We start from the raw sequence: 72,089 nt of genomic DNA, 5'->3' as shown, positions 1-72,089 counted from the left end.
ATAGTAGTGAGTCACACACAGTTGCAGATGCACAGACCCTTGGTTCATGAGGTCCAGAAACCTGTAAGACAAAAAAAAGAAAGTCAAAACATGTATAGAAACTGAATGATCACCTACCTGTTACACACTTGCAATCAGATAGTAGCGAGTCACACACAGTTGCAGATGCACAGACCCTTGGTTCATGAGGTCCGAAAAACCTGTAACACAAAAAAAGAAAGTCAATACATGTATAGAAACTGAATGATCACCTGCCTGTTACACACTTGCAGAAAGATTAATAGCGAGCCACACACACAGTGGCAATGGAAAGACCCTTGTTGGCTGAATGCACTATCAGGAAGGAGAGAGCCATTGGTCCTGAAAGCCTTTAAGACAACAAAAAGGCAATACATGTATACAAACTGAATGATCACATATCTGTTACACACTTGCAAACAGATAGTAACAAGTCACACACAGTTGCAGATGCACAGACTCTTGGTTCATTTGGTCCGAAAAACCTGTAAGACAAAAAAAGAAAGTCAAAACATGTATAGAAACTGAAAGATCACCTACCTGTTACACACTTGCAGACAGATTGATAGTGAGCCACACACAAAATGGCAATGGAAACACCCTTGGTTCATGCGGTCCGAAAAACCTGTAAGACAAAAAAAGAAAGTCAAAACATGTATAGAAACTGAATGATCACCTACCTGTTACACACTTGAAGACAGATAGTAGCGAGTCACACACAGTTGCAGATGCACAGACCCTTGGTTCATGAGGTCCAGAAACCTGTAAGACAAAAAAAGAAAGTCAAAACATGTATAGAAACTGAATGATCACCTACCTGTTACACACTTGAAGACAGATAGTAGCGAGTCACACACAGTTGCAGATGCACAGACCCTTGGTTCATGAGGTCCGAAAGACCTTTAAGACAAAAAAAAGAAAGTCATTACCATGTATAGAAACTGAATGATCACTTACCTGTTACACACTTGCAGACAGATAGTAGAGAGTCACAGACGTTTGCAGATGCACAGACTCTTGGTTCATGTGGTCCGAAAGACCTTTAAGACAAAACAAGAAAGTCAATACATGTATACAAACTGAATGATCACCTACCTGTTACACACTTGCAGACAGATCGTAGCGAGTCACACACAGTTGCAGATGCACAGACCCTTGGTTCATGCGGTCCAAAAAACCTGTAACACAAAAAAAGAAAGTCAATACATGTATACAGACTGAATGATCACCTACCTGTTACACACTTGCAAACAGATAGTAGCGAGTCACACACAGTTGCAGATGCACAGACCCTTGGTTCATGACGTCCGAAAAACTTGTAAGACAAAAAAGAAAGTCAAAACATGTATAGAAACTGAATGATCACGTACCTGTTACAAACACTTGCAGACAGATAGTAGCGAATCACACACAGTTGCAGATGCACAGACCCTTGGTTCATGCGGTCCAAAAAACCTGTAAGACAAAAAAAGAAAGTCAATACATGTATAGAAACTGAATGATCACCAACCTGTTACACACTTGCAGACAGATAATAGCGAATTACACACAGTTGCAGATGCACAGACCCTTGGTTCATGAGGTCTGAAAAACCTGTAAGACAAAAAAAGAAAGTCAAAACATGTATAGAAACTGAATGATCACCTACCTGTTACACACTTGCAGACAGATAGTAGCGAGTCACACACACAGTGGCAATGGAAAGACCCTTCTTGGCTGTATGCACTATCAGGAAGGGGGGAGCCACTGGTCCTGACAGCCTGTAAGACAACGAAAAGGCAATACATGTATAGAAACTGAATGATCACCTACCTGTTACACACTTGCAGATAGATAATAGCGAATCACACACATTTGCAGATGCACAGAACCTTGGTTCATGTGGTCCGAAAGACCTTTAAGACAGAAAAAGAAAGTCAGTACATGTATAGAAACTGAATGATCACCTACCTGTTACACACTTGCAGACAGTTTAATAGCGAGCCACACACACAGTGGCAATGGAAAGACCCTTGGTTCATGCGGTCCGAAAAACTTGTAAGACAAAAAAAGAAAGTCAATACATGTATAGAAACTGAATGATCACCTACCTGTTACACACTTGCAAACAGATAGTAGCGAGTCATACACAGTTGCAGATGCAAAGACCCTTGGTTCATGCGGTCCGAAAAATCTGTAAGACAAAAAAAGAAAGTCAATACATGTATAGAACCTGAATGATCACCTACCTATTACACACTTGCAGACAGAGAGAGGCGAGTCACACACAGTTGCAGATGCACAGACCCTTGGTTCATGTGGTCCCAAAGACCTGTAAGACAAAAAAAGAAAGTCAATACATGTATACAAACTGAATGATCACCAACCTTTTAGTTGCAGATGCACAGACCCTTGGTTCATGCGGTCCGAAAAACCTGTAAAACAAAAAATGAAAGTCAATACATGTATAGAAACTGAATAATCACCTACCTGTCACACACTTGCAAACAGATAGTAGCGAGTCACACACAGTTGCAGATGCACAGACCCTTGGTTCATGTGGTCCCAAAGACCTGTAAGACAAAAAAAGAAAGTCAATACATGTATAGAAACTGAATGATCACCAACCTGTTACACACTTGCAGACAGAAAGTAGCGAGTCACACACAGTTGCAGATGCACAGGCCCTTGGTTCATGCGGTCCGAAAGACCTTTACGACAAAAAAAGAAAGTCAATACATGTATAGAAACTGAATGATCACCAACCTGTTACACACATGCAGACAGAGAGTAGCGAGTCACACACAGTTGCAGATGCACAGATCCTGGGTTCATGTGCTCCGAAAGACCTTTACGACAAAAAAAGAAAATCAATACATGTATAGAAACTGAATGATCACCTACCTATTACATACTTGCAGACAGATAGTAGCGAGTCACACACACAGTGGCAATGGAAAGACCCTTGTTGGCTGTATGCACTATCAGGAAGGGGGAAGCCATTGGTACTGAAAGCCTGTAAGACAACGAAAAGGCAATACATGTATAGAAACTGAATGATCACCTACCTGTTACACACTTGCAGACAGATAGTAGCGAGTCACACACAGTTGCAGATGCACAGACCCTTGGTTCATGAGGTCCGAAAAACATGTAAGACAAAAAAAGAAAGTCAATACATGTATAGAAACTGAAAGATCATCTACCTGTTACACACTTGCAGACAGATTGATAGCGAGCCATACACACAGTTGCAGATGCACAGAATCTTGGTTCATGCGGTTCGAAAAACCTGTAAGACAAAAAAAGAAGGTCAATACATGTATAGAAACTGAATGATCACTTGCCTGTTACACACTTGCAGACAGATCGTAGCGAGTCACACACAGTTGCAGATGCACAGACCCTTGGTTCATGAGTTCCGAAAAACCTGTAAGACAAAAAAAGAAAGTCAATACATGTATAGAAACTGAATGATCACCTACCTGTTACACACTTGCAGACAGATTGATAGAGAGTTACACACACAGTGGAAATGGAAAGACCCTTGGTTCATGTGGTCCGAAAAACCTGTAAGACAAAAAAAGAAAGTCAGTACATGTATAGAAACTGAATGATCGCCTACCTGTTACACACTTGCAGACAGATAGCGAGTCACACACAGTTGGAGATTCACAGACCCTTGGTTCATGCGGTCCGAAAAACCTGTAAGACAAAAAAACAAAGTCAATACATGTATAGAAACTGAATGATCACCTACCTGTTACACACTTGCAGACAGATTGATAGAGAGTTACACACACAGTGGAAATGGAAAGACCCTTGGTTCATGTGGTCCAAAAAACCTGTAAGACAAAAAAAGAAAGACAAAACAAGTATAGAAACTGAATGATCACCTACCAGTTACACACTTGCAGACAGATAGTAGCGAGCCACACACACAGTGGCAATGTAAAATCCCTTGGTTCATGCGGTTTGAAAAACCTTTAAGACAAAAAAAATAGTCAAAACATGTATAGAAACTGAATGATCACCTACCTGTTACACACTTGCAGACAGATAGCAGCGAGTCACACACAGTTGCAGATGCACAGACCCTTGGTTCATGAGGTCCGAAAAACCTGCAAGACAAAAATAGAAAGTCAATACATGTATAGAAACTGAATGATCACCTACCTATTACACACTTGCAGACAGATAGTCGCGAGCCACACACACAGTGGCAATGGAAAGACCATTGGCTGATGTGGTCCGAAAAACCTGTAAGACAAAAAAAGAAAGTCAATACATGTATAGAAACTGAATGATCACCAACCTGTTACACACTTGCAGACAGATAGTAGGAAGTCACACACAGTTGCAGATGCACAGACCCTTGGTTCATGCGGTCCGAAAAACCTGTAAGACAAAAAAAAGAAGGTCAATACATGTATAGAAACTGAATGATCACATGCCTGTTACACACTTGCAGACAGATAGCAGCGAGTTGCAGATGCACAGACCCTTGGTTCATAAGGTCCGAAAGACCTGCAAGACAAAAATAGAAAGTAAATACATGTATAGAAACTGAATGATCACCTACCTATTACACACTTGCAGACAGATAGTCGCGAGCCACACACACAGTGGCAATGGAAAGACCATTGGCTGATGCGGTCCGAAAAACCTGTAAGACAAAAAAAGAAAGTCAAAACATGTATAGAAACTGAATGATCACCTACCTGTTACACACTTGAAGACAGATAGCGAGTCACACACAGTTGCAGATGCACAGACCCTTGGTTCATGTGGTCCGAAAGACCTTTAAGATAAAAAAGAAAGTCAAAACATGTATAGAAACTGAATGATCACCTACCTGTTACACAGTTGCAGACAGATTGATAGCGAGCCACACACACAGTGGCAACTGAAAGACCTTTGGTTCATGTGGTCCAAAAAACCTGTAAGACAAAAAAAGAAAGTCAATACATGTATAGAAACTGAATGATGATCAACCTGTTACACACTTGTAGACAGAGAGTAGCGAGTCACACACAGTTGCAGATGCACAGACCCTTGGTTCATGTGGTACGAAAGACCTTTAAGACAGAAAAAGAAAGTCAATACATGTATAAAACCTGAATGATCACCTACCTATTACACACTTGCAGACAGATAGTAGCGAGTCACACACAGTTGCAGATGCACAGACCCTTGGTTCATGTGGTCCGAAAGACCTTTAAGATAAAAAAGAAAGTCAATACATGTATAGAAACTGAATGATCGCCTACCTGTTACACATCTGCAGACAGATAGCGAGTCACACACAGTTGCAGATGCACTGACCCTTGGTTCATGCGGTCCAAAAAACTTGTAAGACAAAAAAAGAAAGTCAATACATGTATAGAAACTGAATGATCACTTACCTGTTACACACTTGCAGAGAGATTGATAGCGAGCCACACACACAGTGGCAATGGACAGACCATTGGTTTATGCGGTCTGAAAAACCTGTAAGACAAAAAAAGAAAGTCAATACATGTATAGAAACTGAATGATCACCTACCTATTACACCCTTGCAGACAGATAGTAGCGAGTCACACACAGTTGCAGATTCACAGACCCTTGGTTCATGTGGTCCGAAAAACCTGTAAGACAAAAAAAAGAAGGTCAATACATGTATAGAAACTGAATGATCACTTGCTTGTTACACACTTGCAGACAGATAGCAGCGAGTTGCAGATGCACAGACCCTTGGTTCATAAGGTCCGAAAGACCTTAAAGATAAAAAAGAAAGTCAAAACATGTATAGAAACTGAATGATCACCTACCTGTTACACACTTGAAGATAGATAGCGAGTCACACACAGTTGCAGATGCACAGACCCTTGGTTCATGTGGTCCGAAAGACCTTTAAGATAAAAAAGAAAGTCAAAACATGTATAGAAACTGAATGATCACCTACCTGTTACACAGTTGCAGACAGATTGATAGCGAGCCACACACACAGTGGCAACTGAAAGACCCTTGGTTCATGTGGTCCGAAAGACCTTTAAGATAAAAAAGAAAGTCAATACATGTATAGAAACTGAATGATCACCTACCTATTACACACTTGCAGACAGATAGTAGCGAGTCACACACAGTTGCAGATTCACAGACCCTTGGTTCATGTGGTCCGAAAAACCTGTAAGACAAAAAAAGAAAGTCAATACATGTATAGAAACTGAATGATCACTTACCTGTTACACAATTGCAGACAGATAGTAGCGAATCACACACAGTTGCAGATGCACAGACCCTTGGTTCATGCGTTCCGAAAAACCTGTAAGACAAAAAAAGAAAGTCAATACATGTATAGAAACTGAAGGATCACCTACCTGTTACACACTTGCAGACAGATAGTAGCGAGTCACACACAGTTGCAGATGCACAAACCCTTGGTTCATGAGTTCCGAAAAACCTGTAAGACAAAAATAGAAAGCAAATACATGTATACAAACTGAATGATCACCTACCTACTATTGCACACTTGCAAACAGATAGTAGCGAGTCACACACAGTTGCAGATGCACAGAGCCTTGGTTCATGTGGTCCGAAAGACCTTTAAGATAAAAAAGAAAGTCAATACATGTATAGAAACTGAATGATCGCCTACCTGTTACACATCTGCAGACAGATAGTGAGTCACACACAGTTGCACATGCACTGACCCTTGGTTCATGCGGTCCAAAAAACTTGTAAGACAAAAAAAGAAAGTCAATACATGTATAGAAACTGAATGATCACCTACCTATTACACACTTGCAGACAGATAGTAGCGAGTCACACACAGTTGCAGATTCACAGACCCTTGGTTCATGTGGTCCGAAAAACCTGTTAGACAAAAAAAGAAAGTCAATACATGTATAGAAACTTAATGATCACCTACCTGTTACACACTTGCAGACAGATAGTAGCGAGTCACACACAGTTGCAGATTCACAGACCCTTGGTTCATGTGGTCCGAAAAACCTGTAAGACAAAAAAAGAAAGTCAATACATGTATAGAAACTGAATGATCACTTACCTGTTACACAATTGCAGACAGATAGTAGCGAATCACACACAGTTGCAGATGCACAGACCCTTGGTTCATGCGTTCCGAAAAACCTGTAAGACAAAAAAAGAAAGTCAATACATGTAAAGAAACTGAATGATCACCTACCTGTTACACACTTGCAAACAGATAGTAGCGAGTCACACACAGTTGCAGATGCACAGACCCTTGGTTCATGCGGTCCGAAAAACCTGTAAGACAAAAAAAGAAAGTCAAAACAAGTATAGAAACTGAATGATCACCTACCAGTTACACACTTGCAGACAGATAGTAGCGAGCCACACACACAGTGGCAATGTAAAATCCCTTGGTTCATGCGGTCTGAAAAACCTTTAAGACAAAAAAAATAAAGTCAAAACATGTATAGAAACTGAATGATCACCTACCTGTTACACACTTGCAGACAGATAGCAGCGAGTCACACACAGTTGCAGATGCACAGACCCTTGGTTCATGAGGTCCGAAAAACCTGCAAGACAAAAATAGAAAGTCAATACATGTAAAGAAACTGAATGATCACCTACCTGTTACACACTTGCAAACAGATAGTAGCGAGTCACACAGTTGCAGATGCACAGACCCTTGGTTCATGCGGTCCGAAAAACCTGTAAGACAAAAAAAGGAAGTCAATACATGTTTAGAAACTGAATGATCACTTACCTGTTACACACTTGCAGACAGAGTAGCGAGTCACAGACAGTTGCAGATGCACAGGTCCTCGGTTTATGTGGTCCGAACAACGTGTAAGACAAAAAAAAAGAAAGTCAAAACATGTATACAAACTGAATGATCACCTACCTATTACACACTTGCAGACAGATAGTCGCGAGCCACACACACAGTGGCAATGGAAAGACCATTGGCTGATGCGGTCCGAAAAACCTGTAAGACAAAAAAAGAAAGTCAATACATGTATAGAAACTGAATGATCACCAACCTGTTACACACTTGCAGACAGATAGTAGGAAGTCACACACAGTTGCAGATGCACAGACCCTTGGTTCATGCGGTCCGAAAAACCTGTAAGACAAAAAAAAGAAGGTCAATACATGTATAGAAACTGAATGATCACTTGCTTGTTACACACTTGCAGACAGATAGCAGCGAGTTGCAGATGCACAGACCCTTGGTTCATAAGGTCCGAAAGACCTTAAAGATAAAAAAGAAAGTCAATACATGTATAGAAACTGAATGATCGCCTACCTGTTACACATCTGCAGACAGATAGCGAGTCACACACAGTTGCAGATGCACTGACCCTTGGTTCATGCAGTCCAAAAAACTTGTAAGACAAAAAAAGAAAGTCAATACATGTATAGAAACTGAATGATCACTTACCTGTTACACACTTGCAGAGAGATTTATAGCGAGCCACACACACAGTGGCAATGGAAAGACCATTGGTTTATGCGGTCTGAAAAACCTGTAAGACAAAAAAAGAAAGTCAATACATGTATAGAAACTGAATGATCACCTACCTATTACACACTTGCAGACAGATAGTAGCGAGTCACACACAGTTGCAGATTCACAGACCCTTGGTTCATGTGGTCCGAAAAACCTGTTAGACAAAAAAAGAAAGTCAATACATGTATAGAAACTGAATGATCACCTACCTGTTACACACTTGCAGAGAGATTGATAGCGAGCCACACACACAGTGGCAATGGAAAGACCATTGGTTTATGCGGTCTGAAAAACTTGTAAGACAAAAAAAGAAAGTCAATACATGTATAGAAACTGAATGATCACCTACCTGTTACACACTTGCAGAAAGATAGCGAGTCACACACAGTTGGAGATGCACAGACCCTTGGTTCATGAGTTCCGAAAAACCTGTAACACAAAAAAGAAAGTCAATACACGTATAGAAACTGAATGATCACTTACCTGTTACACACTTGCAGACAGATAGTAGCGAGTCACACACAGTTGCAGATGCACAGACTCTTGGTTCATGCGTTCCGAAAAACGTGTAAGACAAAAAAAGAAAGTCAATACATGTATAGAAACTGAATGATCACCTACCTGTTACACACTTGCAGACAGATAGTAGCGAGTCACACACAGTTGCAGATGCACAAACCCTTGGTTCATGAGTTCCGAAAAACCTGTAAGACAAAATGAAAGTCAATACATGTATAGAAACTGAATGATCACCTACCTCTTACACACTTGCAGATAGATTGATAGCGAGCCTTACACACAGTGGCAATGGAAAGACCCTTGGTTCATGCGGTCCGAAAAACCTATAAGACAAAAAAATTAGGTCAATACATGTATAGAAACTGAATGATCACCAACCTTTTAGTTGCAGATGCACAGACCCTTGGTTAATGTGGTCCGAAAGACCTTTAAAACAAAAAAAGAAAGTCAATACATGTATAGAAACTAAATGATCACCTACCTGTTACACACTTGCAGACAGATAGCGAGTCACACACAGTTGGAGATTCACAGACCCTTGGTTCATGCGGTCCGAAAAACCTGTAAGACAAAAACACAAAGTCAATACATGTTTAGAAACGGAATGATCACTTACCTGTTACACACTTGCAGACAGAGTAGCGAGTCACAGACAGTTGCAGATGCACAGATCCTCGGTTTATGTGGTCCGAACAACCTGTAAGACAAAAAAAATAAAGTCAAAACATGTATACAAACTGAATGATCACCTACCTATTACACACTTGCAGACAGATAGTCGCGAGCCACACACACAGTGGCAATGGAAAGACCGTTGGCTGATGCGGTCCGAAAAACCTGTAAGACAAAAAAAGAAAGTCAATACATGTATAGAAACTGAATGATCACCAACCTGTTACACACTTGCAGACAGATAGTAGGAAGTCACACACAGTTGCAGATGCACAGACCCTTGGTTCATGCGGTCCGAAAAACCTGTAAGACAAAAAAAAGAAAGTCAATACATGTATAGAAACTGAATGATCACCTACCTGTTACACACTTGCAGACAGATAGTAGCGAGTCACACACAGTTGCAGATGCACAGACCCTTGGTTCATGCGGTCCGAAAAACCTGTAAGACAAAAACACAAAGTCAATACATGTATAGAAACTGAATGATTACTTACCTGTTACACACTTGAAGGCAGATAGCGAGTCACACACACAGTGGCAACTGAAAGACCTTTGGTTCATGTGGTCCAAAAAACCTGTAAGACAAAAAACGAAAGTCAAAACAAGTATAGAAACTGGATGATCACCTACCAGTTACACACTTGCAGACAGATAGTAACGAGCCACACACACAGTGGCAATGTAAAGTCCCTTGGTTCATGCAGTCTGAAAAACCTGTAAGACAAAAAAAATAAAGTCAAAACATGTATAGAAACTGAATGATCACCTACCTATTACACACTTGCAGACAGACAGTAGCGAGTCACACACAGTTGCAGACGCACAGACCCTTGGTTCATGTGGTCCGAAAGACCTTTACGACAAAAAAAGAAAGTCAATACATGTATAGAAACTGAATGATCACCAACTTGTTACACACTTGCAGACAGATAGCAGCGAGTCACACACAGTTGCAGATGCACAGACCCTTGGTTCATGCGGTCCGAAAAACCTGTAAGACAAAAAAAGAAGGTCAATACATGTATAGAAACTGAATGATCACCTACCTGTTACACACTTGCAGACAGATTGATAGCGAGCCACACACACAGTGGCAACTGAAAGACCTTTGGTTCATGTGGTCCAAAAAACTTGTAAGACAAAAAAAGAAAGTCAATACATGTATAGAAACTGAATGATGATCAACCTGTTACACACTTGTAGACAGAGAGTAGCGAGTCACACACAGTTGCAGATGCACAGACCCTTGGTTCATGTGGTACGAAAGACCTTTAAGACAGAAAAACAAAGTCAATACATATATAAAACCTGAATGATCACCAACCAATTGCACACTTGCAAACAGATAGTAGCGAGTCACACACAGTTGCAGATGCACAGACCCTTGGTTCATGTGGTACGAAAGACCTTTAAGACAGAAAAACAAAGTCAATACATATATAAAACCTGAATGATCACCTACCTGTTACACACTCGCAGACAGATTGATAGCGAGCCACACACACAGTGGCAACTGAAAGACCTTTGGTTCATGTGGTCCAAAAAACCTGTAAGACAAAAAACGAAAGTCAAAACAAGTATAGAAACTGGATGATCACCTACCAGTTACACACTTGCAGACAGATAGTAACGAGCCACACACACAGTGGCAATGTAAAGTCCCTTGGTTCATGCGGTCTGAAAAACCTGTAAGACAAAAAAAATAAAGTCAAAACATGTATAGAAACTGAATGATCACCTACCTATTACACACTTGCAGACAGACAGTAGCGAGTCACACACAGTTGCAGACGCACAGACCCTTGGTTCATGTGGTCCGAAAGACCTTTACGACAAAAAAAAGAAAGTCAATACATGTATAGAAACTGAATGATCACCAACTTGTTACACACTTGTAGACAGAGAGTAGCGAGTCACACACAGTTGCAGATGCACAGACCCTTGGTTCATGTGGTACGAAAGACCTTTAAGACAGAAAAACAAAGTCAATACATATATAAAACCTGAATGATCACCTACCAATTCCACACTTGCAAACAGATAGTAGCGAGTCACACACAGTTGCAGATGCACAGACCCTTGGTTCATGTGGTACGAAAGACCTTTAAGACAGAAAAACAAAGTCAATACATATATAAAACCTGAATGATCACCTACCTGTTACACACTTGCAGACATATAGCGAGTCACACACAGTTGGAGATTCACAGACCCTTGGTTCATGCGGTCCGAAAAACCTGTAAGACAAAAACACAAAGTCAATACATGTATAGAAACTGAATGATTACTTACCTGTTACACACTTGAAGGCAGATAGCGAGTCACACACAGTTGCAGATGCACTGACCCTTGGTTCATGTGGTCCGAAAAACCTGTAAGACAAAAAAAGAAAGTCAAAACATGTATAGAAACTGAATGATCACCTACCTGTTACACACTTGCAGACAGATTGATAGCGAGCCACACACACAGTGGCAACTGAAAGACCTTTGGTTCATGTGGTCCAAAAAACCTGTAAGACAAAAAACGAAAGTCAAAACAAGTATAGAAACTGGATGATCACCTACCAGTTACACACTTGCAGACAGATAGTAACGAGCCACACACACAGTGGCAATGTAAAGTCCCTTGGTTCATGCGGTCTGAAAAACCTGTAAGACAAAAAAAATAAAGTCAAAACATGTATAGAAACTGAATGATCACCTACCTATTACACACTTGCAGACAGACAGTAGCGAGTCACACACAGTTGCAGACGCACAGACCCTTGGTTCATGTGGTCCGAAAGACCGTTATGACAAAAAAAAAAAAGTCAATACATGTATAGAAACTGAATGATCACCAACTTGTTACACACTTGCAGACAGATAGCAGCGAGTCACACACAGTTGCAGATGCACAGACCCTTGGTTCATGAGGTCCGAAAAACCTGTAAGACAAAAATAGAAAGTCAATACATGTATACAAACTGAATGCTCACCAACCTATTACACACTTGCAGACAGATAGTAGCGAATCACACACAGTTGCAGATGCACAGACCCTTGGTTCATGTGGTCCGAAAAACCTGTAAGACAAAAAAAGAAGGTCAATACAAGTATAGAAACTGAATGATCACTTGCCTGTTACACACTTGCAGACAGATAGCAGCGAGTTGCAGATGCACAGACTCTTTGGTTCCAGTGGTCCGAAAGACCTTTAAGATAAAAAAGAAAGTCAAAACATGTAAAGAAACTGAATGATCACCTACCTGTTACACACTTGCAGACAGATTGATAGCGAGCCACACACACAGTGGCAACTGAAAGACCTTTGGTTCATGTGGTCCAAAAAACCTGTAAGACAAAAAAAGAAAGTCAATACATGTATAGAAACTGAATGATCACCAACTTGTTACACACTTGCAGACAGATAGCAGCGAGTCACACACAGTTGCAGATGCACAGACCCTTGGTTCATGCGGTCCGAAAAACCTGTAAGACAAAAAAAGAAGGTCAATACATGTATAGAAACTGAATGATCACTTGCCTGTTACACACTTGCAGACAGATAGCAGCGAGTTGCAGATGCACAGACCCTTTGGTTCCTGTGGTCCGAAAGACCCTTAAGATAAAAAAGAAAGTCAAAACATGTATAGAAACTGAATGATCACCTACCTGTTACACACTTGCAGACAGATTGATAGCGAGCCACACACACAGTGGCAACTGAAAGACCTTTGGTTCATGTGGTCCAAAAAACTTGTAAGACAAAAAAAGAAAGTCAATACATGTATAGAAACTGAATGATGATCAACCTGTTACACACTTGTAGACAGAGAGTAGCGAGTCACACACAGTTGCAGATGCACAGACCCTTGGTTCATGTGGTACGAAAGACCTTTAAGACAGAAAAACAAAGTCAATACATATATAAAACCTGAATGATCACCTACCAATTGCACACTTGCAAATAGATAGTAGCGAGTCACACACAGTTGCAGATGCACAGACCCTTGGTTCATGTGGTACGAAAGACCTTTAAGACAGAAAAACAAAGTCAATACATATATAAAACCTGAATGATCACCTACCTGTTACACACTTGCAGACATATAGCGAGTCACACACAGTTGGAGAGTCACAGACCCTTGGTTCATGCGGTCCGAAAAACCTGTAAGACAAAAACACAAAGTCAATACATGTATAGAAACTGAATGATTACTTACCTGTTACACACTTGAAGGCAGATAGCGAGTCACACACAGTTGCAGATGCACTGACCCTTGGTTCATGTGGTCCGAAAAACCTGTAAGACAAAAAAAGAAAGTCAAAACATGTATAGAAACTGAATGATCACCTACCTGTTACACACTTGCAGACAGATTGATAGCGAGCCACACACACAGTGGCAACTGAAAGACCTTTGGTTCATGTGGTCCAAAAAACCTGTAAGACAAAAAACGAAAGTCAAAACAAGTATAGAAACTGGATGATCACCTACCAGTTACACACTTGCAGACAGATAGTAACGAGCCACACACACAGTGGCAATGTAAAGTCCCTTGGTTCATGCGGTCTGAAAAACCTGTAAGACAAAAAAAATAAAGTCAAAACATGTATAGAAACTGAATGATCACCTACCTATTACACACTTGCAGACAGACAGTAGCGAGTCACACACAGTTGCAGACGCACAGACCCTTGGTTCATGTGGTCCGAAAGACCTTTATGACAAAAAAAAAAAAGTCAATACATGTATAGAAACTGAATGATCACCAACTTGTTACACACTTGCAGACAGATAGCAGCGAGTCACACACAGTTGCAGATGCACAGACCCTTGGTTCATGAGGTCCGAAAAACCTGTAAGACAAAAATAGAAAGTCAATACATGTATACAAACTGAATGCTCACCAACCTATTACACACTTGCAGACAGATAGTAGCGAATCACACACAGTTGCAGATGCACAGACCCTTGGTTCATGTGGTCCGAAAAACCTGTAAGACAAAAAAAGAAGGTCAATACAAGTATAGAAACTGAATGATCACTTGCCTGTTACACACTTGCAGACAGATAGCAGCGAGTTGCAGATGCACAGACTCTTTGGTTCCAGTGGTCCGAAAGACCTTTAAGATAAAAAAGAAAGTCAAAACATGTAAAGAAACTGAATGATCACCTACCTGTTACACACTTGCAGACAGATTGATAGCGAGCCACACACACAGTGGCAACTGAAAGACCTTTGGTTCATGTGGTCCAAAAAACCTGTAAGACAAAAAAAGAAAGTCAATACATGTATAGAAACTGAATGATCACCAACTTGTTACACACTTGCAGACAGATAGCAGCGAGTCACACACAGTTGCAGATGCACAGACCCTTGGTTCATGCGGTCCGAAAAACCTGTAAGACAAAAAAAGAAGGTCAATACATGTATAGAAACTGAATGATCACTTGCCTGTTACACACTTGCAGACAGATAGCAGCGAGTTGCAGATGCACAGACCCTTTGGTTCCTGTGGTCCGAAAGACCCTTAAGATAAAAAAGAAAGTCAAAACATGTATAGAAACTGAATGATCACCTACCTGTTACACACTTGCAGACAGATTGATAGCGAGCCACACACACAGTGGCAACTGAAAGACCTTTGGTTCATGTGGTCCAAAAAACTTGTAAGACAAAAAAAGAAAGTCAATACATGTATAGAAACTGAATGATGATCAACCTGTTACACACTTGTAGACAGAGAGTAGCGAGTCACACACAGTTGCAGATGCACAGACCCTTGGTTCATGTGGTACGAAAGACCTTTAAGACAGAAAAACAAAGTCAATACATATATAAAACCTGAATGATCACCAACCAATTGCACACTTGCAAACAGATAGTAGCGAGTCACACACAGTTGCAGATGCACAGACCCTTGGTTCATGTGGTACGAAAGACCTTTAAGACAGAAAAACAAAGTCAATACATATATAAAACCTGAATGATCACCTACCTGTTACACACTTGCAGACAGATTGATAGCGAGCCACACACAAAGTGGCAACTGAAAGACCTTTGGTTCATGTGGTCCAAAAAACCTGTAAGACAAAAAACGAAAGTCAAAACAAGTATAGAAACTGGATGATCACCTACCAGTTACACACTTGCAGACAGATAGTAACGAGCCACACACACAGTGGCAATGTAAAGTCCCTTGGTTCATGCGGTCTGAAAAACCTGTAAGACAAAAAAAATAAAGTCAAAACATGTATAGAAACTGAATGATCACCTACCTATTACACACTTGCAGACAGACAGTAGCGAGTCACACACAGTTGCAGACGCACAGACCCTTGGTTCATGTGGTCCGAAAGACCTTTACGACAAAAAAAAGAAAGTCAATACATGTATAGAAACTGAATGATCACCAACTTGTTACACACTTGTAGACAGAGAGTAGCGAGTCACACACAGTTGCAGATGCACAGACCCTTGGTTCATGTGGTACGAAAGACCTTTAAGACAGAAAAACAAAGTCAATACATATATAAAACCTGAATGATCACCTACCAATTGCACACTTGCAAACAGATAGTAGCGAGTCACACACAGTTGCAGATGCACAGACCCTTGGTTCATGTGGTACGAAAGACCTTTAAGACAGAAAAACAAAGTCAATACATATATAAAACCTGAATGATCACCTACCTGTTACACACTTGCAGACATATAGCGAGTCACACACAGTTGGAGATTCACAGACCCTTGGTTCATGCGGTCCGAAAAACCTGTAAGACAAAAACACAAAGTCAATACATGTATAGAAACTGAATGATTACTTACCTGTTACACACTTGAAGGCAGATAGCGAGTCACACACAGTTGCAGATGCACTGACCCTTGGTTCATGTGGTCCGAAAAACCTGTAAGACAAAAAAAGAAAGTCAAAACATGTATAGAAACTGAATGATCACCTACCTGTTACACACTTGCAGACAGATTGATAGCGAGCCACACACACAGTGGCAACTGAAAGACCTTTGGTTCATGTGGTCCAAAAAACCTGTAAGACAAAAAACGAAAGTCAAAACAAGTATAGAAACTGGATGATCACCTACCAGTTACACACTTGCAGACAGATAGTAACGAGCCACACACACAGTGGCAATGTAAAGTCCCTTGGTTCATGCGGTCTGAAAAACCTGTAAGACAAAAAAAATAAAGTCAAAACATGTATAGAAACTGAATGATCACCTACCTATTACACACTTGCAGACAGACAGTAGCGAGTCACACACAGTTGCAGACGCACAGACCCTTGGTTCATGTGGTCCGAAAGACCTTTATGACAAAAAAAAAAAAAGTCAATACATGTATAGAAACTGAATGATCACCAACTTGTTACACACTTGCAGACAGATAGCAGCGAGTCACACACAGTTGCAGATGCACAGACCCTTGGTTCATGAGGTCCGAAAAACCTGTAAGATAAAAAAAGAAAGTCAAAACATGTAAAGAAACTGAATGATCACCTACCTGTTACACACTTGCAGACAGAGAGTAGCGAGTCACACACAGTTGCAGATGCACAGACCCTTGGTTAATGCGGTCCGAAAAACATGTAAGACAAAAAAAGAAAGTCAATACATGTATAGAAACTGAATGATCACCTACCTGTTACACACTTGCAGACAGATTGATAGAGAGCCACACACACAGTGGAAATGGAAAGAACCTTGGTTGATGTGGTCCGAAAAACCTGTCAGACAAAAAAAGAAAGTCAATACATGTATAGAAACTGAATGATCACTTACCTGTTACACACTTGCAGACAGATCGTAGCGAATCACACACAGTTGCAGATGCACAGACCCTTGGTTCATGCGTTCCGAAAGACCTGTAAGACAAAAAAAGAAAGTCAATACATGTATAGAAACTGAATGATCACCTACCTGTTACACACTTGCAGATGCACAGACCCTTGGTTCATGCGGTCTGAAAAACCTTTAAGACAAAAAAAAGAAAGTCAATACATGTATAGAAACTGAATGATCACCTACCTGCTACACACTTGCAGACAGATTGATAGCGAGCCACACACACAGTTGCAGATGCACAGACCCTTGGTTCATGCGTTCCGAAAAACATGTAAGATAAAAAAAGAAAGTCAATACATGTATAGAAACTGAATGATCACCAACCTGTTACACACTTGCAGACAGATAGTAGCAAGTCACACACAGTTGCAGATGCACAGACCCTTGGTTCATGTGGTCCGAAAAACCTGTAAGACAAAAAAAATACATGTATAGAAACTGAATGATCCCTTACCTTTTACACACTTACCTTACCTGTTACCACACTTACCTGAGCCACACACGGTGTATACAGCCAACAATAGTCTGTCCATTGCAACTATCAGGAAGGAGTGAGCCATTGGTCCAGAAAGCGTGTAAGACAAAAAAAATTAGGTCAATACATGTATAGAAACTGAACGATCACTTCCCTGTTACAGAGTTGCAGAATGATGGACAGCGAACCATACACCGTTGCAGATGCACAGACCCTTCTCAGCTGGATCCACCATTAGGATGGAGGAGGGGGGTGGGGTCATGGGGTCCAGAAAGCCTAAGACCATAAAGAAAGTCAATACATGTATGGAAATGAATGATCACTTATATGTTACAGAGTTGCAGAACACACAGTTCAGACAGTGAGCCACACAGTGGCCGATGAAAATACATTTGTTGGGTTGATGGGGTTCCTGAGAACCTGTAACACAAAAAAGAAAGTCAATACATGTATAGAAACTGAATATAGTGAGGCCCATGGGGTAGTCTTGGAAAGGAGAGTGGGATTCGTTCCCAGACCTATTGTGAGAAACTGTACATGAACTGAACAAACATAATGTAAAAGAGATGTTAAGGGGTCCAGCTGTGTCTGCATTTCATCCATAAGGAATCATCATTAGCCCCCACCATTACTTACATGGTCTACGTGCTGCAGACATCCTGCATATGAGAACAGTCTAACAACATATGACGTATAGTAGGGTATAAAACATAAGGTATTCCTTTGTCTGGGAGAGAGAGAAGAGGGACACCCAGAATTGGCAAACTCCCTCCACATTGTACTTTTGATTGGAATAAAATGTTTCATTGTTACAATTGAAAGACGGTGGTCACGAGTCTCCTTTCAAAAGAAGTCCTCCTGCAAAGAAGTAAAAGAACCACGACAAAGTTTATTGAGGTACCTGCTGGAACAGCCTGACAAAAGTGTGTTGCAATAATCTAACCGTGAGGTTAAGTGTGTACTAGCTTTTCTGCATCCTGTAGAAAAGGAATTTCTTAGTTTGGCAAAGTAGGCTGTCCTAGTTATTTAGCTATATGTTGCTGAAATGATAGATCTGAATCAAATAAGACACCAAGATTTGTAGCTGCTGGACCCAGAATAATGCAAAAAAACAGCCAAGTCTAACATTTAGAGTTTACTTCTAGTGTTTTTCAGACCTAAAAAGAGAACCTATGTTTTGTTACTGTTAAAGAGAACGAAGTCATGTGGCATCCAGAGTACATCCTTCACACAGTAACTCTAGATTAAAGAAAATTGAGGACTATCAGGTTTGGCTGATACAGATGCAGATGACACTGCTCTATATAAGTTAACATCCTGTCTGCTTATAACTGCCCTGTGGTAACATCTATAATGTAAATAATAGATGCCCTTAAATAGAGCATTGTGGAACTCCATATCGGACATCTGTGTAATTTAGAAATACGGACTGATAGGGTTCGTTTAGATATGATTTGAACCACAATAGGGCTGTTTCTGTGATTTCAACCATGTTCTCTAATCTTTCAAAGAGAATAGTGTTATCTATAGTGTCAAAGGCTAAACTGAGGGCGAGTAGGGCTACGTAGCCTTGATCAGAGGCAAGAAGAGATCGTTTGTAATCTTCACTTGGGCTGTCTGAATCCAGATTGGAATTTCTCATACATTTCATTTTTACTCTGGTATAAGCAGAGTTGTTGAGCCACAGCATTTTCTAATATCTTGGACAGAAATGTCAGGCTTGAGATGGGTCTGTAATTGAAAGTACACCAAGACCAAGATTTAGTTTCTTAATTAAAGGTTTTAAAACTGCAAATTAAAGGGATTTGGGTACATGGCCTTAGGTAAGGGATGAATTTACTATTGTTAAAAGAGGCCTGATTATAATTGGGAGTAATTCTGTCAGTATTTTAAAGGGAATCGGGTCGAGTGTACAGGTTGTAAAATTTACTGAGGAAATAGTTTTTTGTTAGTTCTGGCTGTGGAAGTGAGTAGAAGACTTCCAGCCTTTGTTCTGCAACTAACATTTTAACTCATGTTCTAAATCAGCTACACCAGGTGACAACAAATCCAACACTCCTTAATAGCAAACATGGCTGTCAAATGTTTTCTATATTATTATTAAAATTTTATTATAAAAATATTACTGGTTAAGGTAGTAGGGATCTGGGGTTGAGAATCTGCCCGGCATACCTGACTTACGTTGTATATTTAACAGTCTAAATTAAAATTTATTTGTGGAAGTTAGTGGTACTGGTAAGAATTGATACGTAGGTTTCCTTTTTTTCCCCCCTAAGATTGTTAAAACCAATTTTATGTTCTCAATATATGCTCGATACTGCAGGGTTTGTTTAAATGTGAGCAAGTGATACTAATATTACTTTTTTAATACAAGCAGAGAAAGGGCAGAACAAATGGTTTGAATATAGTAAATCATCACTTACCTGACAGAATGGACAGAGTACAGAATGTCAAACCTGCAGTCAGCAGTGGAGCACGAAGAGTCAGCTGAATGGCTTGCTTCCTCGATCCTGGCGTCTGTTTTCTTCCAAACGGTGTCTGGAATTTAGTGTACTAGAGGTCTTCCAGGCCACAGGTACCGCAGCATTACTCTTTGGGCACGATAATTAATAGGGTCTTACAATAAAATCTCCATCAATGAGAACACTGTCTGGAGTAGTTGCCCTCTCTGCTGGAGCATGCAGAGCCATAGACAAAGTTGATAAAGACCCAGTTGCTTCAGCGTTGAACAATATCTCTCTCAGCAAATCGCTCAAAGAAAAAAATAAATATACATCAGCTCCCACCTTAGGCCTTCCACTTCCTTTTTGTTTTTTCTTTTTTCTGGCCCAGGGAGAAAAAGGAAATTGCGCAATATGCAGAGGTGGTCAGAGTTAGGGGACCTGTCAATAATAGGTGCCTTTCTCACACTTTTCTACATCTGTTGAAGAAAAAATTAAGAAAATTAACTCATTAACTACTGTAAATGCAGTGTCTTGTCTGTTTATGATACTGAACATGTATACATCACTCTGTATTTAAAAGTAAAAATTAATTAGAACATTTTTGTGTACGATGTAAGCTAATTACAAATAATGCTAATGGGTACAATACACACAGTGCAGCATACGGAATGATGAAGCATCTGGTGCTAAGGTAGTGGTATGGGGGCCCCAAATGAAAATCTGCTTAGGGCCCCATAAAGTCTTGGGCTGGCCCTGGTCATGCTGATGCTCCCAGTGCCTCTCCATGGCCACCATATTCCTCGAAAGTAAACAGAAGTTAGTTAGTGAGATAATGTCTTAAAAGCTGTGAGGGAGAAAGGAGGTGTAGTGTGGAGTGGAAGCAACATTTCCTTGTTTCCATACATGTTGAAGAAGCTGGTTGAGAGGAGGAAAACGTTCTGATTGGCGAAACAGCTGCTGCGTGACAAGAAAGTGAGGTTTCCTTTAGTCTTTCCTGCAGCGCTCCAGTTTGCGTGGAAGAGGAGAAACAAAGTTTGACATCACAACAGAAGCTGTCAAGTTCATCAAGAAGCAAGTTACTGATGGAGAATAAACTATAAAACATCCACTAGCACAAGGAGACTGAGAGGTATGATTGGTCTGGATAGCTTTGTGTAGCTGTTTAGGCTATAACCTAGTATACGTCTCTGACATTCCACTGACCTAAGTTAAGTTCTCTTCTTTTTTTTCTTCCTTTTTTCTCTTTGTTGTTAGTTTTGTGGACATGAATTTAACAAGAAGAGAATCCTCAGCTGGCTACTGGAGACATTTTTCTGTTCATGTTCTCTCTTCTGCTGTGGAGAAAAGATTTTTGTTGGCCTGTTTGGCTATGCTGGTTCTATTTAGAATTACAGGTATCCTAATAATGTTCACTGGTACAAAAGCAGTAGCCTATATTTTGAAATTAGGAGGGTCAGATGGCATGGAACGATTGCTATGCCAATCTTTTATTTCAGTTTTGTTATCTTATCATATGAATGGCAAATAGTGCTAATGTTAATGTTCCTGGAATATTAATGGTTCTTATGGAGTTCTTATTTTGGTCCATAGGAGGTTGAACTTTGCTGAGAGAGTATAAGGATAGTAATGGTAGAGTTATTTATATAGAAGCCAATATAAATTGGGGGGGGGGGGTTGGGGGTAAATAACACTGTGTAATATCTATGCTCCTAACATGGAGGACCCATCTTTCTTTCATGGAGTTAATAAATTGGGAAATGCCCAAGGACAAATGCTTTTGGCAGGAGACTTCAATTAGGTCTTAAATGGGATATTAGATAAAAGTAAATAATCAGGTACCTCAACGCCGAAGGATAGAGCTGCCATTCACATGCTGATGGTGGACAATGACCTGATTCAATCCTAGAAACCAGGAATGCACATTTTACTACCACTGCCATAATTCCTACCCAAGACTTAACCTTGATTTTAATCTCCCAGAGTCTAACCAATAATATCACTGATAGCACTATCAACGCTATTTCCCTGTCGGACCATGCACCTGTTTAGCTTTGTGTGAATATACATTCAGACAGGCTTAGAAGAGGTAGATGGAGAATGAATACATCTCTACTACAGATGTCTGAAAACCTGTATTAGACCTGATCAATATTTAGCACTAAATGAAGCCACCCCCGCAGGTTATAAATATGTACATAGCCCTAGATTATCAGGCAGAGGAGGTGGAGCATGCATAATCTACCAGAAAACGCTTGATACTCAAAAACACTATCAAATTCACTTTGTTTGAGATTCTCTACGTTAATATATCAAATCCAGCCACAAATAAAAATGGATTCACACTATTATTTGTAGGCCTTCAGCACCACACTCTGAATTTTTAAAAGAATTGAGTGATTTTGCTGCAGACTTGGCAGTGTGCAACAACAAAGTTATAATAGTAGGAGACTTCAATATTCATTTTGAAAAAGCAGACAATCCATTAACAAATGCCCTTGCATCGATATTAGATAACTGTAACTGGACCCACACATTACTGTAATCATACCCTAGATTTAGTCCTGACCCTGGGTGTTAGCATTAAGCTTAGTAACATCAAGACCATTATCTAATCTCCTATGAGCTACATCTTAGGCAAAATGTTAATTTGGCCCCTTGCCACTTTTTAAAGCATGCAATAACCCAATGACCACTGTACAGTTTACTGAAAACCTTCCAGACCTACCGACCTTAGCTTACACTCCGTTAGATTAAACATAGCTAGATAGATTAACAAACGGCCTTTAAAATACCCTTCAATTAACCTTAGACAAGGTGGCTCCGCCCGCACAGTGGTACAGTGATCAAACTCGTACCTTAAAACAAACAGCGCAGAAACTAGAGCAAAAATGGCGGATGACCCAAGTGTCCCAAGATTCCAGCTTCTTTAACCAGTAATGTTTTTATGGACTATTTTAATAATAAAATAGAAAACATTAAACAACAAATCCAACACTCCTTATTAAATCAAAAATTTGACCTTAAATCAAAATTGCCTGGTACAGCTGCTTTAGAACATAACTTGGTTGTAGAATAAAGGCTGGAAGCCTTCTACCCACTTCCACAGCCAGAACTAAAAAAAGATTTCCTCAGCAAATTGCACAACCTGTACACTTGACCCAATTCCCTCTAAAATACTATACGAAATACTCCCAATTATAATCAGACCTCTTTTAACAATAGTAAATTCATCCCTTAGCTTAGGGTATGTACCCAAAACCCTTAAATTAGCAGTCATGAAACCTTTCATTAAGAAACCAAATCTCCTAGTCCATCCATGAATAAGAAATTCCTATCTGGATTCAGACCCCATCATAGCACAGAGACAGCCCTAGTGAAGATTACAAAGATCTCTTTCTTGCCTCTGATCAAGGCTACGTATTCTTTATTAGCCCTACTAGACCGCAGTGCAGCCTTTGATACAATACGTCACACTATTCTACTAGAAAGATTAGAGAAAATGGTTGGAATCACAGGAACAGCCCTACCGTGGTTCAAATCATATCTAACTGAACACCATCAGTTTATAAAGATAAAAGATTTAGCAAATTACACAAGTAAGATATGGAGTTCCACAATACTCTATTTTAGGACTGCTATTATTTACATTATACATGTTACCACTGGGCAGTTATAATTTCCATTGCCATTGCAGATGACACACAGCTCTATATATCAGCCCAACATGTTGATACATTTAGATTAAAGAAAATGGAGGACTGTGTAAAGGATATAAAACTCTGGATGTCACATAACTTCTTTCTTCTTAACAGTAACAAAACAAAACTTCTCCTTTTAGGTCCAAAAGACACTAGAAATAAACTATTTTTATTTAGACTTAATGTTAGATCAGCTGATTTTTCCATTATCCCTGGTCCAGCAACTAAAAATCATTTGACTGAATAAAGATTTGAATTAAGTAAACCATCACTTACCTGACTGGTGTGACTGGGTAAGGTCTTGGTGTAGCACCTTCTCAATGTTTCCGGAGAGCACAACAGATTCCAGGAAGCAGAGGAGAAGCCTTTCTCTGTGATAGAGGACCGGACATCATACCCAATTTCATCACTTTAACTGGTGGTACTATTTCCACATATTTCTCAGACTAGGAGAAGCTGCATTTGCAAACACTAGTAAATGAAACTTCACAGAAATTAATCGGGCTGTCTTACTAATGAGCTAAAAAACACAGTCACTTAAAATCCAAGCACATTTGAGTTTGAGAACCTTGAGTTTGGAAAGCTCAGTCAACTTAGTTTGATATTGGATCATTAGATATTCGCTTTGCCCCTCCTCTCACTCACAAACAAATCCCTTAAAACCTCAAACATGACTTAAAAAAAACGATGGAGAACAGAGAAACTACACTCATTATATTTCCTCAACATTTCCAGTCTTTCCATTTGGACAAGGATATTTAATCAGAATAGCCAGAATTCCTGCAACAGGTGCTGTTGATGCTAAAAGACAAAATGTGCGGAAATCAAAAACTCTCAGAGATAAAGAGCTGCTGGTGTTACTTAAAGACAAACAAACCTACTGAAGAACAGAGAAGAAATTAAAATCAATGACAAACCTTAACTTCTTCAACAAACAGATTTTTTTTTTTGCACTTTAGAGGTTCTAAACATGCATGTAGCGCATTTTCATAATGAATAAATCACTACTGTGACACTGCCTATTTTAACCATTTTTAATGTAATATAGTTCCAGTTAAACATCCATAAAGCATATAAATCCAAAATCAGCTGTAGTGTAGAGAGACATCTGAAATATACTACTACCCTTAGAATAGCCAGATCACAATTTACAAAACAAGTACTTAAGAGAGCCTGCAGATTTCTTGTGGACTGCTCACTAGTGCTTGAAGGTAGGTAAAATTTTGTCTGTACTCACCCTCTTATTAACGGTACTTACTTGAAGTCCATAGAACCAATCCAAAACATAGGAGTTGGAAAGCTCTCACAAAGTGGTTTGTATTTCAGACATCCTTCTTTCTGATAACAGTTTATAATCCTGGGTGTTTCCTTGTGAAAGGAAAGTCTAAACCATGGAAATCCCTGGTTTGAGTTGCTGAGAGTCAATTCAGGAGTGATACATTTGTCTTCTGTGTGTAAAGTTTATCCCAGTGTCCATAAGAAGAGCAAGTTAGTTGTAAGGACTGCAAATAGAGAACCAAACAAACAGAAAACAAGACAAAAGTGAAGCTTTCTGCAAAAGCACAACAGAACAAAACCTCATGAAGCCACATCTAAACCACCTTGCTGCTTCATAGTTCCCTCCCTTTTGGCTTGTAACCTGGCCTACTTCCAATATACTGCCACATAGTGGATGGAGTAGGAATTACCATGAAAAAAGGTCACAACACTGGAGTCAAACGAGTGTCAGCTATGGCTTCAAGTAGGCCTAAGTTTTAGGATTTTTTTTTTATGCCAATATAGAAAATAGACAATAGGCAAGTGGCTTAAAGTTTCAACCACAACAGGCCCAATGAGACCTAAAGAACCAGCACAACAGGCCCAATGATAATGATCATTACAAATCAATACACATAACCAATCATCAAAATTATTGCATTTTCAACTAAAAAAAACATTCTGTTAATAGTCATATCTCATATGAAGACTTTTGTATCCTTTGAAAAGAACTAAATCTGGCATGTGTGACTGTGTCCTATAAATACTTATAAATAAATGAATACATTGTAAGGTGAATGCTGTGCCAAGGTCCTGCACAATTGTTTCTTATTTTAGTGACAAATAAATAGCAATTTAATACATTTATAACTATTTTACAAAGTTAGTGAGATAATGTTTACATCAATCCTGATGCTTTAAATCTCTCCCACATGGTGAGGTATACAGTTGATTTATTTAACAATGGTATCGGATCGGTACTGTGTATCGATCAATAAGTTTATGTATTGGTATCGATTATATATGGTGTGATCTGTAAATGTAACATATAGGAAACAGCATATGACAGCATTATTGTAAGGCATTTCTGGCAACTTCACTGGTTAATAGAATATGCCTACATTGATAAATCCCCTTAAGTTGCACCCTGATTGGTGAATGTTTAGCATGTCAAATGTATGCTTGAATGTGATTGGCTAATACCAACCACAATAATTGACATATCAAGTCCTCTGGTCAGACTATTATAGAACAGGCTAAAGATGCAGCATGTAAAATTGTAGGTTGACTGGATGAATGGTTTCTAAGAGTTATGTACTATTGGCCTCGCTTTCTTGTGACAAATGTCCACCAAACTTGACATACCCCCTCAAAATAATGTGCTGAACATTTTGTTAAAATGGGCTTGTTCAAAGTCAAAGTGTTCAAAAGGTACAAGTTATTCCTTATAATTATTATTAATTATAAATATTGAAGGTATTTTGCTACCAGATGTGTGAGGATTGGCAAAAAAATTCTTAAAGTAGAAAGGATCAAGAAATTACCCCCCCCCCCCAAAAAAAAAAAAAAAAGTGTGTGTAGGACACAGATGCTACAGACCAGATGCTATTGAATAAAAACGCTTAATGCTTTGTTGTAACGCCACCATCAGGCCAGTGAATGTCATTTTTCTTGAAGCTGCTGTAACTTTGTTGTGTCCATATGCAATGTGTTTAATGCATATATTAAACAAATTCGTTGTTACGGATTTAGGACACTGGGGGGCACTAGTGGACTGTTTGAGGTAAGAGAAAGAAAAGAGGAAAGGAGGGGAAGAATAAACAAAATAGTAAGCTCTCTGTTCCATAATCGTGTGTGGTTAATGTCTGACTCTGAACGACAAGTCAACACAACAAGCGCCTGTCTAGTAAACAGGAGATCCTGGCTTGGAATCCCAGCGGTGCCTTTTCCTTGGGTAATCTTTAATCAGTAACTGCTACAATGAGTAAATCAACCCTTTTTTTATTGGCGTCAGACTATAACTAACAGTATGCAGAGCTTTGGTGTGTGCTTAGACTTGCAGATAATCATCAGACCACTGGGATTTACATATGCATAGTAAATTTATTATTTGCCTCAAATATTAGCAGCACTACTGTTATTTTATAGGAAGATTGGCCAAGGAACCAGTTTCTACACCTGGGCTCTGTGGTGCAATGGATAGCGCATTGGACTTCTAGATAAATAGCTGGAGCAATTCAAAGGTTGTGGGTTCGAGTCCCACCAGAGTCGAGAGTGTTTCCTCTTCTTTATAGCTCTGTCTACTACCTTTTTGTACTTTTATTTGCAAGATTTTCTCTAATCTTTTTACCTAATTAATAGCAATTTCAAACTTTCAGAAATATTCTGTTTGATGTTGGGGTATTGGAACATATTTGTGCTGCAGAAGATTCTGCATGTATTTGTGAAAAGTGAGATGAAGCAGTTTGAAATGTAGGATTTTAGCCTTTTCTGAATCAGAATGATGTTTGCTGATCCATTAAAAGATGTTTAAACGGAACCTGAAGGGTAAACAAAAGATGCTAAGTTTTGTGTGTACATTCTGCGTGACAAGGTCTAGTACTCTGTACATGTATATGATAGGTTTAAGCAATTGAGACAAGCTTTCAGAGTTGATGTTATTTGTTTCTGGAAAATGCAGAGGTTCCTAATCAGGGAAGTTGTTTTTGCTGTCTGTGTGAAGTTTGTATGCAAGAGAATGTTTTTGAGTTTGCCTGAAGCTATATTGTGTTGATATAGAAAACCAGTCAGGTAGGGCGCCGTGGCTTAGTTGGTTGTACCGCCTGTCTAGTAAACAGGAGATCCTGGCTTGGAATCCCAGCGGTGCCTTTTCCTTGGGTAATCTTTAATCAGTAACTGCTACAATGAGTAAATCAACCCTTTTTTTATTGGCGTCAGACTATAACTAACAGTATGCAGAGCTTTGGTGTGTGCTTAGACTTGCAGATAATCATCAGACCACTGGGATTTACATATGCATAGTAAATTTATTATTTGCCTCAAATATTAGCAGCACTACTGTTATTTTATAGGAAGGTTGGCCAAGGAACCAGTTTCTTCACCTGGGCTCTGTGGCGCAATGGATAGCGCATTGGACTTCTAGATAAATAGCTGGAGCAATTCAAAGGTTGTGGGTTCGAGTCCCACCAGAGTCGAGAGTGTTTTCTCTTCTTTATAGCTCTGTCTACTACCTTTTTGTACTTTTATTTGCAAGATTTTCTCTAGTCTTTTTACCTAATTAATAGCAATTTCAAACTTTCAGAAATATTCTGTTTGATGTTGGGGTATTGGAACATATTTGTGCTGCAGAAGATTCTGCATGTATTTGTGAAAAGTGAGATGAAGCAGTTTGAAATGTAGGATTTTAGCCTTTTCTGAATCAGAATGATGTTTGCTGATCCATTAAAAGATGTTTAAACAGAACCTGAAGGGTAAACAAAAGATGCTAAGTTTTGTGTGTACATTCTGCGTGACAAGGTCTAGTACTCTGTACATGTATATGATAGGTTTAAGCAATTGAGACAAGCTTTCAGAGTTGATGTTATTTGTTTCTGGAAAATGCAGAGGTTCCTAATCAGGGAAGTTGTTTTTGCTGTCTGTGTGAAATTTGTATGCAAGAGAATGTTTTTGAGTTTGCCTGAAGCTATATTGTGTTGATATAGAAAACCAGTCGGGTAGGGCGCCGTGGCTTAGTTGGTTATAGCGCCTGTCTAGTAATAAGGAGATCCTGGGTTCGAATCCCAGCAGTGCCTTTTCCTTGGGTAATCTTTAATCAGTAACTGCTACAATGAGTAAATCAAACCTTTTTTTATTGGCGTCAGACTATGACTAACAGTATGCAGAGCTTTGGTGTGTGCTTAGACTTGCAGATAATCATCAGACCACTGGGATTTACATATGCGTAGTAAATTCATTATTTGCCTCAAATATTAGCAGCACTACTGTTATTTTATAGGAAGGTTGGCCAAGGAACCAGTTTCTTCACCTGGGCTCTGTGTAGCAGTGGATAGCGCATTGGCCTTTTAGATAAATAGCTGGAGCAATTCAAAGGTTGTGGGTTCGAGTCCCAGCAGAGTCGAGAGTGTTTCCTCTTCTTTATAGCTCTGTCTACTACCTTTTTGTACTTTTATTTGCAAGATTTTCTCTAGTCTTTTTACCTAATTAATAGCAATTTCAAACCTTCAGAAATATTCTGTTTGATGTTGGGGTATTGGAACATATTTGTGCTGCAGAAGATTCTGCATGTATTTGTGAAAAGTGAGATGAAGCAGTTTGAAATGTAGGATTTTAGCCTTTTCTGAATCAGAATGATGTTTACTGATCCATTAAAAGATGTTTAAACGGAACCTGAAGGGTAAACAAAAGATGCTAAGTTTTGTGTGTACATTCTGCGTGACAAGGTCTAGTACTCTGTACATGTATATGATAGGTTTAAGCAATTGAGACAAGCTTTCAGAGTTGATGTTATTTGTTTCTGGAAAATGCAGAGGTTCCTAATCAGGGAAGTTGTTTTTGCTGTCTGTGTGAAGTTTGTATGCAAGAGAATGTTTTTGAGTTTGCCTGAAGCTATATTGTGTTGATATAGAAAACCAGTCAGGTAGGGTGCCGTGGCTTAGTTGGTTATAGCGCCTGTCTAGTAAACAGGAGATCCTGGGTTCGCATCCCAGCTGTGTCTTTTCCCTGGGTAATCTTTAATCAGTAACTGCTACAATGAGTAAATCAACCCTTTTTTTATTGGCGTCAGACTATGACTAACAGTATGTAGAGCTTTGGTGTGTGCTTAGACTTGCAGATAATCATCAGACCACTGGGATTTACATATGCATAGTAAATTCATTATTTGCCTCAAATATTAGCAGCACTACTGTTATTTTATAGGAAGGTTGGCCAAGGAACCAGTTTCTTCACCTGGGCTCTGTGTAGCAGTGGATAGCGCATTGGACTTCTAGATGAATAGCTGGAGCAGTTCAATGGTTGTGGGATCGAGTCCCACCAGAGTCAAGAGTGTTTCCTCTTCTTTATAGCTCTGCCTACTACCTTTTTGTACTTTTTTTTGCAAGATTTTCTCTAGTCTTTTTACCTAATTAATAGCAATTTCAAACTTTCAGAAATATTCTGTTTGATGTTGGGGTATTGGAACATATTTGTGCTGCAGAAGATTCTGCATGTATTTGTGAAAAGTGAGATGAAGCAATTTGAAATGTAGGATTTTAGCCTTTTCTGAATCAGAATGATGTTTGCTGATCCATTAAAAGATGTTTAAACAGAACCTGAAGGGTAAACAAAAGATGCTAAGTTTTGTGTGTACATTCTGCGTGACAAGGTCTAGTACTCTGTACATGTATATGATAGGTTTAAGCAATTGAGACAAGCTTTCAGAGTTGATGTTATTTGTTTCTGGAAAATGCAGAGGTTCCTAATCAGGGAAGTTGTTTTTGCTGTCTGTGTGAAGTTTGTATGCAAGAGAATGTTTTTGAGTTTGCCTGAAGCTATATTGTGTTGATATAGAAAACCAGTCATGTAGGGCGCCGTGGCTTAGTTGGTTGTAGCGCCTGTCTAGTAAACAGGAGATCCTGGGTTCGAATCCCAGCGGTGCCTTTTCCTTGGGTAATCTTTAATCAGTAACTGCTACAATGAGTAAATCAAACCTTTTTTTATTGGCGTCAGACTATGACTAACAGTATGCAGAGCTTTGGTGTGTGCTTAGACTTGCAGATAATCATCAGACCACTGGGATTTACATATGCGTAGTAAATTCATTATTTGCCTCAAATATTAGCAGCACTACTGTTATTTTATAGGAAGGTTGGCCAAGGAACCAGTTTCTTCACCTGGGCTCTGTGTAGCAGTGGATAGCGCATTGGCCTTTTAGATAAATAGCTGGAGCAATTCAAAGGTTGTGGGTTCGAGTCCCAGCAGAGTCGAGAGTGTTTCCTCTTCTTTATAGCTCTGTCTACTACCTTTTTGTACTTTTATTTGCAAGATTTTCTCTAGTCTTTTTACCTAATTAATAGCAATTTCAAACTTTCAGAAATATTCTGTTTGATGTTGGGGTATTGGAACATATTTGTGCTGCAGAAGATTCTGCATGTATTTGTGAAAAGTGAGATGAAGCAGTTTGAAATGTAGGATTTTAGCCTTTTCTGAATCAGAATGATGTTTACTGATCCATTAAAAGATGTTTAAACGGAACCTGAAGGGTAAACAAAAGATGCTAAGTTTTGTGTGTACATTCTGCGTGACAAGGTCTAGTACTCTGTACATGTATATGATAGGTTTAAGCAATTGAGACAAGCTTTCAGAGTTGATGTTATTTGTTTCTGGAAAATGCAGAGGTTCCTAATCAGGGAAGTTGTTTTTGCTGTCTGTGTGAAGTTTATATGCAAGAGAATGTTTTTGAGTTTGCCTGAAGCTATATTGTGTTGATATAGAAAACCAGTCAGGTAGGGTGCCGTGGCTTAGTTGGTTATAGCGCCTGTCTAGTAAACAGGAGATCCTGGGTTCGCATCCCAGCTGTGCCTTTTCCTTGGGTAATCTTTAATCAGTAACTGCTACAATGAGTAAATCAACCCTTTTTTTATTGGCGTCAGACTATGAGTAACAGTATGCAGAGCTTTGGTGTGTGCTTAGACTTGCAGATAATCATCAGACCACTGGGATTTACATATGCATAGTAAATTTATTATTTGCCTCAAATATTAGCAGCACTACTGTTATTTTATAGGAAGGTTGGCCAAGGAACCAGCTTCTTCGCCTGGGCTCTATGGCGCAATGGATAGCGCATTGGCCTTCTAGATAAATAGCTGGAGCAATTCAAAGGTTGTGGGTTTGAGTCCCACCAGAGTCGAGAGTGTTTCCTCTTCTTTATAGCTCTGTCTACTACCTTTTTGTACTTTTATTTGCAAGATTTTCTCTAGTCTTTTTACCTAATTAATAGCAATTTCAAACTTTCAGAAATATTCTGTTTGATGTTGGGGTATTGGAACATATTTGTGCTGCAGAAGATTCTGCATGTATTTGTGAAAAGTGAGATGAAGCAGTTTGAAATGTAGGATTTTAGCCTTTTCTGAATCAGAATAATGTTTGCTGATCCATTAAAAGATGTTTAAACGGAACCTGAAGGGTAAACAAAAGATGCTAAGTTTTGTGTGTACATTCTGTGTGACAAGGTCTAGTACTCTGTACATGTATATGATAGGTTTAAGCAATTGAGACAAGCTTTCAGAGTTGATGTTATTTGTTTCTGGAAAATGCAGAGGTTCCTAATCAGGGAAGTTGTTTTTGCTGTCTGTGTGAAATTTGTATGCAAGAGAATGTTTGTGAGTTTGCCTGAAGCTTTATTGTGTTGATATTAGAAACCAGTCAGGTAGGGCGCCGTGGCTTAGTTGGTTGTACCGCCTGTCTAGTAAACAGGAGATCCTGGCTTGGAATCCCAGCGGTGCCTTTTCCTTGGGTAATCTTTAATCAGTAACTGCTACAATGAGTAAATCAACCCTTTTTTTATTGGCGTCAGACTATAACTAACAGTATGCAGAGCTTTGGTGTGTGCTTAGACTTGCAGATAATCATCAGACCACTGGGATTTACATGTGCATAGTAAATTTATTATTTGCCTCAAATATTAGCAGCACTACTGTTATTTTATAGGAAGGTTGGCCAAGGAACCAGTTTCTTCACCTGGGCTCTGTGGCGCAATGGATAGCGCATTGGCCTTTTAGATAAATAGCTGGAGCAATTCAAAGCTTGTGGGTTCGAGTCCCACCAGAGTCGAGAGTGTTTCCTCTTCTTTATAGCTCTGTCTACTACCTTTTTGTACTTTTATTTGCAAGATTTTCTCTAGTCTTTTTACCTAATTAATAGCAATTTCAAACTTTCAGAAATATTCTGTTTGATGTTGGGGTATTGGAACATATTTGTGCTGCAGAAGATTCTGCATGTATTTGTGAAAAGTGAGATGAAGCAGTTTGAAATGTAGGATTTTAGCCTTTTCTGAATCAGAATGATGTTTGCTGATCCATTAAAAGATGTTTAAACGGAACCTGAAGGGTAAACAAAAGATGCTAAGTTTTGTGTGTACATTCTGCGTGACAAGGTCTAGTACTCTGTACATGTATATGATAGGTTTAAGCAATTGAGACAAGCTTTCAGAGTTGATGTTATTTGTTTCTGGAAAATGCAGAGGTTCCTAATCAGGGAAGTTGTTTTTGCTGTCTGTGTGAAGTTTGTATGCAAGAGAATGTTTTTGAGTTTGCCTGAAGCTATATTGTGTTGATATAGAAAACCAGTCAGGTAGGGCGCCGTGGCTTAGTTGGTTGTACCGCCTGTCTAGTAAACAGGAGATCCTGGCTTGGAATCCCAGCGGTGCCTTTTCCTTGGGTAATCTTTAATCAGTAACTGCTACAATGAGTAAATCAAACCTTTTTTTATTGGCGTCAGACTATGACTAACAGTATGCAGAGCTTTGGTGTGTGCTTAGACTTGCAGATAATCATCAGACCACTGGGATTTACATATGCATAGTAAATTCATTATTTGCCTCAAATATTAGCAGCACTACTGTTATTTTATAGGAAGGTTGGCCAATGAACCAGTTTCTTCACCTGGGCTCTGTGGCGCAATGGATAGCGCATTGGACTTCTAGATAAATAGCTGGAGCAATTTAAAGGTTGTGGGTTCGAGTCCCACCAGAGTCGAGAGTGTTTCCTCTTCTTTATAGCTCTGTCTACTACCTTTTTGTACTTTTATTTGCAAGATTTTCTCTAGTCTTTTTACCTAATTAATAGCAATTTCAAACTTTCAGAAATATTCTGTTTGATGTTGGGGTATTGGAACATATTTGTGCTGCAGAAGATTCTGCATGTATTTGTGAAAAGTGAGATGAAGCAGTTTGAAATGTAGGATTTTAGCCTTTTCTGAATCAGAATAATGTTTGCTGATCCATTAAAAGATGTTTAAACGGAACCTGAAGGGTAAACAAAAGATGCTAAGTTTTGTGTGTACATTCTGTGTGACAAGGTCTAGTACTCTGTACATGTATATGATAGGTTTAAGCAATTGAGACAAGCTTTCAGAGTTGATGTTATTTGTTTCTGGAAAATGCAGAGGTTCCTAATCAGGGAAGTTGTTTTTGCTGTCTGTGTGAAATTTGTATGCAAGAGAATGTTTGTGAGTTTGCCTGAAGCTTTATTGTGTTGATATTAGAAACCAGTCAGGTAGGGCGCCGTGGCTTAGTTGGTTATAGCGCCTGTCTAGTAAACAGGAGATCCTGGGTTCGAATCCCACCGGTGCCTTTTCCTTGGGTAATCTTTAATCAGTAACTGCTACAATGAGTAAATCAAACCTTTTTTTATTGGCGTCAGACTATGACTAACAGTATGCAGAGCTTTGGTGTGTGCTTAGACTTGCAGATAATCATCAGACCACTGGGATTTACATATGCGTAGTAAATTCATTATTTGCCTCAAATATTAGCAGCACTACTGTTATTTTATAGGAAGGTTGGCCAAGGAACCAGTTTCTTCACCTGGGCTCTGTGTAGCAGTGGATAGCGCATTGGACTTCTAGATGAATAGCTGGAGCAGTTCAATGGTTGTGGGATTGAGTCCCACCAGAGTCAAGAGTGTTTCCTCTTCTTTATAGCTCTGCCTACTACCTTTTTGTACTTTTTTTTGCAAGATTTTCTCTAGTCTTTTTACCTAATTAATAGCAATTTCAAACTTTCAGAAATATTCTGTTTGATGTTGGGGTATTGGAACATATTTGTGCTGCAGAAGATTCTGCATGTATTTGTGAAAAGTGAGATGAAGCAATTTGAAATGTTGGATTTTAGCCTTTTCTGAATCAGAATGATGTTTGCTGATCCATTAAAAGATGTTTAAACAGAACCTGAAGGGTAAACAAAAGATGCTAAGTTTTGTGTGTACATTCTGTGTGACAAGGTCTAGTACTCTGTACATGTATATGATAGGTTTAAGCAATTGAGACAAGCTTTCAGAGTTGATGTTATTTGTTTCTGGAAAATGCAGAGGTTCCTAATCAGGGAAGTTGTTTTTGCTGTCTGTGTGAAGTTTGTATGCAAGAGAATGTTTTTGAGTTTGCCTGAAGCTATATTGTGTTGATATAGAAAACCAGTCGGGTAGGGCGCCGTGGCTTAGTTGGTTATAGCGCCTGTCTAGTAAACAGGAGATCCTGGGTTCGAATCCCACCGGTGCCTTTTCCTTGGGTAATCTTTAATCAGTAACTGCTACAATGAGTAAATCAAACCTTTTTTTATTGGCGTCAGACTATGACTAACAGTATGCAGAGCTTTGGTGTGTGCTTAGACTTGCAGATAATCATCAGACCACTGGGATTTACATATGCGTAGTAAATTCATTATTTGCCTCAAATATTAGCAGCACTACTGTTATTTTATAGGAAGGTTGGCCAAGGAACCAGTTTCTTCACCTGGGCTCTGTGTAGCAGTGGATAGCGCATTGGCCTTTTAGATAAATAGCTGGAGCAATTCAAAGGTTGTGGGTTCGAGTCCCAGCAGAGTCGAGAGTGTTTCCTCTTCTTTATAGCTCTGTCTACTACCTTTTTGTACTTTTATTTGCAAGATTTTCTCTAGTCTTTTTACCTAATTAATAGCAATTTCAAACTTTCAGAAATATTCTGTTTGATGTTGGGGTATTGGAACATATTTGTGCTGCAGAAGATTCTGCATGTATTTGTGAAAAGTGAGATGAAGCAGTTTGAAATGTAGGATTTTAGCCTTTTCTGAATCAGAATGATGTTTACTGATCCATTAAAAGATGTTTAAACGGAACCTGAAGGGTAAACAAAAGATGCTAAGTTTTGTGTGTACATTCTGCGTGACAAGGTCTAGTACTCTGTACATGTATATGATAGGTTTAAGCAATTGAGACAAGCTTTCAGAGTTGATGTTATTTGTTTCTGGAAAATGCAGAGGTTCCTAATCAGGGAAGTTGTTTTTGCTGTCTGTGTGAAGTTTGTATGCAAGAGAATGTTTTTGAGTTTGCCTGAAGCTATATTGTGTTGATATAGAAAACCAGTCAGGTAGGGTGCCATGGCTTAGTTGGTTATAGCGCCTGTCTAGTAAACAGGAGATCCTGAGTTCGCATCCCAGCTGTGCCTTTTCCTTGGGTAATCTTTAATCAGTAACTGCTACAATGAGTAAATCAACCCTTTTTTTATTGGCGTCAGACTATGACTAACAGTATGCAGAGCTTTGGTGTGTGCTTAGACTTGCAGATAATCATCAGACCACTGGGATTTACATATGCATAGTAAATTTATTATTTGCCTCAAATATTAGCAGCACTACTGTTATTTTATAGGAAGGTTGGCCAAGGAACCAGTTTCTTCGCCTGGGCTCTATGGCGCAATGGATAGCGCATTGGCCTTCTAGATAAATAGTTGGAGCAATTCAAAGGTTGTGGGTTTGAGTCCCACCAGAGTCGAGAGTGTTTCCTCTTCTTTATAGCTCTGTCTACTACCTTTTTGTACTTTTATTTGCAAGATTTTCTCTAGTCTTTTTACCTAATTAATAGCAATTTCAAACTTTCAGAAATATTCTGTTTGATGTTGGGGTATTGGAACATATTTGTGCTGCAGAAGATTCTGCATGTATTTGTGAAAAGTGAGATGAAGCAATTTGAAATGTTGGATTTTAGCCTTTTCTGAATCAGAATGATGTTTGCTGATCCATTAAAAGATGTTTAAACAGAACCTGAAGGGTAAACAAAAGATGCTAAGTTTTGTGTGTACATTCTGCATGACAAGGTCTAGTACTCTGTACATGTATATGATAGGTTTAAGCAATTGAGACAAGCTTTCAGAGTTGATGTTATTTGTTTCTGGAAAATGCAGAGGTTCCTAATCAGGGAAGTTGTTTTTGCTGTCTGTGTGAAGTTTGTATGCAAGAGAATGTTTTTGAGTTTGCCTGAAGCTATATTGTGTTGATATAGAAAACCAGTCGGGTAGGGCGCCGTGGCTTAGTTGGTTATAGCGCCTGTCTAGTAAACAGGAGATCCTGGGTTCGAATCCCACTGGTGCCTCTTCCTTGGGTAATCTTTAATCAGTAACTGCTACAATGAGTAAATCAAACCTTTTTTTATTGGCGTCAGACTATGACTAACAGTATGCAGAGCTTTGGTGTGTGCTTAGACTTGCAGATAATCATCAGACCACTGGGATTTACATATGCGTAGTAAATTCATTATTTGCCTCAAATATTAGCAGCACTACTGTTATTTTATAGGAAGGTTGGCCAAGGAACCAGTTTCTTCACCTGGGCTCTGTGTAGCAGTGGATAGCGCATTGGCCTTTTAGATAAATAGCTGGAGCAATTCAAAGGTTGTGGGTTCGAGTCCCAGCAGAGTCGAGAGTGTTTCCTCTTCTTTATAGCTCTGTCTACTACCTTTTTGTACTTTTATTTGCAAGATTTTCTCTAGTCTTTTTACCTAATTAATAGCAATTTCAAACTTTCAGAAATATTCTGTTTGATGTTGGGGTATTGGAACATATTTGTGCTGCAGAAGATTCTGCATGTATTTGTGAAAAGTGAGATGAAGCAGTTTGAAATGTAGGATTTTAGCCTTTTCTGAATCAGAATGATGTTTACTGATCCATTAAAAGATGTTTAAACGGAACCTGAAGGGTAAACAAAAGATGCTAAGTTTTGTGTGTACATTCTGCGTGACAAGGTCTAGTACTCTGTACATGTATATGATAGGTTTAAGCAATTGAGACAAGCTTTCAGAGTTGATGTTATTTGTTTCTGGAAAATGCAGAGGTTCCTAATCAGGGAAGTTGTTTTTGCTGTCTGTGTGAAGTTTGTATGCAAGAGAATGTTTTTGAGTTTGCCTGAAGCTATATTGTGTTGATATAGAAAACCGGTCAGGTAGGGTGCCGTGGCTTAGTTGGTTATAGCGCCTGTCTAGTAAACAGGAGATCCTGAGTTCGCATCCCAGCTGTGCCTTTTCCTTGGGTAATCTTTAATCAGTAACTGCTACAATGAGTAAATCAACCCTTTTTTTATTGGCGTCAGACTATGACTAACAGTATGCAGAGCTTTGGTGTGTGCTTAGACTTGCAGATAATCATCAGACCACTGGGATTTACATATGCATAGTAAATTTATTATTTGCCTCAAATATTAGCAGCACTACTGTTATTTTATAGGAAGGTTGGCCAAGGAACCAGTTTCTTCGCCTGGGCTCTATGGCGCAATGGATAGCGCATTGGCCTTCTAGATAAATAGCTGGAGCAATTCAAAGGTTGTGGGTTCGAGTCCCACCAGAGTCGAGAGTGTTTCCTCTTCTTTATAGCTCTGTCTACTACCTTTTTGTACTTTTATTTGCAAGATTTTCTCTAGTCTTTTTACCTAATTAATAGCAATTTCAAACTTTCAGAAATATTCTGTTTGATGTTGGGGTATTGGAACATATTTGTGCTGCAGAAGATTCTGCATGTATTTGTGAAAAGTGAGATGAAGCAGTTTGAAATGTAGGATTTTAGCCTTTTCTGAATCAGAATAATGTTTGCTGATCCATTAAAAGATGTTTAAACGGAACCTGAAGGGTAAACAAAAGATGCTAAGTTTTGTGTGTACATTCTGTGTGACAAGGTCTAGTACTCTGTACATGTATATGATAGGTTTAAGCAATTGAGACAAGCTTTCAGAGTTGATGTTATTTGTTTCTGGAAAATGCAGAGGTTCCTAATCAGGGAAGTTGTTTTTGCTGTCTGTGTGAAATTTGTATGCAAGAGAATGTTTGTGAGTTTGCCTGAAGCTTTATTGTGTTGATATTAGAAACCAGTCAGGTAGGGCGCCGTGGCTTAGTTGGTTATAGCGCCTGTCTAGTAAACAGGAGATCCTGGGTTCGAATCCCAGCGGTGCCTTTTCCTTGGGTAATCTTTAATCAGTAACTGCTACAATGAGTGAATCAACCCTTTTTTTATTGGCGTCAGACTATGACTAACAGTATGTAGAGCTTTGGTGTGTGCTTAGACTTGCAGATAATCATCAGACCACTGGGATTTACATATGCATAGTAAATTTATTATTTGCCTCAAATATTAGCAGCACTACTGTTATTTTATAGGAAGGTTGGCCAAGGAACCAGTTTCTTTACCTGGGCTCTGTGGCGCAATGGATAGCGCATTGGACTTCTAGATAAATAGCTGGAGCATTTCAAAGCTTGTGGGTTGGAGTCCCACCAGAGTCGAGAGTGTTTCCTCTTCTTTATAGCTCTGTCTACTACCTTTTTGTACTTTTATTTGCAAGATTTTCTCTAGTCTTTTTACCTAATTAATAGCAATTTCAAACTTTCAGAAATATTCTGTTTGATGTTGGGGTATTGGAACATATTTGTGCTGCAGAAGATTCTGCATGTATTTGTGAAAAGTGAGATGAAGCAGTTTGAAATGTAGGATTTTAGCCTTTTCTGAATCAGAATGATGTTTGCTGATCCATTAAAAGATGTTTAAACGGAACCTGAAGGGTAAACAAAAGATGCTAAGTTTTGTGTGTACATTCTGCGTGACAAGGTCTAGTACTCTGTACATGTATATGATAGGTTTAAGCAATTGAGACAAGCTTTCAGAGTTGATGTTATTTGTTTCTGGAAAATGCAGAGGTTCCTAATCAGGGAAGTTGTTTTTGCTGTCTGTGTGAAGTTTGTATGCAAGAGAATGTTTTTGAGTTTGCCTGAAGCTATATTGTGTTGATATAGAAAACCAGTCAGGTAGGGCGCCGTGGCTTAGTTGGTTGTACCGCCTGTCTAGTAAACAGGAGATCCTGGCTTGGAATCCCAGCGGTGCCTTTTCCTTGGGTAATCTTTAATCAGTAACTGCTACAATGAGTAAATCAAACCTTTTTTTATTGGCGTCAGACTATGACTAACAGTATGCAGAGCTTTGGTGTGTGCTTAGACTTGCAGATAATCATCAGACCACTGGGATTTACATATGCGTAGTAAATTCATTATTTGCCTCAAATATTAGCAGCACTACTGTTATTTTATAGGAAGGTTGGCCAAGGAACCAGTTTCTTCACCTGGGCTCTGTGTAGCAGTGGATAGCGCATTGGCCTTTTAGATAAATAGCTGGAGCAATTCAAAGGTTGTGGGTTCGAGTCCCAGCAGAGTCGAGAGTGTTTCCTCTTCTTTATAGCTCTGTCTACTACCTTTTTGTACTTTTATTTGCAAGATTTTCTCTAGTCTTTTTACCTAATTAATAGCAATTTCAAACTTTCAGAAATATTCTGTTTGATGTTGGGGTATTGGAACATATTTGTGCTGCAGAAGATTCTGCATGTATTTGTGAAAAGTGAGATGAAGCAGTTTGAAATGTAGGATTTTAGCCTTTTCTGAATCAGAATGATGTTTACTGATCCATTAAAAGATGTTTAAACGGAACCTGAAGGGTAAACAAAAGATGCTAAGTTTTGTGTGTACATTCTGCGTGACAAGGTCTAGTACTCTGTACATGTATATGATAGGTTTAAGCAATTGAGACAAGCTTTCAGAGTTGATGTTATTTGTTTCTGGAAAATGCAGAGGTTCCTAATCAGGGAAGTTGTTTTTGCTGTCTGTGTGAAGTTTGTATGCAAGAGAATGTTTTTGAGTTTGCCTGAAGCTATATTGTGTTGATATAGAAAACCGGTCAGGTAGGGTGCCGTGGCTTAGTTGGTTATAGCGCCTGTCTAGTAAACAGGAGATCCTGAGTTCGCATCCCAGCTGTGCCTTTTCCTTGGGTAATCTTTAATCAGTAACTGCTACAATGAGTAAATCAACCCTTTTTTTATTGGCGTCAGACTATGACTAACAGTATGCAGAGCTTTGGTGTGTGCTTAGACTTGCAGATAATCATCAGACCACTGGGATTTACATATGCATAGTAAATTTATTATTTGCCTCAAATATTAGCAGCACTACTGTTATTTTATAGGAAGGTTGGCCAAGGAACCAGTTTCTTCGCCTGGGCTCTATGGCGCAATGGATAGCGCATTGGCCTTCTAGATAAATAGCTGGAGCAATTCAAAGGTTGTGGGTTCGAGTCCCACCAGAGTCGAGAGTGTTTCCTCTTCTTTATAGCTCTGTCTACTACCTTTTTGTACTTTTATTTGCAAGATTTTCTCTAGTCTTTTTACCTAATTAATAGCAATTTCAAACTTTCAGAAATATTCTGTTTGATGTTGGGGTATTGGAACATATTTGTGCTGCAGAAGATTCTGCATGTATTTGTGAAAAGTGAGATGAAGCAGTTTGAAATGTAGGATTTTAGCCTTTTCTGAATCAGAATGATGTTTGCTGATCCATTAAAAGATGTTTAAACGGAACCTGAAGGGTAAACAAAAGATGCTAAGTTTTGTGTGTACATTCTGCGTGACAAGGTCTAGTACTCTGTACATGTATATGATAGGTTTAAGCAATTGAGACAAGCTTTCAGAGTTGATGTTATTTGTTTCTGGAAAATGCAGAGGTTCCTAATCAGGGAAGTTGTTTTTGCTGTCTGTGTGAAGTTTGTATGCAAGAGAATGTTTTTGAGTTTGCCTGAAGCTATATTGTGTTGATATAGAAAACCAGTCAGGTAGGGCGCCGTGGCTTAGTTGGTTGTACCGCCTGTCTAGTAAACAGGAGATCCTGGCTTGGAATCCCAGCGGTGCCTTTTCCTTGGGTAATCTTTAATCAGTAACTGCTACAATGAGTAAATCAAACCTTTTTTTATTGGCGTCAGACTATGACTAACAGTATGCAGAGCTTTGGTGTGTGCTTAGACTTGCAGATAATCATCAGACCACTGGGATTTACATATGCGTAGTAAATTCATTATTTGCCTCAAATATTAGCAGCACTACTGTTATTTTATAGGAAGGTTGGCCAAGGAACCAGTTTCTTCACCTGGGCTCTGTGTAGCAGTGGATAGCGCATTGGCCTTTTAGATAAATAGCTGGAGCAATTCAAAGGTTGTGGGTTCGAGTCCCAGCAGAGTCGAGAGTGTTTCCTCTTCTTTATAGCTCTGTCTACTACCTTTTTGTACTTTTATTTGCAAGATTTTCTCTAGTCTTTTTACCTAATTAATAGCAATTTCAAACTTTCAGAAATATTCTGTTTGATGTTGGGGTATTGGAACATATTTGTGCTGCAGAAGATTCTGCATGTATTTGTGAAAAGTGAGATGAAGCAGTTTGAAATGTAGGATTTTAGCCTTTTCTGAATCAGAATGATGTTTACTGATCCATTAAAAGATGTTTAAACGGAACCTGAAGGGTAAACAAAAGATGCTAAGTTTTGTGTGTACATTCTGCGTGACAAGGTCTAGTACTCTGTACATGTATATGATAGGTTTAAGCAATTGAGACAAGCTTTCAGAGTTGATGTTATTTGTTTCTGGAAAATGCAGAGGTTCCTAATCAGGGAAGTTGTTTTTGCTGTCTGTGTGAAGTTTGTATGCAAGAGAATGTTTTTGAGTTTGCCTGAAGCTATATTGTGTTGATATAGAAACCCAGTCAGGTAGGGTGCCGTGGCTTAGTTGGTTATAGCGCCTGTCTAGTAAACAGGAGATCCTGAGTTTGCATCCCAGCTGTGCCTTTTCCTTGGGTAATCTTTAATCAGTAACTGCTACAATGAGTAAATCAACCCTTTTTTTATTGGCGTCAGACTATGACTAACAGTATGCAGAGCTTTGGTGTGTGCTTAGACTTGCAGATAATCATCAGACCACTGGGATTTACATATGCATAGTAAATTTATTATTTGCCTCAAATATTAGCAGCACTACTGTTATTTTATAGGAAGGTTGGCCAAGGAACCAGTTTCTTTACCTGGGCTCTGTGGCGCAATGGATAGCGCATTGGACTTCTAGATAAATAGCTGGAGCATTTCAAAGCTTGTGGGTTCGAGTCCCACCAGAGTCGAGAGTGTTTCCTCTTCTTTATAGCTCTGTCTACTACCTTTTTGTACTTTTATTTGCAAGATTTTCTCTAGTCTTTTTACCTAATTAATAGCAATTTCAAACTTTCAGAAATATTCTGTTTGATGTTGGGGTATTGGAACATATTTGTGCTGCAGAAGATTCTGCATGTATTTGTGAAAAGTGAGATGAAGCAGTTTGAAATGTAGGATTTTAGCCTTTTCTGAATCAGAATGATGTTTGCTGATCCATTAAAAGATGTTTAAATGGAACCTGAAGGGTAAACAAAAGATGCTAAGTTTTGTGTGTACATTCTGCGTGACAAGGTCTAGTACTCTGTACATGTATATGATAGGTTTAAGCAATTGAGACAAGCTTTCAGAGTTGATGTTATTTGTTTCTGGAAAATGCAGAGGTTCCTAATCAGGGAAGTTGTTTTTGCTGTCTGTGTGAAGTTTGTATGCAAGAGAATGTTTTTGAGTTTGCCTGAAGCTATATTGTATTGATATAGAAGACCAGTCAGGTAGGGCGCCGTGGTTTAGTTGGTTATAGCGCCTGTCTAGTAAACAGGAGATCCTGGGTTCGAATCCCAGTGGTGCCTTTTCCTTAGGTAATCCTTAATCAGTAACTGCTACAATGAGTAAATCATCTCCTTTTTTATTGGTGTCAGACTATGACTAACAGTATGCAGAGCTTTGGTGTGTGCTTAGACCTGTAGATAATCATCAGACCACTGGGATTTACATATGCATAGTAAATTCATTATTTGCCTCAAATATTAGCAGCACTACTGTTATTTTATAGGAAGGTTGGCCAAGGAACCAGCTTCTTCACCTTTGCTCTGTGGTGCAATGGATAGCGTATTGGACTTCTAGATAAATAGCTGGAGCAAATCAAATGTTGTGGGTTTGAACCCCCCTGAGTCGAGAGTGTTTCCTCTTCTTTATACCTCTGTCTACTACCTTTTTGTACTTTTATTTGCAAGATTTTCTCTAGTCTTTTTACCTAATTAATAGCAATTTCAAACTTTCAGAAATATTCTGTTTGATGTTGGGGTATTGAAACATATTTGTGCTGCAGAAGATTCTGCATGTATTTGTGAAAAGTGAGATGAAGCAGTTTGAAATGTTGCATTTTAGCCTTTTCTGAATCAGAATGATGTTTGCTGATCCATTAAAAGATGTTTAAATGGAACCTGAAGGCTAAACAAAAGATGCTAAGCTTTTGTGTGTACATTCTGTGTGACCAGGTCTCCTACTCTGTACATGTATATGTACATGTGATGTTTTTTGTTTCTGGAAAATGCAGAGGTTCCTATTCAGGGAAGTTGTTTTTTCTGTCTGTGTGAAGTTTGTATGCAAGAGAATGTTTTTGAATTTGCCTGAAGCTATATTGTATTGATATAGATTACCTTTCAGGTAGGGCGCAGTGGCTTAGTTGGTTGTAGTGCCTGTCTAGTACACAGGAGATCCTGGGTTTGAATCCCAGCAGTGCATTTTACTTGGGTAATCTTTAATCAGTAACTGCTACAATGAGTAAATCAACCCTTTTTTATTGGCGTCAGACTATGACTAACAGTATGCAGAGCTTTGGTGTGTGCTTAGTCTTGCAGATAATCATAGACGTTCAAAAATCAATTTTAACAACCCAATCAGAATCAACAGCGCTTCGTGATGTCCGAGTACTAGCAACTCCTGCGTTAAGTTTGGGCTGTTAAACGTACGGTCTCTAACACGTAAAGCCGTCATTGTCAATGAAATTCTAACTGTAAACCTCCTCAGTTCACTGTGTCTCTGTGAACCGTGGGTTAAACCTAATGAATTATTGCTGTGAATGAATCAACTCCCCCAGGCTTTAACTACTGCAGTTATCCACTCAGATGTGGTCGTGGTGGCGGCGTTGCCACAATCTATGATTCAGTTCTAGGCATAATCCTAAACTCAGGTTATGAAGCTAAATCGTTTGAAGTGCTTATTCTTAAAGTGGCAGGCTTTTCTCCGGCTTCTAAAAAGCAGCTCTCTTTCCTGCTTATTACAGTCTATCGTCCTCCTGGACCTTATACAGATCTTGTTAGTGAAATTGCTGACTTCTTTTCAGAAGTAGCTGTCTCTACTGTGTCATGAAAAATATTGTAATCATGCTGATTCATAATGTATCCATTTAATCTTGTATCCCCTTAATATTTCGTATTCGTAAATCATGTTCTGTTCTATATAATCTACTGCACAGTTGTACAGTACATTCTGATACTATGTCTGGCGCCAGCCGAGGCCAGATAAGAAATATATGGGTAAGCATTAGCTGAAACAGAGCAGTTAATCATGTTGTCCCCTTACTCACCCTCACACTCAGGGGCACAGTGTCTTAAATCTATCAACAATAGGCAGAAAAGTGTGCCAGAGGTCACACACCACTAGTGTTAATTACATACACTCCTTCTTAGGAGGTGCCAGGTGTCGTAAGTCATGACTTCAGGATGCGTATGCAACATGTGAGGGTGGGTGGGGGATATTCCTATAAGTATGTATGTTGAATACCATTGAGGCAGTCTGTATCGTGGTCACGAGCTGCGTGCAGATTCATTAAACTTGCTACTCAATGCATATTCCCTTGTCTGCTTCATCACTCTCTGACAGATTTCCACCACAACTGATAAGGCTTTTATTGTTTGAGATTTCAGTATTCACTTTGAAAAGAGTCCTTAGGACCCCCTTAGAATTAGGTTTAAATCAATCTTAGATGCTTTGGGATTCATTCAAAATGTTATAGGTCCAACTCCTAGATATAGGTCCAACCATACACTAGACCTAGTTCTGACCCTGCATGAAACAGAACATGTAGTAAGCATTTCTCAGCCTGACTCCATTTCTGACCATTACCTAATCATGTTTGTAGTCTTAAACCAGGATATCCACCTGATGCCTCGCTTTATGAGCAAACGTACCATAACAATGTCTACAGCTAGTGTATTCATTAATAACCTTCCAGATTTAACCATCTCCAGCCCATCTCATCATATAGAACTTGAGCATGAACCAGATGATCTGCTGTCTGTGCTCCGCTCTAATCTTGACAATGTTGCGTCAATTAAGATCAAACAAATTAGGGAGAGAAAGCTAGCGCCTTGGTGTAATGACCATATGCGTACTCTCTACGGCTTGAATGGCATCATAGTCATGCGGAATACAAAAAAGCTTTAATTAAAGTCAAATCCTCATAAATCGCATCACTAATAGACAATAACAAAAATATCCCCAGATTCCTTTTTAATACTGTGAATAAACTCACCAGCAGTCACAGACAAACTAACTCAGCCATTCCTGCTGACATTAGCAGGATAAAATTGAAAACATTAAAAATTCATAGTCAGTCCCTGACCACTGCAGTGAATGTTGATGAATGGTGCACCAGCTTTAATGCACACTCTGAATACTCTGAATAGCCTATTAAAGTCATCCTCATGTGTACTAGATCCTGTTCCAACACAGTTGTTTAAACAGGTTCTGCCTAGGGTTATACAATCAGTACTGGCCATAGTTAACTCTTCCCTCAACATTGGCTACATACCTAAATCCCTTAATTCAGCAATTATCAAACCTGTTCTCAAAAAACCTAACCTTGACCCCAATGAGCTTGGTAATTATACACCAATCTCAAATCTCCCCTTCATAGCCAAGGTCCTAGAAAAAGCAGTGTTTCTGCTGCTGTGCACAACAGTAGCATTTACAAGGTCTTTCAGTCTGGATTTAGACCCAACCACAGCACTGAAACAGCGTTACTAAGAGCCACAAATGACCTCCTCGTTTCATTTGATAGAGGCTGCACTACTATTCTTGTGCTGCTTGACCTTAGTGCTGCCTTTGACACCGTAGATCATGCCATTCTGCTTGACAGGCTTGAAAATACTGCAGGAATTAAATGATCTGCACTCGCTTATCTTAATCTCATGTGGAATTTGTGAACCAAGTTCTAGGCAGTACTCTACAGGTTCAGGTTAGGTCGGCCTTGCTTTCTGGTCTGGCAGCTGGTTCCCCCGCTACCTTTGTTTGTACACAGAGCTCGGCTCTGTCCTTAGTATCTCCCCTCTCTGCCCAAGCGAGGTTTGTGGCTTTGTGTTTATACCCCTTTAGTTTTCCCCCTCGTTTCACTCTCGTTTAGCTCCCTGCTCCTCCCAGTCCCAGTTTGTTTTGTTTGCCATCTGACTTGTTGCGTTTTGGTTCTGTTCATGGTTTTGCCCATGTTGCTGCACTTTGCTTTTTGGATCCCATTGTTTTGTATTTGGTTAATAAAGTATCTTGCTTCGATTTCCATTTCTGCGAGTGTTCATCCCTTCAGGTCTGGCCGTACACGCCATGACAATAACATTAACAGGTGAACGTCATTCTTTATTTTAGTTCATTTATTTTGATTTTCATTTGTTGTATTTAATAATCATTTATAGTGAGACAAAAAAAAGTATTTAGTCAGCCACTGATTGTGCAAGTTCTCCTACTTAGAACAATAAGAGGTGTGTGAAACTATGAAAGACAAGGGAGGACAATGAGGAAAACAAATCCAGGAAATCAGATGGTAGAATTTTTAAAGAATTTATTTGTAAATTATGTTGGAAAATAAGTATTTGGTCACCCACAAACAAGCAAGATTTCTGGCTCTCACAGGCCTGTAACTTCTTCTTTAGGAAGCTATTCTGTCCTCCACCTGTTACCTGTATTAATGCCACCTGTTTGACCTTGTTATCTGTATAAAAGACCCCTGTCCACAGCCTCAAACAGTCAGACTCCAAACCTAACCATGGACAAGACCAACATTAGATAAACATTAGAGCTTAAAATGTTGGGCTGATTTAAATACAATCAGGGTCACAAGTAATTGGACAGTGACTGAATGTGTGTAATTTAGCTTCAGTACACCACCTCAGGGGATCTGAAATCAAGTAGTCACACAAATGAGCTGGGCCTTGGCATCGCCTTCCACACCTTCAGCTTCCTCTGGTTTTTCTGTTCTTTCTGTCATTAGCAGTGCAAGCTGTTGTAGGAACCAGTGTGATGAGTATCACAGATCTGCTCCTCAAGGGTTGTTTTAACAACAGCAAGATTTGTTTCCTACAGAAATGGTACATTTATCTTCTGAGGTGTATTTTTATTAAATTAGACTAATTATTGTTACTGTGTGTAATTATTAAATATACATATTTTAGTTTCAGGATTTGAGGAATCGTTCCTCTGCAGGTCAGTACGGCCTCAGGAGGAAACTAGTACCTACTAGACGGCTGAAGTACTTGCAGCTAAAAAGTAGACTTTCTAAGGCCAAAGCTCCAGAGATCTCAATACAGGTGTTGAGCTCCAGGCTGGTCCACACTTACAGCTGCATCTCCAAGTCTGTAAGTACTCCTCAGCAGGTAAATCACACACCAGCACAACCTAGAACCCCTTCAACCATGATCCTCCCTCATTTAATAGACTCCTCCTTCAGATCAGAGGTAGTAAAGCTCCTCTGTAGATGAGGTGAAGAACATTCAACCACTGCACTTTAATGATCACTTCTCTTGTAAATAAATGTACTTTTTCTCTCAGAACAGATGTTTAATCATGAGCTGCATGAAGAATTGTACAATGAAATGCAGATATTGTTAAATTTTATTGTAAAAAGATCTTTTTCAAATTTCTCCTTTTCAGTTGTTTAAAACTAACCTACTTTCAGACCTACCAAAAAAGAAAAAGGTAAAGGTGCATGTATTTGTCACTGCACAGCGAAATGTGTCCTCCGCATTTAACCGATCTGTGGTAGTGAACACACACACACTAGTGATCTAGGGGCAGGGAGTACACACACACCCCGAGCGGTGGGCAGCCAACTCCAGCGACCCAGGGAGCAGAGAGGTTAAAGGGCCTTGCTCAAGGGCCCAACATTGGCAGCTTGCCAAGCCCAGGAATTGAACCCACAACCCTGTTATCGATAGCCAGACGCTCTAACCGCTGAGACACCGCTGCCCCTAAAACCAAGCGTTTCAGTTAACTTACACTTTATGTCCAAATGTTTGTGGAGACCCCTTCTTAGAAATGCATTCATCTACTTTATGTTGCACACACTTTTGACACATATGTGCAAACTGTGGAACTGTGGGGTGTTCATCATCCAACATCCTGACCTCACTAATGCTCTTGTGGCTGAATGCTTCAAAATCTAGTAGAGAGTCTTTTTTCCCTGGACACTGAAGACATCCAACAAAAACAGGTTGTTTTAGGACCTAAATCTACATCTACAGAGGAGCTTTACTACCTCTGCTCTGAAGGAGGAGTCTATTAAATCAATGAGAATTGATGAAGGGTTTCTAGGTTGTGCTGGTGTACCTATTTTCCAATACAGGTGCTGAGCTCCAGGCTGGACCATACTGACCTCATGAACAGACTCTTCCTTCAGAGGTAGATGTAGATTTACTTCCAAAAGCAACCAGTTTAAGAAACAGATCAGGAAAAATCATACATGACTCAACTGAAGATGTTCAAAAATCAGGTTCTGAATCTTCTTGTTGTGCTTCTTGATTCAGACTGCCTGCCGACCACCTACTGCTCCTGATTCAGTCACAGAGACGGGCTGCCCCCCGGACGGGCTGGTCCATGACCTCAGTGTGAGGGACTACCAGAATGTGGTAGGACATCTCCAGTCCTACAGTCTGCAGCTGGGCCAAAAAAATCTAGCAGTGTCTGTAAGAGGAGGTCCGCTGTCCAACACTAATTAAGTGTGGAAATTTAGGTCCGCATCACTTAGGTCTTCAGGTCACCCTCTGGAACACGCAAGTGGATGCCTGAGCAGGACAAGAAGAAGAGGTGAAGACTGTGGTGCTGCATTCAACCACTGCACTTTAATGATCACTTCTCTTGTAAATAAATGTACTTTTTCTCTCATGTTTAATCATGAGCTGCATGAAGAATTGTTCAATAAACTGCAGATATTGTAACATTTTACTGTAAAAATATTTGTAAAATTTGGGTTGTCTAAAACTACTTGCAAACCCTTTCACTTAACCCACACTATATGCCCAAATGTTTGTGGACACCCCTTCTAATAAATGCATTCAGCTACTTTAAATTGCACCCATTGCACATATATGCAAATGCACACACTTTAGTCTTTGTAGAGAAGTAGTGCCAACAGAATAGGACTCTCTGGAGCATTCATCTATTGGCACCATGCTGCCTAATGCCAGTCGTGGGGCAGAGGGGTATAAAGCCCCCCAGTATTGAGCTGTGGCACAGTGGAACTGTGGAATGTTCCACTGCGCCACAGCTCAAACACATTCTCTGGAGTGATTAATGGTGTTTCATCCAATATTTTTGGAATAAGTTGGGGTGGTGATTATTTAACATCCTGACCTTACCAATGCTCTTCTTGCTGAATGCAATCAAATCCTCACAGCAATGCTCCAAAATCTAGTAAGCTGTCTCCAGCCTTCCCTAGACACTAGAGACAGTCAATCCAATAAAACAGCATCAAGAATGAATGAGCAGGTGTCCCAATACATCTGTCCATGTAGTGCATGAGTCTCACTTACACCTCAAACACCTATAAAATAAAGCATAACACTACTCATAAACCTAATTCCAATCCAAAACCTTTAACTAACTTTACCCTGTTGAACATACACTGAGATGGTGATGATGGTACGCTCGATGAAAGCTAGTCTGTGTGTGTGTGTACTCACATTTCACTGATCTGTTGACAGGGTCCCTGCACCTTCCCCGCCACTGTGTGTACTGACTGACAGACAGACAGACAGAGACATTATCAGGCTGACAAATGATCTGCATCATCTGCAGAATTATCACCATTAACAATATTATCATGATCCAGATTCAGTGGCTGCTTACCTAAATCAAGTCAAGTGACTTTTATTATATAGTATATGACACACAAATTCAAATCCAGAATCTATACACATAAATACACACTATTTTACACTATTCTGCAAGGTCTGGGTGCAACAACTAAGATTAGTTTTAAATTTAGTTAAATAAAAAAAATTAGTTGATGTCATCACTCATGTTTCTCGCACTAACCAGGAACGGTTTGTGCATGGATCACGTTTTCTGTCAATGTTACCATAGTGTATATTTACAGATAAAGCTGCCTAAATACACCAGTAAGTAGGAAATGATGATAGACTAAAATCATTATATGAGAGAACGCTCCCAGCAGGAGAGTGTAAATCACCATGTCAGTGTAAATATAAGCTAATAATGGTAATAAGAAATCATTTTTATATATTTATATATATTAACACCCAAGTAAATCCTCAGATTCAGAGATATATAGTAATGAAGTAGAACTACTTCAGTACTGTACTTAAGTACTAAAATACTGTATCTGTATCTACTGGAGGATTATTTTATCTCCTACTTCCACTTTTACTTCACTACATATTTTGGATGAGTTTAATACTTTTACTCCGTTAGATGTTTATGTGCTGCAGCTGCAGTGAGGACACTAACGCTAGAGCTCTGTAGTTTATTCCGAGATGGAAGAACCACTAGAAGAAACACCACCTTCCCCACCTTCAAATACTCGTATGTGGCCGAATGGTTCATGTTCATGAACTCAGTCTTCTACAGTTCTGTCCTTCTACTACAGCCAGAGGAACTGTGACAGTACTTAAGTCTGAGCATTTGAAATAATAGAAACACTGATACTCAGACTTTTGACTGCTTTCTGTAAGAACTACAGAACACAATACTGTACTTTTACTTTCAGTACTTAAGTAACTACATGCAATACTTAAGTACTTCCACTTAAGTCTGGAGCTTAAAGACACTTCTACTTCTACTCAAGTCACTTTTTTGATAGAGCACTTGTACTTTTACTCAAGTCTGGGTCTCTAGTACTTTCTACATGTCTGCTGAGATTGTATTTTGCACGTGAGAAAAACAGATTTATCATTAAAAAAAAAACACATGAAAGCATTTGTTGGTGGGTTGTGGGTCCGCGCTTGCACAGGTCACATTTGGATGGGTAGAAATCGGCAGAACACCAGTCTTCTGCAGCACGGCTGAGGAGAGGTGCATACAGCTTGAGCTCTAGTTCTTAAACTGTTTAAAGAGTTAAAATTCATGATATGCTTAAAAGAAGAGGAAGCTTTAGTGAAAGCAGACTCGTTTAGCTTTGATTACGAAGTGAGTATCGGTTGAATGCAGTGGATTAAGGTTTGGCCTCTATACAACCTTAACATCTTGTACAGAAATGGTAAATTTGTATGTAAAAATTAGTAATATTTTAAACTGTGCAAAATAATTAATAATAATAATTAAACATTCGTATTTTAGTTTCAGAATTCAAGGAATCATTCCTCTGCAGACCAGTACGGCTTCAGAAGGACACTAGTACCTACAAAACGGCTGACTTGGAGGAAATGCTACATCGAATCTATAAAATTGATAATAATCGATTATTAAAAGTGTTGGCAACGAATTTCATTCTGGATTTGTTGTGTCGCACGATGTATGTGTTACTCGCCTTGTCATATCAGGTCATATCCGCTTGCGTTACCTGCGGCGCTTTGTCTACTCTGGAAAAATTAATAAATAAGAGGGAGATGAACGAAGCGAGTCAGAGCGGAGACGTAATCTTTAAAATAAGTTTAACATCAAGAAGTAAATATATTCCAAAAAATGAAACATGAATGACACAGAAAAGAAGTTCAGCTTAAATCCTCACCAATGTGGGAGCACAGTCACTACAATAACCCCAGTTAGTTCTGTTTTGAAGTGAGGAAACGTAACGGTGCACTCACACTATGTGAACCGGTGTAACACGGCACATGCTGTTTTTTGCTTAACTGGACAATGACAATGATAGAGTGTGTAAGTGTGTGTGTGTGTGTGTTACTTTTATTATCTGTGTAATTCGCTTAAGCAGTGTTTAAATGTGCTTTATTAAAACATGTAACTTGAACACAATGGTGGTAAATAATGATTAAGCTTCAAGTTTTAAGTCTGAGTTAAAAAAAAAAACAACAACATACAAACTAAAGGCAATTCATCCTGTCTCACTCCTCACTCCAATACAGTGCAGTGTTTGCATCAGCAATGCACTTATTTTTCTTTATTATTTCATTTATTTTATTTTTTATTTATTTAATTAATTTAATAATGTAATCTATTATTATTGAATTATTGTGTACACTTATTTGCTCTGTTATTCAATGTTCTATTTTTAAATAAAGACATGGAAATGAATTTTTTCCGACAGATTAATTGATTTTGATATTAAAATAATCGTTAGTTGCAGCCCTAGTCTGCATCTCCACATCTATCAGTACTCCTCAGCAGGTAAACCACACACCAGCTCAACCTAGAAACCCCTCATCTATGATCCTCCCTCATTTAATATACTCCTCCTTCAGAGCAGAGGTAGTAAAGCTCCTCTGTAGATGTAGATTTAGGTCAAAAAACAACCAGTTTAAGAAACAGATCAGGAACAATCATACATGACTCAACTGAAGATGTTCAGAAATCAGGTTCTGAATCTTCTTGTTGTGCTTCTTGATTCAGACTGCCTTCTGAACACCCACTGCTCCTGATTCAGTCCTAGAGAGGAGCTTCATTGGTGGAGAGCCTCCCTGCTGTTCCATGACCTCAATATGGATCACTCTCCAGTCCTCCAGTCCTAGGCCGGTAAATCAAGCCATGTCTAAGTCCAAATATTTGTGGACACCCCTTCTAAACAATGCTTTCAGCTACTTTATGTCCTGCCCTTCAACAAAAACAACCAATCAGGTTGCTGCTTACAGATTAAGTCCCGCTCTCCGGTAACGAGCTAAAGTCTCTCGACTACTTTGTGGCTCTGGCCAGACCTCACAAAATAAAAGTCACTAATACAAACGAATCTGCAACATAAAATACTTTTTGACTGAGAAAATTACTGTCTTACATTAATTCCCACTTCCACTTTTATTTTGTTGTTCATCCAAAAATATATATGAAAACTGATTAAGGGAAAACTGATCTATTTTTGTTATATTTTATTGCTGCTACATTACAAATCCTTGGGTTTAAAATTTAAAAGAGAAAAGGTATTGGAGTTTTATTCATCTTTTATATTATATAACTTTTATATTAGCGGGGTAATTCATTAACACAGTGAATTTCTGACTAAGTTATACATTTTTTATTAACTTAATTGTTACTTAGCAAATACCTTAAACTACCTCAAACTAAATCAGTTATTTATTTCAATAATTGTCAGATTATTCGATTGTAAAAATAGTTGTTTGTTGCAGCCCTAATCTGCTGCAACCTGAGAAGCTTAAAAATGAATAAAGGTTTTATTTTAATTGAAGTGTTTGTCATTACTGAACAGTATGACTATTACTCCATTGAGTGTCATTTTAGTAAGAGAAGGACATTAATATGTAATGTTTAATATCTCAAGCAAGTTTGTTTATGAACATTAAAGCACATACATTTACTCATTTAACAACTCTGGTACACTTTTCCTCTTTCCACACAACATGCTCCTCAGCAAAGGTTAATCTAGCCTTTTGATTCTTTCTGCTAATGAGAGGTTTGGTCACTGCAGTCTTTCGTGGACGACCAGCCTTCTTGGGGGACTTGAATGAGTTTGTGGTGTTGTAAAGATGCAGTATTCTAGAAATCACAGACTTGGAACGAACAGCTTCTCTTGCTATGGCTGATAGGGTCACCCTTTTGGCCTTCGTCTTGACAACTTGCTGACGGAGGGTTTTAGTCACTTTGGAACGGCTTTCCATCTCGCAAAGTCAGTGAAAACAGGAAAGTTGTACTGCCAGTTAAATAGGGTTTGTCAGATAATTAAGGAAATTAGCATCACGTGCCAGATTAACACCAACAATTTGCAGGTGTCTGAGAGTGTTCTCTAATTTTGATCAGTGTTCTTTTTCAAATACCTCATTTACGTTTTTATACTGTTCATTAGAATATATGCAACTCATGAAGTATGTTTAAAATACTGCTCACTCCTGTTAGGATAAATTCACATAGGACTACATTGTGACCTTGACATTTAGGAAATTGTGTGTTGTTCTCTAATATTAAACTCCAGTGTATAAATCCGCACACAGACTGAGTAGTGACTGTAGAAAGAGACACAGATGTGAAATAAATGCGCACACATTTTTCACATCCCAAAAAGAGAACATGTCCGGTAAAAAGAGGGCGTCTGGTCACCCTGCTTAACGAACCTCTTCGTCTGTCCTGATCATTTATATGATCATTAAATCAGGATTCCTACTGGAGCTTTCCAGCTGCTGGTCTTTTAACACAGGTTTAACTCAGTCTGATATTAAACGGTATATTTGCCATCTGCTGGTCACTTAACCACATTACATCAGCGCTGTATTTTCCCCTCACAGCGTTTATTATTTTTAACATTTTTAAATTATACTGATATTGAATTATTCAATCAATGATTTTACATGAATTTAAATGTATTAACAGTGGTGGCTTTTAACAGATGTTTTTAAATTAAAATTGATTAAATGTAATTAAATTAAATTAAATTAAATTGGTGATTTTTTCGTTGATTGTATCAGAAAAGTGCTGGACACCACCAGGGCGCCAGATAAATTATTAAATGCTGGCACTGAATATACAGTTATAAATAACACGTTTACCAGAAACAGAGATGCTACGACAAACATATGTCTGCCCTTACTGGAGTAACACCCGTGTAATTGGCGCTTTGTCTCCGTCTAGCGGCCAGAATCTGTAACTGACTGTATCAATCATAAAAGAAATGACGAGGCTCGTTTCGTTTGACCCAGTGACTCTGCTGCTGCTGGAGGAACAAGAATTACCAGAGACCCAAAATTGTCATTTATAAACGATTCATCATTTTTATACAGATAACAGCTCTCACTGTAACACAGAACAGAGGAAAACAACTCAACACACTTTTAATCAACAATTATAAGACTTCAGTGGTTTCAGTGGTTAAAAATGTTTGAATGTTTTTTTTCTGGTCTTTCAGGCAGGAATCATCTTTAATATTTAATTACTAAAGCAGAAGAAATCCTTACATAAATGAATAAGAAAAAAATGTAACAGCACACACGTCCTGCCCTACAGGAAACAGATGTAGAGCAGAAACCGCTCCCATTCTGGCTGCTGAGTGCTGATTGACTGGTGAACTGAACTGCTTATTGGCTGGTCAGACTCACTGACGTCTTAAATGATGTCTTATAATTGATTAAAATGTGTGTTGAGTTGTTTTATGATGTATTGTGTGGAGAATGTGAGCAGTTATCTATATCAAAATCATTATTACTTTTGCACAAAAGCTCTGTATGGACCCATTCATTTTGGACTTGTGGTTGAGCGCCCTCTAGGGTCCGAACAAAACGGAAGGCATAATCAAGTGGTTCATCCATTTAGAATAATGTCTAATAGTATAGGTCATATAATGTCCTCAGTAGGGGGGTCTCTGATATTTCTCATCACTACAAGTTCTCTTGGATTGTATTAGCTAGCATGCTACTGCTTAGCCAGCCGAGTTGCCCCCCCCCCCCCCCCCCCCCCCCTTCACAGTGTGTTTTATCTAGTGGTAGTTGTTTTTTTATTGCTTTATTATTTTATTTGAATCCTAATTATCTGATGATCTTGCACAAGGTTAGCTCGATAGCGGATAGCAAGTGCATGATAACTAGTGTAAAATTATTGCGCATAAAAATGAGTAAAAATAAGACAGTGTCGTATTACAACCTCAAGTACCAATTATCCATTTAACTGGATATATAGGAAGTCAGGAGCACAACCATGAAACAAACACAATGAGATACAAGAACTTAAAGAGCACAACATCAATAAAATAAAATAAATTAATTAATTCAATAAATAAGTGAACACTACAAACTTCACAACAAAACCACCAAATTATAAATACATGTGAATTATACATTCCACAATGACCCAAAGCTTGTTACTCACTTTGATGTACGATGTTACAGTAAAGAAAAAAAAGGAGTTACTACTTTTCATTTACTAATTGTTGTACATTGAAACAACTAATCTAAAGATAACACTGGTCTAAAATATTGGCACTCAATAAAACAATGAGATTAAGACTCTTATTTATAAAAGCATGTAAAGGGGAAGGAAAGAGCAGTGATTCATTTAAACTAGCAGGGGATTCGACTCCTGTAAGGGGAAACACACTACATTAATGCTCTGCAGCTTCCACCAAAACCCCCAGTCAATTACATACATTTACACACCTGTAACCAAAGGTTTAGTGCATCTGCCTTAGAGCTCTGCTCTCTGCTCACTAACCCAGACTCAGTCCCAAACCCCAGGCACTGCTACACGCTGCAGTCAGTAAGAGTTTGCTTTAAAGACAAGTGCATTAGCGAGCAGACTCTACATTTGCTACATGCTAACTTGGACACAAACAGTAGGGACCTGTATCTAGGCCTCACTGTTGCAGACCGGGTTCAATGCCACAGACACCATCCATTTTAAATGAAGCCCTCAAAGCCTCACTAAAACTGCAGTCCAAGCTGCTGCACACTAGAACCAACAGACACCTGCTTTCACACAAGCTGAACAGCAGCAGATACTGTGACTCCGTTACAGCATCAACTACTAAAACCAACACACAGCAAATACCTGCATCTGGCTTCAATGCTGCATACCGGACTCCCTGGCCTGTACAGCAGTTCACTCCTCCACATCCTCCAAACCGTCCAAATGAAGAATTCCAAGCTGTGCTAAACTTTAACGAGAGCTCTCCTCCTGCTACCTGCACATGTCCCTGGCAATGAACCAAATGATAATTGGAGCAAACAATTAGAAAGGTGTACTTGCTTTTCTCCTACTGTAATACCCTTAGTATGGGTCACACTAGCTTTACCTGTTAGTATCAGTTTTAAATGCCAGTGTAGCAACAACAGTATTACATCAGTTTAACATGCTAGTGTTTAACATTTGATTAATAAAGATACATTTATATTAAGATAAAAGCAAAACTTTATTCAGAGAAAAACATCTCAGTAATGATCAATAAATATATTTCCATAAATTTTAATCTGGCATATAAGTATGACAGCTGTGTGAAGATGGGCAATTAATCATGTGTGTGGGGGGGGGGGGATAAAGGTGTCACGGCACCGACCCGTCTCACCTACTTACACCTAGAGTCTTTATACAAGGAAGCTGTTACTGACATAATAATCGCTACATGGCGCTTCTTCCACCTGTCATTCAGTTGGGTGTAGAGACTCTCGATATGTCAGGTAAGTATAGACTGTGCTTATAAAAATAATATTATAATTGTTATTATATATTTTATAATATAATACCAAACGTATATTTAAATAATTGTTTACTGTTGACTACAGAATATTGGTTCCTCAAAACACCACTTCCCTTCTACTACCATAAAGGTAACACTAACAAGTGATTGTCATTTTAGTTCATTTAGACTTTCATTTATTGTATTTATTAATTATTATTGTATTTGGTGTATTAGAATGTACTGCTTGTTTTCTAGAAAGAATTCATAATCCTGTGTGAATAATTCATAAGAGTATTTTATGGACAATCAATTCTTTAACAGGCTTATTTACTATTTAAGTGGTGAAAAATGCACACAGACACATCAGTGGAATGCACCTCGCACCAGCAGGTGTTACAGTATAAAAGCATCACAAAGACTATAATCCTTTGAGAAACTGCCCTTCTAGGAAAAAACAGCATACCCCAGCAAACCAGACCAGCATAAACCAGTTTAAACCATTTTAGATGAAGATGTAATCCTCAGTTTGGAAAAGTAGAGATTTTTTAACAGGTAATAGCCTTTTATTAAAGATGAATGAAGATGACCAAATATGTGATGTCCTCATACTTTATTAAAACTACTGTAATAAAAGAAGTGGGAATGTTACTTTTTACCTCTGGAAATAGATGAAAACAGACCACTTTACACAGTAAGCCCCAAATCTCAAAATCTCTTTATTTAACCAACTATGTTACAATTTTACTTGGTGAGAGCAACACAACTATGACATGTAACAAAAAACAGACCGTTAACAAGTATTATACTAAAAGAGAAAAATACACAAAACAATAAATAGAATAAATAATAAGTTAAAAAAGTAACAAAGAGCTGTAAAAAAATCTGTAGTCAGAAATCTGTACTTGCACAGGTATGAATACTGTACATCAATATGTAGCCCGAGTAGACATCTATATACAAACTATTATGTACAGATATGATAAACATCTACAGAAACTTAACATCTGTACAGTTGTGCAAATAATCATAGTGCAAATGGTAAGCATGTTATGTATCCATACTTTGTTGAAGTTAAATCCAGTTCGGTTCAGTAAAATTTAGAAGCTCAGTTCTAAAGAACTTTTCTTTAGAATAGGTTTATAGATTAGTGTGAACCCTAATGTAAAATTTGCAGTTCTATTATTAAGCTTATATTTCACAATTGCACATTTCTGTGCCAAAGTTCATGACAGTACATCAGTTATGAGAGAAAAAAGTACATTTTAATAACAATAATAATAATAATAATAATAAGAAAAGTAGTTAAAATAGTAAAAAAGAGTTAAAAGTCATGTTTCCTGATCTCAGTGTCTTCGCCTCCTCCTTTTCCTCTTGGGTTGCTTAGGCAGTGGCTCTCTGCTTGTGTCCAGTTCATAGTGAGGAGTGAAGCTTATCCCAGTTGGTGAATTGAAAGCCTCTGAGATCTGGACCTCCATACTCCGAGCAGGACAGCGGCACTCCTCCCATAGGCGCTGCTTAATTTCTCGGCCTAGCTGCAGGCTGTATGGATGGAGATGTCCTGATGGAGTTCTGAGCAGAGGGTCCACCACAGAACCAGAACTGAGGTCTCTCTACCAGTGGAGCTCATCACTGGGACTGAGTCAGGAGCAGTGGGTGGACTGACAACAGTCTGAATCAAGAAGCACAAAAAGAAGATTCAGATGGGGGGGTGGGGGGGGTCATGGGGTCCTATGAACCTGTAAGACAAAACAAATGACAATACATATCTAGAAACTTTATGATCACCTATGTGTTACACAGAATCAGACCGATATAAAGCAAAAAACACACAGTTGCAGAAGGACAGACCCTTGTTGGCCACATCTACCATCACGATGGGGTCCTGAAAACCTATAAGACAAAAAAAGGAAAGCCGACAAGTTTTGAAATGGAATGGTCACTAACCTTTCAAACTTGCAGAAAGATAGATAGCGAGTCACACACACAGTTGCACATGGACAGAGCCTTGTCCACCAGATCCACCATCAGAACATGTAGGACAAAAAAAGAAAGTCAATACATGTATAGAAACTGAATGATCACCTACCTGTTAGACAGTTGCAGACAGATAGACAGTGAGCCATACACAGATGCAGATGGATGGACCCTTGATGGACAGATCCACCATCAGGGAGGGAGGGGATAATGACATCCTCAGAACCTGTAAGATAACAAAGAGGTTGTCAATACAGGTTTTGAAACTGAAAGATCACTTACCTTTAACACAGTTGCAGAACATTAGACAGCGAGCAAGACAGCTACAGATGGACAGCCTGTGGTGGCTGGATGCATGGTCAGGGAGGGAGGGGCTCATGGGGTCATGAACCTGTAAGACAAAAAAAGAAAATACATGTATAGAAACTGAATGATCACCTACCTGTTACACACTTGCAGACAGATGGATAGCGAGCCACACACAGGTGACTTGAAGGAAAGATCCACCATCAGGAATGGGGGAACATTGGGTCCTGAAAGCCTGTAAGACAACAAAAAGGCAATACATGTATAGAAACTGAATGATCACCTACCTGTTACAGAGTTGCAGAATGATGGACAGCGAACCACACACAGTTGCAGATGAAAATATATTTGTTAGAAGGATACACCTTTAGGGAGAAGAAGAGGTTGATGGACTTGTTGAGAACCTGTAACACAAAAAAGAAAGTCAATAAATGTTTAGAAACTGAATGATCATCCACCTGTTACACACTTCCACACTGATAGTAGCGAGACACACATTTGCAGATGCACAGACCCTTGAAGGACAGATCCACCATCAGGAAGGGGGGAGCCATTGATCTTGAAAGCCTGTAAGACAACAAAAAGTCAATACATGTATAGAAACTGAATGATCACCAACCTGTTACACACTTGCAGACAGATAGTAGCGAGTCACACACACTTGCAGATGCACAGACCCTTCGGTTCATGCGGTCTGAAAAACCTGTAAGACAAAAAAAGAAAGTCAATACATGTATAGAAACTGAATGATCACCTACCTGTTACACACTTGCAGACAGATAGATAGCGAGCCACACACACAGTTGCAATGGACAGACCCTTGTTGGCTGTATGCACCATCAGAATGGAGGGAGCCATTGGTCCTGAAAGCCTGTAAGACAACAAAAAGGCAATACATGTATAGAAACTGAATGATCACTTACCTGTTACAGAGTTGCAGAATGATGGACAGCGAACCACACTCAGTTGCAGATGAAAATATATTTGTTAGAGGATACAGCTTCAGGGAGAAGAAGAGGTTGGTGGACTTCTTGAGAACCTGTAACACAAAAAAGAAAGTCAAAACATGTATAGAAACTGAACGATCACCTACCTGTTACACACTTGCAGACAGATAGATAGCGAGCCACACACACACAGTTGCAATGGACAGACCCTTATTGGCTGTATGCACCATCAGGAAGGGGGGAGCCATTGGTCCTGAAAGCCTGTAAGACAACAAAAAGGTGTAGTGTATTTATTGGCTATACAGATGTCCATAGGCCTGAAGGAATGGTATGGAGTTGAGGAATTATATGGTAAGCCACACGGGGTAGATGTGGAAAAGAAAGGGGGTCCTGTTTCCTGACCAAATGTGAAAACTATACATGAATCAACGAACATAAGATGCTGTTTAGATTTGGACATCCCTTTGGGTGTACATTACATAGATTTAAACGTGGTCCAGATGTGTCTGTGGACCACGTATGTAATGGTGGGGGCTGATGAGTGTTCCTTATGGATGAAATGCAAAGATTCTGCATATGGGAACAATCCAACAGAATATGACATGTAGTAGGGTATAAAAACTCAAGGTATTCCTATGTCGAGGAGCGAGATCAAGGGGCACTCAGAATTGGCAGACTCTCACCACACTGTACTTTATATTGGAATAAAATATTTCATTGTTACAACTAAAGACGGTGGTTACAGACTCTCCTTTTTAAATAAGAAGTCCATCTCCAGAGGAAGACAAACCGAGACGACAATTTTTGGCGCCCGAACAGGGACTTCAGCTGTGACTTCCGGCGGCACCAGACGGGAAAACTTCTGCTCGTGAGCCAACATTACACAGTGAGCACTTCTCATTATTCGAGCTTGGGTTTCCGAGTTATACTGAGGTGTGTGAGTGAAACTGTAACATATGAGGTTGTGACATTATTTTGGGAGGACTCTGGTCTAAATTTGGGTTGTTTCTGGGTTGTGCCACCACAATACGGGGGTGTAAGAAATGAGAAATATATGTAGGGACAATGAGTAGTGACAAGGTATAAGGAAAATGAGGAAAATAAAGGGGTGTTGTTGAAAAAGCAGTGAGTAACGTTGATAAGGCCATGTTAATCTGCGCCACGCCGGCTTTGAGAGCTAGGGCCCTTTTCTCTCTTAGGATTGTAAGACGTGAGCAGGTTCGGGTTACAGCGTGAAAGTTAGCTTAACAGGGTGACATAAGAGAAATATGGGGGGTTTTAAGAGAAGAAATATGGGGTGTTATAGAAGAAAAAGAGAAATATGGGAAGTTTAAGAGAAGGAAAGAAGGGGTGTTATAAGAGAAAAGAAGGGTTTTTTAGAGTAAAAAGGGTATTACTAGAGAAAACTAGGTGTTAAAAGAGGGGTGAGTACTTATCTAAGTGTCAGAAGTAAAGAGAAAAGGGTATAGTGCACAGAAGAGAAGACAGGGCTAGCTTAAAACAGTCGACTTGTGGTGTATGTGTGTGCGCGCAGGGATTTCTATGTGTGTGTGTCAGTCTGTGTGTGGAGGCTGAGGGGCTGGTACCCTCCTCTCTTCCTGTTCTGTCTGGGTTAAAGGGGATATGTTTGGTTAGAGGAGAGTAATTCTTAACCTCTCTATACTGTTGGCTTTTATTGACAAAAAAAAATGCACATGGCCAAATACCCGACCTCGTTGGCTCTGTGAGATCTTGTGCCTTGCAGGGGGACTACTTCTGGCAAGAGTACGGGGCCTGAGAGTCACTCCTTACGGGGAGGAGGAGCTGTATTTGAGTTTGTGCACCAGAAGCAATAAAAGCCAGATTAATTGAGGTTGTGAAAAGATTTAAAGGGGACATGCAATTTAAATTAATTCTGATATTGTTTCAGACCATGTGTATCTTGTGGGAGGTTGTAAATTTAAGGGAAAATATGGGGGCCCATAGAGAGAGGAAAAAGGAGTAAATGTTATGTGTTGTATGTCTAGTCTGTGTTGTTGTTTAATGGCAAATAATAGATAAAGGGATCCCATAAACATAGTTAAGTGATAATGATTGTAGAACAGTGGTGTTAAATAAATAGGTTTCTCAGATGTGTGGGTTGGAATGAGGTATAGGAAAATTAATGAGCCCTGTCTGGACGTCAGAGAGGGAGATAGGTAAGGGTAAATCTTCATAAACCACCAAAGCAGCCCATACTGGCACCAGGTCACGTACAGTACAAGAATACTGTTAATAAGTCCTGTGATTGTCGTATGGATCCTGGAATGTGGGTTTTTATAGTGTAATTTCAACCTACCATCAGAGAGACAGATTTTACTCGGTGCAAACAGTTACATATACATATATATATATATATATATATATATATATAGAAGGTGTGCTACTAGTAGTTTGCCTAATTTGAAGGAAAGTCTATATATGGTTGAGATAAGTGGTATTGTTCAGCAATGTAGGAGAATAGTCTCTGGTATGTTAATGTTGAGATGGAATAAATGAAATTAATAATGATTGTAGAACGTTGATATAATATGATAGTCGTAATGTGAGATAAGTAGAGGAGTGTATTTAATATACACTTTGTGTTTGCATATAATTATATAATGGCGAGCGGTTAATGAAGGAATTTTAGTAGTAGGTGTGTGTGTGTGTGTGGCTCTGTTTTGCAATGGCTAAGGCGTGGCTGAGCGCCAGATGTGTAATGCAGTGTTAATGACAAGATGTGCAGGAGCACAGGGGCCTGCGGAGTGAAATTTTTCCCCATGAGGAGAAATGATGGTTCATGGTTAAGAGTTTGGTTGTAGTGTCATATGAGATAATATATATTATAATAATATTAGTATTGTTAAATATGTGTTCATAAGAAGTATGACTAGAAGATAGTAATAGCAGAATGGTTGGTTGCTTTGCATGGGGGAAAAGATGTCTAAGGTTGTTGTTTTTTCTTGTGTTAAAGTGGGTCCAGTGGTGTTCTTGGTATGGCTTGTGTTGAAGAATAGACTATTATAGTGCTTCTTGCCAACTGTCTTTGGGATTAATATAACGGATGTGGTGATTTTCTTGGTGTCCTGTGTCAGTGAGTGCAGTGAGTGTGTGGCTTGGAGTGCTGATTGTGCTTTGCGAGTGCATTAAATCTAAACAATCATTAGATCCAGTGCAAACTGTAAATTGTTCAGGGTGTATAACAGACCATTATGATGATAATGTTGTTTTTACTAGTATCACTCATGTGTGGCATTTACCTTACACAGGGTTAATTTATGAGAGGAACTAGTGAGCCTCGATGGGTTAAATTAGTTTTTCTGTTTTGCTGGTATCGCTCTCCCTTTCTGCTCAGCGGGAGAAAGGGGTCTATCCAACGTACATACTAGCATGAAAATAGGCTTGGCACACAATGACCCCTGGCTAAGGGAGAGTCAGGCATGTCAGCATACATATACACTTAGGCTTAAGAAGTTGTAGAGTGTTAAATTGTCTGTAAAACAAATAGTTAAAGATCCCTTTGTGTTTTAAGTGTAAGATTAGCTTAAATTATGAGTGGAGTATGGAATTAATGAATAGTAATTAACATGTGTAAAGAGTATAAAGAGAAAAATTAAACACACTGAGAATTACCTTATTCTTTTCTATCTTTCTTCCATGCTAAGAAAAGGAGTGTAGAGAGCCCTCTATGGGGATATCCTATTTCATTAGTAGATCGGAATAGTCTACGTTATTATAACAGTTCAGAAACTATGTTGGCAGTAGGCCAAGAGTCCCTTGGGGATATGAAGAATGGTTCAAGATGGTATTATAGTATGTAGGAACAGAAGATGGAAAACATATGTTTACAGTGAATTGTTATGGACCTTGAGAGTTTATGACAATATTAACTCTGGCGTGATTCTCCTTTTCTCTTTTATGGGATGCAAGAGGAGGCAGAGAAAAGGAAATAAGGAGGGGCTGCTGGTGAGCGACGGGCCAGAAGCGTCACATGGACTGAGTGGAAGAAGCTGTGCTGACTGCAGATCAGGCCAGTGTGCTTATCCACAAATTACTTCCCTGTACACACCTGCACTTAAACACATGTGTAGTCATATTTATAGTACTATTAATTGCATAATACTTACTTACAGTTTAAAGGACTCTGCATGAAGCTTGGCAACAGACTGATTGGATAGTGAATTTGATTACTTAGGAGAAAACATTTGGGGTTAAACATTTTGTTAAGATATGTAGTCTGAATAGAGATACATTGGAACATTTACTATTGTAATATCTTGTGTTTTTGGGGAGATTAGATTCAAAAGTATTTGGTGGCATCAGTCTTACTTTAGGAGAACTTACTATTGCAGAGTGGTTATACATTTTTAAGGTCTGGGCTGTTCTGGAGTTGGCAAACCTTATTATAATTTCAATAACCCATCCACTTAATTTCAATAACCCATTCAAGTAACTTATAAATAAATAAACATAGTATAATTGTAAGTAGACAGTGACAGGGTAGTAACTTCAATTATTTTAAGTTAATTTTTTTGCACACTTAAATAACATAGAGAGGCTATTAGTATGCCAACTATGGGTACCAACGCTTCAAAAGGTATTACTCCTGTTGATGTGGTTAAGAAAAATAATCCATTAATTAAAGGCATAACTAAAACATCAGAGAAATGGCATAAGCGTTGGCCTGACATTGACCAACCATGGCCAGTGGAGGGGACTCTTAATCCAGATGTCATTAAGGTAATGCAGGTGCTTGTGGCTACATACAAGGCAAACCAAAAGAAAGGTAAGAAGGGGGAACAACATAAGTAGAAGAGACAGATGGAGCTTGGCATTCTTCAGTTGTTTGAACAAGAGGGACAGAAACTGGTCAAAGCAGCGAAGGATAAGAGAGAGAGGAGTGCGGAAGAAATAGAGAGACAGGTAAGGGGAATAGAAAAGCAGATGGCAGAAATTAGTGCACCATTTTTACATGTTGACCCAGTAAAGAATCCCCCACCATATGAGAAGGAGGTGATGTCTAAGGAGATCTATCCCCAGCTTCCAGTGATCACTCAAGAGGGCGACTATCGTATCAGAGATGAAGACCGAATAGTGGAAGCAGGAAAAGCGGAAACAATTATAAAGATGTATCCAATTTCCAAAAGTAAGAAGGAAACAACATGTTTGCAAATTGAAGGTGACATGAAGACCAGGAGGACAAAAGTTGGAGATGATGTGGATCAGAGTACTTAGGAAGAAGCCAGAGGAGGATATGATCCAGCAGTCAAACGGATCCTGGTGAGGGCAGAAAGGAGAGGAGGCAAGACGAGACAGTATGAGGACTCCACTGATGAGAGTTCTGATGAAAGTGAAAATTTCTCCTTATAGGGGCCCGGAACCAGGATTCTAGAGGTGCCCAGAGAACTCGAAAGGGAGGTGTCAGCTGGTAGCATCAGGGCCGGAGAGTGATCCAACCATTGAGGTGAAAGTAAATGATCAACCATTAAAGATGATGGCAGATAGCGGAGCAGATTTCACCTGTATCCAGCCTGAAGATGCTATACACCTCCCCATGTCTGGTCAATGGATTCGGACAATCGGGTTTGAGGGAGTGAAACAGCTGATTCCTCTCACAGAACCAGTAGAGCTCTGCTATAAAGATACTAAGATTACAATACCTATTTTGGTGTCAGAACATACACCGATAGCACTGTTGGGAAGAGACGCTTTGTGTAGACTAAATTGCACAATAAAATGTACACCAGATGGATGCTTGGTAGAGATGCCAAGTGATGTCATCCACCAACTAATGATGACAACAGAAGCGGAAGCTTCATCCGTTTTTTGGATTGGAAATCTTACTACAGACTTCTTGGAACCAGCCAAGTTGTGGGAGAAGTTTATTGTGGCAAACCTGCCTGATGCAAAACCACCAGAGTATCCACTGCATTGCACACTCAAGTACTTCAAGGATGCTACTCAATCAAATGCAGAAGAATGGTTAAGTCACCAACCAAAGCAAGTTCAACTTTGTTCAAGCTGTATAATCATGGGACCACAGGAGCAGCTATGAAGGTGGACAGCAATGACTATCTGCTCAAGGAGTTTGCCATTGGGAAAAGTGTGCCACATGTGACTCTGTTGGTAGCTGGAGATTATGAACAGAAACAGTTGGAGAGATGATGGCAGAAGCAGAAAAAGTTGTTTGTACCAATGAAGGAGAATGTTGCAATTTGGAGAAGTGAGGATCAGCGATTCATCAAGATCATGATCACTGCGCAAGGACAAGGACAACCACAATGAATCACTCAACAATCCAACAATGAATTCCTTGAAAGAGGAAATGTTAAAACTAGTGCCAGAATGCCTGTGGTCTCAACATAGTACTGACATTGGTCATGTAAAATCAGCTCAACCAGTGACCAGTTGAACTCAAACCTGGAGTTAGACTTCCGTGGAAAAAACAGTATCCCTTGAAAGAAGAAGCCATCTTAGGGATCGGACCACAAATTGAAGACCAAGCTTAACTGAGAGCTCCACAGGAGATAAAAGGGGACCAGGAACAATTTCCTGTAATAACCATCTCAGGGGTAAAAACTGTGCCAAGGCAGGTTACAACTGTAGCTCCAGAAACAACTAAAAGTGTTAATGTTACAGGTCAGGTTACTACTGTAATCATAAATAATACAGAACCTGTAAAAACCACAATGATGACAAGAACACCTGTAGGTGTCACTTTAGGGAATAGAACTAGTGAAAATATAACAAGCTCAACTGCAGTGAATGGTACAGGGATAACAACACCAGTAATGGAAGTAGCAAAAGTGACCCATCCATCTAATATGACATTAGTAACACTGCAAGATGAAGTAAATACAACTGAGAAATTGTTAGTAACCATAGAACGGGGTGAGAGCAATAATGATGAGAGTGTTGGAGATAGAGTGGGAGAGAGTGAAGTAAGTAGACATTCTGTAAGAACAAGCAAACAAATTAGTGGTCCATGTGTGGTGAAAGTCCCGACACCAGGCACTTGGCCTTCTATTTTGGAAACAGTTCCTGAACCTTTAAGTACAGAATGTCAGTATTATGCATTATAATGGCTGTTCTACAAACAGCAAGCAGTATATGATATATGGATGGCTACATCAGTGGGTTTGTTTAGACCTGGAGAGAAGTGTAGTTGGATGAGGCAATTACCATATGTAAACATAATTAATCAGCATGAACATGTACAGACAGCAGTCCCTGATTCAATGGAAGTAAAGGCAGTAAAGGCTAAAGGTTGTTTTTGTTCTAATAATACTCATGGTGGGTCTGGAACGTTTATGGGAATTTCAGATTGTGACAGCTATATGATACATTTGGATGATAAACATAAAAATAGGGATGGTTTGTTTGAAGTGATTTTCTGGCTACCACGTGGCCAGAATAAAATAGTGATGGTGCATCATGAAACATTGCCAGGTAATGTGACCCTAGGAAATTTTAAAGATCTTCGGTGGGTTTGTGATAAGGCATATATATTTTTGCCATATGGGTGGACAGGATGTTGTTACTTGGCAACATTAAAATTGCCATATGAGATGTACACCATTGAGAAAGGTGAAGCACCTGATGACACCCAAGCCAAGGTAATTCCTGGATATAGACAGAAAAGTGAAATGGCACAATTTCAAATTTAGAGGCCTATCACTGGAGGATAAGTATAGAAGAAAATGGGGAATAGGCTTATTTCCATGGTAAGGTGTGACCTTCCTAGCAGACCATATTGATAACATCACTTACACCTTACAGGGATTTGCTAATGAGACTATTAGAGGAAGAGGGGTTATGTGTAGCTCTGAATTTAACAGGAGATGCTTGTTATACTTTAATTCCTGATAATTCTGATATGACTGATGTAATAGGGGCACTAAAAAAGATAAGAGAGGCATTTGGCCCATCCCAAGGAGCAGGATGGTCTGTGAATGCATGGTTGCTGGGGAGATTAGGAACAATGGGAACATTGTTGGCTCAGTTGTTCGGTGCTGCGCTTTTGTCGCTATGTGTGATGTTCTGTTGTTGCACATTCATATTGACTTTTGCTAAGGCGATGATTTTAAGATGGGTTGGAGTTGTTGCCATTGTTACCTAGGACAGATTCGGAAGAAGATGAGAGATTAGTGTTAGAAGGTGATTTGGTGGATAAATATCCATTCTGAGTATCTACTCTGATTATTACTTCCATTTAAAGTATCAGGTCTTTTTATCATAAGTTATAACACCTATTTTACATTATCATATGTTATGTAAAGGGGATTGTATTATTTTGTAGTATGGATGAAAAGGGTGGCTTAAAATATGATTTAATGAGTAGTAATAGTTTGACAGTATAATACTGTTGTTGTTGTTGTTGTGTAATGTGCATTTGATGTTTTGAAGAAAAGATATTGGCTGTTGTTTTTTATCTTTCCCTTCAGACTAACGGTGGAGAGTACCACTGTGGGGTGACTGGTATTCTGAGATCCCGAGAGGCAGAAAAGGGGTCAGACAAGTTGTAAGATGATGTATTTTGTTGTGAGTAAGCACAGTGTGAACTCAGGGGTTTTGATCTTTTCTCGATACTAGGGACAGTAATGGTAGGCAGGGACAGGTGAAAAGTACACATTATTTTTGGTTTAATGGGGTTCCACATGTATTTACTCACACTTGCAGGATTCCATATTCAATATCTATATTGGCAAGACATTCCTTCTTTTTTACATTGGCCTGGAGTGCAGTATGTGGTCGCCTGGAGCAGAGGGACCGTGAGAGAGTTTTTCCTGTCTTGGGTGACTGAGAGATATTAAAGGTGAGATAGCTGCCTGGCAGGTTTTCGATCTCACACTCTGTGAAATTAGTGCTAAAGAAGGCACTCATAGAAGGAATAGCTCTTTAGAAGCACATGTAACCATGTGTGCCATGCTCTTATTTTATTGAGCCGTTGATTAGGCTCAAAGGGGGGAAAATGTAGTGTATTTATTGGCTATACAGATGTCCATAGGCCTGAAGGAATGGTATGGAGTTGAGGAATGATATGGTAAGCCACACGGGGTAGATGTGGAAAAGAAAGGGGGTCCTGTTTCCTGACCAAATGTGAAAACTATACATGAATCAACGAACATAAGATGCTGTTTAGATTTGGACATCCCTTTGGGTGTACATTACATAGATTTAAACGTGGTCCAGATGTGTCTGTGGACCACGTATGTAATGGTGGGGGCTGATGAGTGTTCCTTATGGATGAAATGCAAAGATTCTGCATATGGGAACAATCCAACAGAATATGACGTGTAGTAGGGTATACAAACTCAAGGTATTCCTATGTCGAGGAGAGAGATCGAGGGGCACTCAGAATTGGCAGACTCCACCACACTGTACTTTTGATTGGAATAAAATATTTCATTGTTACAACTAAAGACGGTGGTTACAGACTCTCCATTTTAAATAAGAAGTCCATCTCCAGAGGAAGACGAACCGAGACGAAAAAGGCAATACATGTATAGAAACTGAATGATCACTTACCTGTTACAGAGTTACAGACAGATAGATAGCGAGCCACACACAGTTGCAATGAACAGACACTTGTTGGCGTTATGCCCCATCAGGAAGGGGGGAGGCATTGGTCCTGAAAGCCTAAAAGACAACAAAAAGGCAATACATGCATAGAAACTGAATAATCACTTACCTGTTACAGAGTTGCAGAATGATGGACAGCGAACCAAACACAGTTGCAGATGAAAATATATTTGTTAGAAGAATACACCTTAAGGGAGAAGAAGAGGTTGATGGACTTCTTGAGAACCTGTACACAAAAAAGAAAGTCAATACATGTATAGAAACTGAAAGATCACCAACCTGTTACACACTTGCAGACAGAGAGTAGCGAGTCACACACAGTTGCAGATGCACAGACCCTTGGTTCATGCGGTCCGAAAAATATGTAAGACAAAAAAAGAAAGTCAATACATGTATAAAAACTGAATGATCACCAACCTGTTACACACTTGCAGACAGATAGTAGCGAGTCACACAAAGTTGCAGATGCACAGACCCTTGGTTCATGCGGTCCGAAAAACCTGTAAGACAAAAAAAGAAAGTCAATACATGTATAAAAACTGAATGATCACCTACCTGTTACACACTTGAAGACAGATAGTAGCGAGTCACACACAGTTGCAGATGCACATACCCTTGGTTAATGTGGTCCAAAAGACCTAAGACAAAAAAAGTAAGTT

At 39.2% G+C, this 72,089-nt stretch overlaps 6 non-coding genes across 6 annotated transcripts; all 6 read left to right on the top strand.

The window, feature by feature from the left end:
- The first annotated feature begins 27,583 nt into the window (after window positions 1-27,583).
- trnar-ucu (transfer RNA arginine (anticodon UCU)) lies at window positions 27,584-27,673 on the top strand. The gene is given in 2 exon segments: window positions 27,584-27,620; window positions 27,638-27,673. It is a non-coding gene; the product is annotated as a tRNA-Arg (tRNA).
- Window positions 27,674-28,506: 833 nt separating this feature from the next.
- On the top strand, window positions 28,507-28,596 carry trnar-ucu (transfer RNA arginine (anticodon UCU)). The gene is given in 2 exon segments: window positions 28,507-28,543; window positions 28,561-28,596. It is a non-coding gene; the product is annotated as a tRNA-Arg (tRNA).
- Window positions 28,597-34,044: 5,448 nt separating this feature from the next.
- Window positions 34,045-34,134, top strand: trnar-ucu (transfer RNA arginine (anticodon UCU)). Its single transcript is given in 2 exon segments — window positions 34,045-34,081; window positions 34,099-34,134. It is a non-coding gene; the product is annotated as a tRNA-Arg (tRNA).
- A 523-nt stretch (window positions 34,135-34,657) lies between these two features.
- On the top strand, window positions 34,658-34,731 carry trnat-agu (transfer RNA threonine (anticodon AGU)). Its single transcript has one exon. It is a non-coding gene; the product is annotated as a tRNA-Thr (tRNA).
- Window positions 34,732-35,580: 849 nt separating this feature from the next.
- trnat-agu (transfer RNA threonine (anticodon AGU)) lies at window positions 35,581-35,654 on the top strand. The gene has a single exon. It is a non-coding gene; the product is annotated as a tRNA-Thr (tRNA).
- A 3,618-nt stretch (window positions 35,655-39,272) lies between these two features.
- On the top strand, window positions 39,273-39,346 carry trnat-agu (transfer RNA threonine (anticodon AGU)). Its single transcript has one exon. It is a non-coding gene; the product is annotated as a tRNA-Thr (tRNA).
- The last annotated feature ends 32,743 nt before the right edge of the window (window positions 39,347-72,089 follow it).

The sequence above is a fragment of the Salminus brasiliensis genome, chromosome 4 (genome assembly GCF_030463535.1).
Source record: "Salminus brasiliensis chromosome 4, fSalBra1.hap2, whole genome shotgun sequence".
Classification (NCBI taxonomy): Eukaryota; Metazoa; Chordata; class Actinopteri; order Characiformes; family Bryconidae; genus Salminus; species Salminus brasiliensis.
This window is presented reverse-complemented; position numbering and strand designations above follow the sequence as displayed.